This window comes from Pinus tabuliformis, chromosome X (assembly GCF_031772625.1).
Source record: "Pinus tabuliformis cultivar Carrire ecotype Pingquan chromosome X, CPIR1, whole genome shotgun sequence".
Taxonomy (NCBI): domain Eukaryota; kingdom Viridiplantae; phylum Streptophyta; class Pinopsida; order Pinales; family Pinaceae; genus Pinus; species Pinus tabuliformis.
In genome coordinates, this window is record NC_142308.1 from 1,170,049,366 (window position 1) to 1,170,121,454 (window position 72,089).

General features: G+C 40.5%; 1 pseudogene; it reads left to right on the plus strand.

Moving 5' to 3' along the window:
- Positions 1–8,525: 8,525 nt before the first annotated feature.
- LOC149144080 (uncharacterized) lies at positions 8,526–56,692 on the plus strand (annotated as a pseudogene).
- Positions 56,693–72,089: the final 15,397 nt, after the last annotated feature.

A 72,089-nucleotide genomic window follows, 5' to 3' on the forward strand; every position in this document is an offset into this window, starting at 1 on the left:
TTTCATTTTGGGCTTGAGGCCATTGTTTTCATCCCTTTGCCATGGTACAAGCCTAAGACCCATTCTTACTATGTAAAACATACTAATGACAATAAAGATACCCCATAGAGGCCTAAGATCCCCTATAGAGGTCATGTGTGGTTCTTTGAGTACTACTTCACAAAGCTTAATCATCAAAATTTCAAACAATGCCTAAGCCCCTTATGTTCCTATTTTGACCAAGCCTACACCTCTAAGCATCATAAGTGATTTGAAAGCCTCCTAATTTCATTAAGGTCCAATGATGATATGTGAAGACACAATCGTGGTGTGCAAAACCTTTGAATGGTAAACAAATCCCTCCCAGAGGCCAAAGAATATCCCTTAGAGAATATAATTAATGTGGTGGTTTGAAGCCTTTTTAATGACCACTGATTATTTAGGGCTTAAGTCCATTCATTTTAATTTCCTTCCTTTGCCATAGTAAAGGCCATGAGACCATTATTATTATGCAAAGCATAATAAATTCCCAGTTATAGCGGCTACAACCGCCTTCCAAAAAATTTCCTTCGTTGCGTTTTGGAGCCTCCCTATTTGAAAACTTAGCAGCCATCTTGCACTGCTTAGGTACTTGTGTTTCATTCGATTTTATCTTTCTCTTAACATATCGCATTCACTTACTCATTATGTCGACTAACCGCAAGTTGACCCATCACTTGGTTCACAACCAGTCTTTGTGCTCTCTGGGAAATTGTGCATTCCTAAGGCAGTCTGTCTTGCCCTCGGGAATTGTGTAGAGCAGCTCGACAGCTGCCTTGCACTCAGAAATTGCGCAGAGCAAGCTATCCAGCCTTGCTCTGGAAAATCACGCAGAGAATTCTGTCAAGACTTCTCCCTAGAAATGCGCAAAGTAGACCAACCAGGCTTAATCTGGAAAATTGCGCAAAGCAGGCCAGCGAACCTTGGCCACTCAGTTTAGAAACAACGCAGAAGTTTCCCCTCAGTTGTTGTTTGTTGCATGTGCCAGTAGGTTGCCTAGTTCCCTCCAGAACGGTGCAATTCTTCCTTGCATGCATGGCATCATTTCCTGAAAAAAGCCAAAAGCGAAAAAGAATCCCTAAATTTTAGGGATCTATTTTTAACAGCTGAGAGTTACATGCAAAGTCAATTTTAGAAACTTTCTGCCAAGTGTCGCTTTTTCCTAGATTTGTGGCATGCACGTCATAAACCATAAAACTTCTAAATCTATTTAAATGATGCCCTAGAGCTCATTCACCACATTCGATCTTGGAGCTCTGGCAATCTCAAGGCGTCTAGGAACCTTTGGCACAGTATTCGCAGCTTTTCCGGGTAAGTTTTGCTTTTCATGTCTTTTGTTGCTTTTTCTGTTGCTTTTGATTTCATGGCTTTTGTGAGTACTATTTTCCTTGTTTTATTGAATGATCGTTGGTGTTTTAATGCATTTTAACTTGTATAAGTGTTGTTTCTAGTTTTGCATTGCATTTCCTTAGTGTTGCATGCACGACCCTGTTCTGCACTGACAGTCGCCTTTGTGGCGACTCTCTTCATGAGCTTTTTTGTTTTCTTGTTTGACTTATTTATGCACTTGCTTGGATTTCATGCATGTCTATTCACTCATACCTGCACCATTTTTGCACACTCATTCAGTCCTTCTCGTTTTTAGGTTACCCTTGGGTAGATCTGAGCTACCTTGGCCCAAATCTTTCTTCTCCCGGCATGCACTGCGCATTCCCGGAATTCAAGGCTTTGCCTTGCCTCTAGGAATTCCATGGAAGCTACCCAACACTAGCCCCTAGTTGTGCTCTACGCAATCCTGGGAGGTAGTGTCCCAGTCCTACGCACTGGAACTGTGGAATGCGTTGTTCCAGCCAGCAACCCAGCTAGACTGAAATGCATATTGCACAGTTCCAATCCACAGTCAGCCTCTCTGGACTGCGCATTACGTAGTCCCAGTTAGAAACAGGCCTCACTGACAGCTGGGACTGTGCAATATGTAGTTCGAACTGACCGTCTCCCAACCTCTCAGAGTCAATGTTGCGCAATCTTGTGTAACAGTCACCCAGTTTGCTACATGATTAATTCCCAAGTTGCTTTATTCTTTTCAGCTGACATTGGCTTGTCGTGAGTGTCTTCTCTATCTCTATGTACAATAGGCATTGAGAAGCTTCTTAGTAGTATAGGTAACATGGCCTCCAAGAGAGTTGGATCAAAGGACATAGATGAAAGCAGTACTAGAGATGTGGTTGAGTAGGTGTTTATGAGCTTGCCCATTTATGTAGACACATATTTTTTCATTGAGAAATACACCAAGATCACATGTCAAGACATCAACACTATATTTGTAGGCAATTTTGAGGAGAATCTGGACAACCTTCATGTCTATGTCAACATTCATAAGTTAGGATTGTACAAGATTGCATGCACGTATCCCACCTTCCCGTGCGTAAACATGACCCACTAGATTGTCTCACACACTGATCCTGAGATGATGATACTAAGCAGTGTCAGTGGAATAGAGCTTGCTACCTTTAGGATAGAAGATTATCAGCAAATGTATCATTTTTTGCAACCGATGAACAGGATGGATGCACCATTCTACACTCCCAACAGCAGCGCGAACATAAGAGACGTCTTGAAGCGTTGGGTAAGGGAGCCATCAAAGTTCACGATGGAACCCAACCAAATCTACTAGACAAAGACACTCAAGGATGCTTACCAACTCTTGTTCGTCTTTGCATGTCACTTGTATGGCTAAGAGAGTACGGAGACCTTCCCGCATAGTTGGGTTGTTATGTTGGATCAGATAGCAAGTGAAGGAAAGCCTTTCAACTGGTCTAACATATTGGCTCTCCATCTGAAAGTCAATGTATCAAATGTCCATAATCCACCCAAGGATCAACAAGCAGGATTCTTCATGTCTGCCTACCTGCTCGATGCAATTTGTGCCCATCAATAGTTTACTGGCATGGGTTGGGCATGGACACCTTCAGATAATGTTGTGAATGTATATTGCAAGTTTCTCTTGGAATGCAGCTACCGAGGATTCATGGCTAGACTATCTGATCACGTCATTTCCCCTTTGTACACGATCTTTGAACAAGATATTCCTTGCACGTCCCAGCCAACAATGGAGGTGTTGTTGAACATTGTAGATTAGTATGCCTCACCCGATGGCACCTTCATTAGGATGTATAGTGTGGAGAAGGCTCCACATTTGTTGCAAAAGTTTGCCATGGACAAGCTGGTCATCCAGGAGGCTGCATACCACATCTCGACAAGGTTATCAACTAGACTACACAGGAAGAAGAAGGCACCATGGCCTATGCTTCCTTTGCAAATTGGGTTGTATGCAATTCAAAGTTTGAAAGAAGCAGATGCCGAGGACGAGGACTTCAAGAAGTTTAAGTTTAGCACCAAGAGTTTCAATCTGTATGATCCACATGGATTATCCAAGGATCACTGTACGAGAGTGTAATATCCTTGGATCCACGGGGCGTGTCATTGGCCAGAGGAAGACCCTTGGATATATTGCTATAACTTCTTTAGGCTCAATGAACCGAGCAAACATGGCAGTAGAGTGGCTAGCAGCAACAACAACAACAGCAAGAAGGAAACCTACGCAAGACAAAGGCAAAAGGAAGATTGTCGAAAGTGTAGAGGTGGAGAAAAGCCGCAAGTTTAAGGAAGATCTACTTATTGAGATAGTAGCTTTGGAGATAGAAACAAAGAGGTGACAGTGTGATAGGAGAGGAGTGCAAAAAATAAGAGATAAGAAAAGACTCGAAGAGACAGAGAGGAAGTTGCAGGAAGTAGAGCAGAAGCTCAAAGAAGAACAAGAGTTGTGCAGAAGAGAGAAGGAAGCGCAGTTGGAGCAGAAACAAGAATAGGAACAGGAGGAAGTACAAGGCTCACTAACAACGCAAACTGTGTCGATACAAGTTGAAGACTCAGATCCACCAGTAGCAGATGAAGAAGACAGTGAGTACCTGCAGGAACAAGAACTTGCTCAGAATGATGAATCGATGGATGAACAAATGGGCACGAAGATGGAACAGTCGGAACAGGATCAAGACACTAACCTCATGCCAAAAGCAATCGAGGTCACCCCATAGGATTCACTAGCTCCAACAGCAGAGCAAGTCTCAAGTGAACAAGGGGATATTGTTCTCCTTGAGGATTATCCAAGAGCAGATGTGTACAATGTAGCCTTGATGAGTCATAGCACAAAGTTGTACAGCCACACACAGCGCACATCCTGAATGAGCATGCATCACCTGCGCACTTTGAAGAACGGGTGATTGTGTCAGATATGTGAAGACATCCAACTGCCTTGGCCGATGCTACGAAGTCTTATGCCAAAGCCAAAAGCTCAAGTGTGAAGTTCTTTATAGCATAAAATGAGTGCATGGATAAGGAATTGCAAGCAACAAGGTAGAGAGAGGAACAATTAACAGGATCCACCAAAGAAAATATGAAGAAAGTGATACTTGTTGAAGTATCAGCCCTTGAGGCAGTCATGCAGACACTATATAACAGGTTTGTCACTGTGCACAAGGAAGTTTTCCATCTACATGGTCATCAACAGTGTTGTATCAAGATAGCACACACACTCACAGACATACATGTTGTTGTTGATCATGTACATACATGGACAATGAAGTACAAGGGAGCCCTGCTTCACTTGCACAAGATGATGAAGCCGCAGGTAGAGTTGGACAAAGCACGCATCCAGAGTTTAATTTGTAACTATGAGGAACTCCCATCACTCATCACTAATGTTGAGGCTTTGTATGCATGTTTGTTCAAGAGTTTGGATGTCATGGTGAGAAAGTATGACACCCCGTCAATTGGAATGCTCACCGAAGCCAAAGAGAAGAACCAAGTTTGAATGGAGCTCGACACGTACTTTGATCAGTTGACGCACATGGCTACCAACGTAGATTTACAGATCAGCGTAGAGAACATGCAGAGATATGTCGTCGGTTCGGCCGTGCTCAAGACTAAGTTGCGCATGTTACAGGACAAGTTGGACAGAGGTTCCAGATCAATGTACCCGGAAGCGATGGAGCCAAAAGTTCATTTCCAGAAAGATGTCATCACACAGTACGCAGACACCATTGCACAATACCAAGCTTGGCATCAGTTTGTCGCTGAAGATCACAGAGAAGAGGTTGACGAGTTGGTCTTTCCACAATCGTCTGAGTCTTAGTGTTGTCTTATCTGGCTGACTCAAGCCTATTTTTGTTCCACATGGGTATATGTGGAAAATGTATTATTACTGTAAACATGATGTAAATTGAAATTCCAAGTGTCATTAGTGGAATACAAACATTCATAGGTAATGTAAAGAGTTATATGTAATGAAGTTGAAGAGTCATGAGGGTAGTCCAAGAGTCACAAAGGGGAATTTTAAGGGTCACCCCACCCTTTGTTATAAATAAAACCTCATAACTCATAGAAAAGGCTTTTGAGAGCCAAGTTTTTGGCTAGGAATTGCTTAAAGAAGGCTTGGAGAGTATTGTGACGAGCCTTGGCTTCTCCACAGTGCTGAGCGAGTATATCTCTTTGGAGGAGCAGGCGGTGTTGACTGTAATGTTCCATTATTGGGGCTAGTGGTTGTCATGGTTGTATGTATGGATGGAACTTTCACTTTATATAATATAACAGAGCCAATGCGTCTTCATGCATATGTTGTTATTGTAGTTCGATTATTATGGTTACCTTAGCAATGTATGGTGTTTAACTTACGCATTTGTGTATGAACTACTTTGTATATGATTGTATGAATCTTGTTGAATTCGTCATGTTGGTTTAACCCATCACTTTGGATTGTCGACTATTCTACCTTCCAGCTTGTGATTTCATTCAACTCGTGTGTTCCTTTCAGGTTGCGTACTATTACAAGCCTCTAAGGGGCACACTTCCTTTTCCCCTTCGTGTGTTAGAACCCCCATGCATCTCTTTTGACTCGCTACAAGGTCTCACACTTGCTTCTTACAAAGATATCTTGCTTACCTTTGTGCGCAATCGCAGTCATGGCATAGCTTTACTACCTACTATTGGGACTCCTACTCCAAACGGTTTAAGGTCTAGTTGGGACTTCTTACCGGGAGATCCCCTGACATGTTGGAGGGTCCATCACCATCAACATGCCCATATTCCCAGATAGAGGTCTTGTTCATGGCAATTGACCATGAGAAATATTACTTTAGGGACTAAGGCCCTTGTTTTCCTCTCCTAACCATAGCATAGAAACTAACTCACATATGTGGTGATAAATACCTCTTATGATGCCCATATCCTAACTTAAGACCAAAGATCCATTAAAGAAGATCTATGTGGTTTTTAAGTCTAGCTCATATCCCTTTAGACTAAAAAGCTTCTTATAAGGCCTAATTCCCTTGTTTACCTCCCCTATCCATGGTAAATTCCTTAACTCCTATACATGGTGTGAAAAAATTCCTAATGGAGTTGATATACCATATATCCCTAAGATTGTTTAAAGAGGATCTATGTGGTTTTTCAATGCCAAATTCATGGACCTTAAGCATGAGAAGCTTCATTTTAGAAGTAAAGGCCTTTTTCTCCTTCCCTCAGACTAATTCTTATTATGCAAAGAATAGTAATGGTGCCACTTTGGGTCAACTCGGGTTTGTTGCCATTGTTACCTTAACAATGAATCCTCTCAGTTTGGATTACTTATTGAAACTTGTGTGTATCCCAAAGTGAAAATTTATGGGGTCTATTATGTGACTAGATCACTAGCACTGAAAACCATCTTTACTTTGGATGGTTTGACATCTTGATGATCCCTATCTTATTGATCGCAACTTTTATATTCATTATTGCTCTTATTGCAAAACCTCCAGTAGATATTGATGGTGTTCATGAGCCTATTTATGGTTCTCTTTTTTATGGAAACAATATTATCTCTGATGCCATTATTCCTACCTTTGCAACTATCAATTTTCATTAATATCCCATCACGAAGGTAGCCTTCATCAATGAATGGCTACACAACAGGGACCCTATGAGGAAATCGTTCATTTCGTCGATGTAGTGCCCACATGACATGGATATTCGATGGTCTATCATAGCCAGACACTCTATGATTGGTTTCATAGATACCCAACCTATGACAATGAGTTGTAATCTATTGCCGAAACATGTAAGAAATGGAATAATTATATTCAAGCCTACTATGACATGTTGCACTCACATTCTTATTTGAGTGTTGAGAAGCATACATTCTTCACACTTTGTTTGATCCTCTCCTTAAATTATCACCTCAAAGGAAGGCTTCGACCATGTTTGTGAGGTGTGAGATTGATATCCTTCTACCAAAGATCAAATACATCTATTATATCTTAGTTAGATTTATTTTTTCCCTCATTTTTCTCATTTCCTTTTGTTATATGTATGTGTGGAGATGTAAATACCTTTGTTATATTTTATAGGAGGATCATGACATTGTAGGTGAGTAAGTAGGCCTAAACCCTCTTGATTTGTTTGCATAAAATTTGATCTCTTTTCGCATATTCTAATAACATTGCACATCATAGATACTCACATAATCATGGCCTCTTATGCCCCTAGGAGGCCAATCATTCTTCATTATACTACCTTAACTTGAACACTGAAGACAATGGGCAATATCCTTCAATTTCTTGATCATTAAAGAAAATTAGCAATATACTCCATCCAAGGGCCACTCTGATTTTCTTGATAAAAAATAAAAAATAGTTTTAATTCGAGAACATAATCAAAAATGATTTTTAATTGATTGAATATTTTATTTTTTAATACAGAAAAATGGATTAACTATTGAAAATCCAAAGATATCTAAAAAAGTGAAAATTGACTTCCTTATAAATTACCACTGATATTTTTCTATTTGCTAAGTTGTGTGAGTCTTGAGATGACTACACATTTAACCTTTGGCTTGAGTAATTGTGCCCGGGGACATCTAAGCCATTAAAATCACAAGGGGATCACACTTGGACTAGGCCACACCAACCCATAACATGACTAGATTTTTGTGTACAAGGTTTTGAATCAATGACCTTAACACCACGGAGTACCTTAACAATACACAATGTCATTGTCTATTCTATGCCCCATGGGCATAAATTACCACTAATTATTTTATATAATTTACTCTATTTACATAACTTATAAATTTTAATTAAAAATAATTGGTTCAATACTATAATCTACCCTCCCTACTTTAATCCGTGGTGCATGAAAAGTCTTAATTTAACTTAAAAGTAATGGTTTTGAAGTTCCACTTTTAACAATTTTCCTCGACCCACCCTGCAACCCATTTTACATGGAGAAAAAAATAAGACCCAAGCAACTTTTAGGGTTTACACAATGAACCCAAAAAAACCAAACCCAACCCAAAACAAAGGAAAACAAAATTAGAGTGGTTGGGCTAAAAAGTTAACGATATTTAAGTGGGCACTTAATAGAGATTTACACCTGTAGGAGTGGCTTGTAAAAACCCTCTCTTTTGATGTTGAGCCATGATAACGCACCTCATGAGCACTGGAAATGAGCTAAGAGGCTAGACGAAGGTGTTGCTCAACATATGTGAGGAGAAGCACCTAAATTCTCTTGCCCTTAATCTTGTTCACGTCCAAAAGTCATGCGTGCAGGTGGAAATATGGGCCATGGTTGAGATTCTCTTGAGGAAGCAGAGAACACGGGATGATAGATACATATGGCCACAATTGGAACTTCCCACGCAGACTGCCATCAAGGCCCACCTCCTCATTTGCGTTTAGAGGGAGGAGGCCAAGACAATTGTGAAGAAGCTCTGCGACACCATTGTCGAGCTTGCAGCCTCCATCATGGAAGAGGGCCAGTGGCCAGAGCTCTTTCCCTTCATGTTCCAGTGTGTGAGCTCCAATTCATTGTGTCTTAAGGAGAGTGTGTTTCTCATGTTCGTGCAACTCTCGCAGTTTATAGGTGACCACCTCCACCTAAATCTCTCCACCCTACACATTGTGTTCCCCCAATGTCTTTCCTCACCCTCCTCCTTGGACATTCGAATTTTTTCCCTCGCGACCACGACCAACTTCATCCAGACGATCAAGATCCTACAAAACAATGAGTTATTCCAGGACATAATCCCTTTTGTGAGGCAGATTCTCACCAAGGTACTCCATAGGAATGAGGAAGCCATGACCCAAGAGGCTCTCCAAATTTTTATCAAGTTGGTGGGCACTAAGCCATGGCTCCTCCACCTGAAGATCGTTAACGTGGTCGAAAGCATGCTATAGATCGTTGAGGCAAAGAATCTAGAAGAGGGCACTTGACATCTTGCCATAGACTTCATTATTACCCTCGCAGAGGCCCATGAGCATACCCCTAAATGATGCACAATTTCCCTAAGTTCATTAGTAGGCCCTTTTCTCTTCTTATGAAAATGCTTCTCAATATCAAGGATGATCCTTCTTAGCATGCTGCCAATATTGGAGACTAGGATGTTGATGAACCAAGTAATTATAGTGTTGGTCAAGAGTTCTTGGATCATTTTGGTCATTTCTCTAGGAGGGAATACCATCATCCCCATTGCCTCTGAGTTGCTTACTGTGTATTTAGTTTATGTTGATTCGAAAAAAAAAATCATGATGCTCTCATTACTCTCACCCAGATTGCAGAAGGTTGTGCCAAGTTATTCCCACACTGAATCTTCATTTTTCATCTTTTATTATGTATAAAGTTGACTCTAAAAATACACTTCAATATCAGAGGTTGTGTCACATAACACGGTGCTCTTATAGCTCAGGTGTCGAGCCCTGAAAGTTATTTATTGTGCCAAAAATAAACCTACATTTGCACCTAGACTCATCTATTTTGATATGTCAATCCTTGTTTTTATCCCTTTCAACATGCTAGTTCTGACATCATCTCTTTCCTAGATTCCATTTGTGTGGGGAAGACAACAAACTACAACCAAAATGGGAAAATGGGATGGCTTAATGATCCATCCATCACATCAGTTACCCAAAGTCCCACTAACTTTTCATTTACATTTAGTCTTGAATGAATAAACAAATGGATGGATGACTGTCTTAAGGTCCCCCTTGGAAAGATGATTTTCTCAAGGCCCTCCACCAACCTCACCACCACCACCCACTTCGTACATATATCAGCCATATTGGTCTATTAGATTTCCTGAGAATATATTATAGGTTAATGAATTGAATGAATAAATAAATGGGTGGATGGTTGTCTTAAGGTCACCCTTGGATAGATGATTTCTTAAGAAGTTAAACCCTTGCACCAAACACTACTCCACTTCAAGCGCACTGGTGGTGTTTTTTAGAATATATTATAAGTTCCTTAGTGCCTATTCTATGTTTGTAATAAAATTCCCAAAAGTACAGTTGTTATGGAATTCATTGAAAATTTCATAAAATACAACATTTTTGCAAAGATTCTCACATGCCTAAAAACAAAGTAATCCTGCAAATGAAATTAATATAATAAAATATATTTTCCAAAACATGGTAATGCTACTAATGAATCCAATAGAATGTGAGAAAAAGGGATCCTTTGATTGGTAGTTTACATTATTGTAGACACTCTAATATGCTCAACATGGTTTCAATAAATGTGCCCAACAATTTTGTTTCAGAAGAAAGAATTTGTAGGAAAGAAGAGATCCTTCCATTGTTTGTCATAACTTTATTTATTTGTTTCTGTCTAAATTACATATTGAAATATTCTGATTTCTAAAAGCACAGTAATCATGTGAATGAAATTAATATAGTAAAATATATTTCCCAAAACATGGTAATTCTTTGAATGCAATTAGCATAATAATATATGTTGCCCAATCTCTTCATGGAGCATTTTGAATCCAAAGCCCTGTCTTCAGCCCTTTACCAACCCAAACTTTGGAAAAGGTTTGTGGATGACACTTGTGTCATTTGGTCTCATGGTAAAGAGAAGTTGGAGTTGTTTTTCCATCATCTTAATAGTCAATCTGACCATATAAAGTTCACCATGGAATTCGAAGTTGATAATAGCCTGCCTTTTCTTGATGTTCTTATCTCTAAGAAGGATGATGGTTCTTTTTCCCATCAGGTTTTTCGGAAGAAAACTCACACAGAGCAATATCTCCATGCTAGTTCCCATCATTTTTCTGCTCAAAAGCTAGGCGTTCTCAACACCTTAGCCACTCGGGCGATGCGAGTTTCCGATGAAAATCACCTTGAAGATGAGAAATCCCACCTCCTAAAAGTTTTTAATAAGAATGGTTATAGTAGGTCTCAAGGTCTTAAGGCTTTTCAAAATGCTGAAAAAGGCCCTAAGAATAAAATTGACCCCAAGGATTGGTCTTCTGGTGTTCGTCTGCCTTTTATTCAAGGGACCACAGATAGAATCGCGAGGATCTTGAGGAAGCATAAGATTCATTCTTCCTTTAGACCCCTTAACACTATCTGAAGTTCTCTTCGTTCTGTTAAAGACCCGATTAATCCCAGGGATGGAAAGGGTGTTTACATTATTCCCTGTTCTTGTGGAACTCCTTATATTGGTGAGACCGGTCGATCCATTAACCAAAGGATTTCTGAACATGCTGCCGACCTTAGGCACCGAAGAGCTCGCTCCTCTACTTTGGCAGAGCATGCAGAAAAAACAAATCATCACATCTGCATCGAAGAAGCTAAGGTTATTGCGAGGATTGACCATTTTCATCATCGTAAATTCAGGGAGGCCTTAGAAATCGAAAAGAGACCTGTTAATTTAAATAGAGATGATGGCTGGAGTATCAGCAGAAACTAGATTCCTGCGCTTTCTTCCTAAAAAAAATTCTTATAGATTAAACTTTTTTTTATTTTTTTATGAATAATCTTTAATATTTTTGTAATTTTTATTCATTAATGAGGTTATTTAATATAATATTATATTCATTAATGAGGTTATATAAGGTGTTTATCATTTTTATATATTAAAATAAATTTAAACTTTTTTTTTAACCTCTTTTATATGGTAATTTATTCTCCTTAATTAGTTTCCCTTAACCTTGTGGTAAAATCCCTTTCTATTTTTTCCCTATTCAATATGATTATATTATATAGTTTTATAAGGTTGACTATCGAATATTAATTAATAATTATATGAATAAGATTAAAATATTAATTCCTTTTAGAATATCATTTATTGATAGTATCCAATTTATGACTCTTAAAATTATTTTTAATATATATTAATTAATTTAGTTATAAAGAGTTATTATTTTTCTAAATTATAACTTTTTACATCATTAATTTATCCAAAAAAATAATAATAATAATCATTTTATTTCTTTCCCTTCCTTTTTGGTCATTAACCTTTTCTATTTCCTACCCTCAGTCAAACTAGTTGTTATCCCTAATGGCTAGTTAGCAGCTCTCTACATCTATTTATCTAAATGCCTAGATCAGATTCCTCATCTTGTCCTGAAGATGAACCACACTGGCTGGTTCGAAACGCGTCGACGAGAATCTCTCTTATGTGATTTCTTCTGAAAGATGTTATGATAATTATTATGGATCACAGAAGTCTAAGTTCAAAAATATAGGGCAGCTAGATTAGGGTGATTTTTCTTACTTTCATAACTGCTTGTGATATTTTTATACTTCAACTTGTAGAATTTATAATTAGATTCTTCTTCTCTTGATTATTATTGTGTTCTTGTCATCAAACAATTACCAAAACATGAAGATAAAATAGTACAAGTGGACACAAAACCTAGGTTGCAAGCCAGGGCCAAAACCTCTCCAAGAGAGGAAAACCCACAAGAATTATTTTCATCTCATAGAATCTTCAAATGATGAATTCCAAGGCCTTTAGACCCAAGGCAAAGACCCCACCAAGACCAATTCTACCTTCCTTTATATGAGCTCCTTTTTCACTAAAGTCAACACTAGTCAAACAACTTCAAAACTTCATATTTCGACCTCTATTTTAGAATTTCGGCTATTGCTTCAGGTCTGCAACTTTTCGACCTCTACTGCAATTTTGGGTTTTTGCACACGTGAGTGGTTTTAAGGTAGAATAAGGTCCTTTTGGTCCCTCATTTGGATTTCTTCTTTCTCCTTAGTAATTCAACTTCCTAACTTGATCCTTTTGATACCAAACTTCAACTCCTTTAGATGGTTGCAGTTTGGTCCTTGTTGCAACAAATTTTGCCCTAATTTCTTCGCATGTGTGGGATAATGTGGCCCAAAATCAGACTTCAAAACTTCAATCTCTATTTCTTCAGTTCTCCTTTTCTACACTAGCTTTTAGGATACTTCTCAAATGAGGTCGAGCATATTGTATATATACACTTTCTGGGAGTATGACTTGTCATCATGAGGGCGACTTCATCCTTTATAGGCCAAATTGTTCTCTTGCAAGCCGATTTGATCTTGGAGGGACTTTTGACACAATTTTACTTAAATAGATTCTTTTTACTTGATACAAAATGCCCAATAGGGTCTATTACATGTAACAATCACTCTTTTGACTCCTAAACTCTATGAGATAAAACTAGAAGCACTTAATTGGTGCTTTGACCTAAAACAAATTGATCTAGAGCATGAAGCCAACACTATAAATAACAATAATAATTTTTCTCTCTTTTACATCAAATACATAAAATTAATAGTACATGAGATATTATGAAGACCGAACCTAGTTACATATTTCAACACTCCCTCTTAACTAGGGAGGTATTCATAGAAGGCACATGGACATTTTCATACTAAATAATTCTCATAAGAAGAGTCAGATTGGTAATCCATCACATAAGCTATATTTTCAGCTTATATCAGTGCATCTCATCATATCAACCAACATTGTCACATAGCGAGGCCTTGACTAACAACTCTATCTCTCCACTAGATCACAACTCAATGTTGGGGAGAAAACAATTTATAAACACCCTCATAATTGTCTCTCAAGGCACATACACCATCTGGATGTTCACAAGGTATGTCCTTTTAGGACCATTCTTGCCTTGGATTTACACATCCTCGAGGAATATCCTCTTCGACTACTCTTACCTATTGGATGCCCTATCTCGTCCTCAAAGAGTATCGGTATTGGTCTCAGATGCTTACCTAATCCTCCATTCTTTCTTCATGATATGAAGACAAGAATTTTGTGTCTATATCTCCCTCTCAACTAGGGAGTATCTGCCCATTCCTTCACATGAAAGGAATATACCCAAGCACCCTCTTAACTAGGGACTTGTTTTCAACACATTTTCAACAACAACTATTTATTCTTCCATGGAGATCATGGTACTATCAACTACTTGTAGGGCTCCTTTTTTTGCATCATCAGGTCATGAAAAAACTTCAAATTCTATATCGTGGATCCATCTTCTTTCATAACTTTTTCGTAGGGCTTCAACCATCTTCTACATTACTTCCCTTCAACGAAACCTAGTGTTGAACCAATTAATGCTAGTCATGTCATCTTTTATTTTCATCAGAAAGTGATATTCTTTGTCATCATTTGGTTATGCTTCATATTGCTACCTCTTACAAGTCATTTTCCTTTTTGTATCATTCATTCAATTCTATTTGTAGGTTATTTTCAACAACCATTTTGTCGGTAACCCTGTTCCAATCCATCCATATGTTTTCTTTCAAAAAATCAAAAGTGAACATCAAAACATAATTACCTCTTTATGATGGCCCTTCGTCATGACATCTGATTCTACAACATCAACATCTTTTCTTTATAAATCCATCTCCAAAGCTTTCATTACTGAGGTTATTCTTCATCATACTTATCAAGGTCTTCATAACTTCCTCATGGAGATGTCGTAGACAATTCCTTTTAACATCAGATGTTTATTATCCATACTATCTACGTAGTTGTAGAAACATCTTCACAAACTCTCCTTTAAACTTCTTCACATATTGCTTCATAGGGATCTTTATATATAGCTCCTTTTGTATAGGAATAGTTGATGCACATCACCTCATATTTTTCATGAGGTCATATGATGTTGATTCTATCATGTCATAACGTAGCAGAGTTCAAGGCATATTGTTTTATACCTTCATGTATCATTCAGAAGGAAGAGTTCATTTTTCTTCAATTGTGCTCTTCCTTCCTGTGGTCATCTAGACTTCCTTTAGCAACTTCCTTTTTCCTTACTTGAAGATGAAAATACTTCAACTATATTGTCATGTTGCACTTCTCTGTCACCATATCTTCATCCTTCCAAACTGTGGATCCCATGATACATGGAATGTGGATTATCTATGTAACACTTGATTCTTCTAAGTAGAGGTGAACCTTTCAAATAAAGAATCTAATGGAGGATCTTGATTGTCCCTTTTCTACAAATACTACATTATAACAATGATGAGGTGCGATGGTCTCTTATCCTCCTATCTTGTTAGATGACTTGCTTCAACCATGCAAATTGTTGATTTTGCTATCCTTTCATGCTTCTAGAATGATGCCATCTCAATTATTGCTACAATGCATCCTATCAAAACTGTGATTCTTCCTACCATGAATGTTGTCTTGAAAATAAACTCAACGTGTGAGAGACCTTTAATAATAGATGTCTTTCACTTCTTCCTTCTTTGATTTCTTTTCTTTTGGTTCTTCTACTTCTTCGGCCACATGGGCTTCACTTCTTTCTTTCCTTTTCTTGTCGCCCTTCTTAATTTTAGGACAATTTCTTTTGAAGTGACCATATTCATTACATTCATAGCATTGAATCTTAAACATGTCAATTTTCTTTTGAAACTTCTTTCGAGGTTCAAATTTTCCAAACTTTCCTTTCTTTCTTGTCATAACTACAAATTCTTGTGTTTGCTCATTTAATTCAACGTCATTATTTGTTTTTAATCTGGTTTCTTCAATCTTACATAATTCCCATATATTACTGAACGGAGAAGCTTCCTTCTTTTCATAGATGCTTGATACAAGGTTGCCCATTCATCTGGCAATGCATTGAGTACACAAGTGGTTATCTTTAGATCTGACATTGTTTCTCCTAGATCTTGTAGTTGATCTCTAATTTATGATTGTTGACTTGAGTTCAGAGTTACTTAGCTAAACAAATCCCTACACTACTGGCCATTTCGGCATCAACCCGCGATGCGTGGACTGAAGTCTCACCCGAAGCAGTATGGGGGGATGTTGGAACTAAGTTTATGCACCCTGGAGATGTCTAAGGGGTCAATTTAGTCCAACTATGCCTACCTTCGCACAGGTTACTTTGCACACTGTCTTGACTTGCGAGACCTTCGCGATCTGTTAGGATCGCCTTTTGTGCAGCCCTAACCAAGGGCTGAGATGCTTTCGTGCTGTTAAGGCAATGATCTATGCTATTTCCCCAAGTTACACTATGGACAACAGAAATTCTATTTATACCCAATATATTCGATACAAAAGACAGGAAATAAATACATAGAATTTTGGTAAAACTTCTCTTTATCAATGCTTCAACAGTTACAGACTCGACTCGCCCTGTGCACTCAGCTGCGAACTACTAGGCCTCTACGCACTCAATTGCAGAGCCTTCTCCTACTCTACAACTCAAAGACTCGACTCTACACTTCAAAAAAGACTCAATTCTTCATCATTCCTTCCTTTTATATTCTCCTCCAACTACTTAGAGCCTCGCTCTATTTATACAATCCCATGGTCTGCGGACCATGGGTAGATCTCTAAAGCTGACATTGCATTACAAAATTGAGGGCAGACAACCCTATGACTCATTTACAACTTCACGCTCCACACCCACAAAATGCGAATTCTTTACATCGGATTTACTTTTAACCAAAAACTGGGCTTTAAGCCCCAAAACTTCCCTTGGGGGATCCCGCGCCCAACAGGCCCCCAACACAAACATCGTGACTCACCCTCGAGTCACTCTGTCGGTGCGGAGATCTTCGCGTGGAGACCTCCCAACTCTACCTGGACTGCTGCAAGATCGGCAGCGCACTGAGCAGCTACCTGCTGCACTTCCTGGACGCGTTGTTCAGAGACTGTTGTAGCTGAACTGCTACCCTGCACCTGTTCCTATGTTCCTTGCATCTGTGCAAGCTTGGCTTCAATCGAGGCTGTAATGACGAATGCCTCATCGATCCATGGTTGTACGCATGCCTTCAAGACAGCTTCCTTATGTCACGCAACGTCTACCTACTCCTTGAGCGCTTTTGCCTGCTGCATTCACGCGAGCCTCTGTGTAAGGGCCACCGTCTACACGGTCCCTTTTATTTCATCGTACTATTGCTACAGCTCGCACACCTCTGTTTCTAAGCGTTGTATGTTTTGGTCCTCCTGCAGAGTGGTGAGGAACTTGAATGATTCTTCAAATAGTTTGGTGCAGTCCTTCACTGCACTGCTAATCTCTGCTATTCCTATTGTAATGGCGTTGGCGTGCTATTCCTTCACCTCAGGCGGAGTTGAAGGTTACGCCTTCAATTGCAGCTCAGCTATCTGAAGGTTCAACTATGTGGAAGATGTATGTGGGTCCGCGCCACCTTCCTCTGTTTCTGTCTCCTATTCGAGTGAAGGCAACTTTTCTCCCTCGTGCTCCTTCTCAGCTGCCCTCTACTACTCTTCTGCCGCCTTCGCAGTGTCCCACACCTCCTGTGCCTTTCCTGCTACTACTTTGTTCCTTCTCTTCACGGCCAACTGCACCATCCGCAGTTTTGCCTCCTCCTTTTTCCTCTATGTAGTGGACTTCTCTAATTCCACTACGAATATGGCTGGAGCACGCCACTCCGGCAGCCATGACTCAAGCACGGTGAATATGACATCGTCCGTGGCTAGGTAAGGTAGCTCATTCCATTTCTTCGCGGGGTCCTTGCGCACCTTGATATACACATGATGGAAGTCTGCCTTGAACTCCGTGAAGCTCTGCAGACTGTTATAAATAGTGGGTGATAACTGCGGCTTGCGGTTAATCCCCATTCTGATGTTCATCTCCATGAACACCCAGAATATCTTATTGTCTCTGATCCTCTACACATCTTTAGTTGCCCACAATGAAGCATACTTTGCTGCCTCTGGAAGATCCTTTGCAATCGTGGGGAACTGGCTGTCCTCAGGCAATTCCCAAGCCACCATCACTATGGATAGCAGAAGCCATGCATAGTGGAAATTCTTCCCTTGTTCCTATGCCTCGCGACAATTTTCCAGGAATTCTCAGCACAAGTAATCCACCCAATTAAACTAGACCTCCTTTGTGCACTGCACGGCAAGTGCAACCACCAGCGCGAGCACCTCATCCGCACGGCACTTCTGCATAACTTTCCTGACTAATATCTGCGTTACAACTCTGACAACAGCGTTATTGATACTGGAGATCGTGTACCCTATATTTTTCTTCTCTAGCTTGAACTTCTTCTTCATGGCCTCCGCGATGGCCAAATCATCACTTTTACCCTCGGATATGTTCGTTGGATCCTCCCCTTTGCAAGGGAGTCAGGTAATTCTATGAATTAGGTGGTCTGTGATGGGGATGGGCTCCTCCAGCCACAAACACCCATCATGCACCAGGCAGAGCAGCTGCCTGATGACAAAGATAGTCACTGGGGTGCAATGGTAATGTGGCACCCAGAGCAGGTTTAACAACCCTGCTTTCTCTACTCCTTGCAACCACTTGTGCGGCTCCAACTCTATAACTCTCGCCGCTATATTTTTCTTCGGCCGCATTAGCTGCGCGGTTGCCAAATGTGGGAATTTATCATGGTCTGCGAGATCCTAGTCTTCAAATTTTAGAACCGGCACCTAACCCAAGTGCGCTCCATCAAAAACGATATCATCAGGTAGCAACGAAGTCTGCAGAGAGCTCTTGCTCTCATCTAGGTCCTTGGGCACCCTTGCTTTCCCCTTCCGCAGAGGAACATACACAGGCAACCTGGTCAGAGGGTCCACACCCTGGGTTTCTTCCTCCATTTCTTTGTCCTCCTCCTCTACCAGGATTTCTTCAAAGTCTTCTTCCTCCTCGTAGGCTTCCAAATTGATCACCTTCCCCTTTTCTTCCATGGTAAGTTTAGTTCTTAGCAGGTTTTTACGGGACACGTGCATTGGTAACATAGGGTGCTTATCTTTTTTGGATCTCGGTGTGCGTGGCGATTTAGGGATTTCTACAACTATCCCAGTGCTTTCTAGGGTATCTCCTATCGTCATGGCTTGCACGGCCTCTTCAGAAGTCATCTATCCGATATCCATGACTTCTTCAAACGCTGCCATATTGTTGTTCCACAAATCTCTCAACGGCTCAGGTAAGTGCTCAAACAATGCCTTCGACTTCAAAAGATCAAACAAATCGAGGTTCATGAATCTCTAGGTGCGTAATAGCTCAATTCTCAAATGTCCAAGTGTTGTTTGTTGGGCAGCCCTTCGTAATTTATAGCACCTTTTGAATTCGAATTCGACCGTTCCCCACAAATGTGGTCCATTAATGCTCCCTTGGCGATAGATTTTCCCAAATCTAGCCCATAAAGTTCGCCTTAAATATCTGCCACCCGCTCCATTTGGTCTCAAACCAAGAATCACATCGTGAATAGTGACTATAACGGTCACTTTCCAGCCAACCCACGCCGCAGCACAACTACCCTTCCGCTGTCACGGACCCTGTGATACCTCACTACTGCGCACAGCCCTGACATCACACAGCTCTCGGACAGAGTAGTTTATAGTCCCGCGCCTCCTTTCAGCTGCCTAGAGTGCTAAGACTATCCTTCCTGTGGCTAGTCAGCTGGTCGGGCCACCTATGTATAGCTTCAACCAACTACCATTGACTTTTCCTGGAAAGAGTTCATCATTTAACTTCACCAACTGCACCGCGCCACCATCTGTGATTTCCTTAATAACATACGGTCCCATCCCATGTAGCAAACTAAGAAACTCTCGGTGGTGGTCCCCAAGTCTGTCAATGTAATCGAGCTCATCCTGCTTTATTACCATGACCTTTCTACCAAGAAAGTCCTTCTTTATTCCTTCCTCAAGCTTCTTGACTTCTGCTTCCGCCATGGTGCTTTTCTCGCTCAACCGAACTCTTTCATTCATGAGTTCCTGGAACCTAAGATCACCCTGCCGGATCTCTTCATCGAGTCCCAATCGTTTGTCGTCGAGCTCTTCCAACAGCGCGAGCCTTTCTTCCAGGGCTCTGCAGTCTGTTACCCCTGCAAGCGGCACTATGCGCGGACTAGACATGATAGACTCCATAGGCATTACAGCTTCTACTCCATCGACCAGCCGGAAAGGCCTCTGTCTAGGTACGCGCAGGTCCCGATCACTTCGTTGCGCATTGCATACCTTGTTTAGCGCATTGCACACCTTATCAAATGCTTCCGCGTGGATAACCTTCTGTGTGATTGTTCTTTCCACATACTGTCTATCCAACCTTAAGAGCCAACTGCATATCTATCCCCCCAACATACACTTACTAACCATAGCTCTCAGCGTGGGGTTCATGCGCATCCGCGTAGGTTGTTTTCCACATGTCGGCATACACCAAGCTAGATGTGCACGCAGATTATCCTACCCATTGTATTTATTTTTCAATCACACTCTAGGCTTCCCAAACCGTGTGTGCATCATCCTTCTACATTCACGCCAGTCCTCAAAGCTCCCTTTGTGCGTACCCCACCACCTCGCGGGCGTAGCGCGCAGTACCCAATTCAAGGCCTAGAAGCGTTGCTTTTCTGGCACTTCTCTTTCAAATCTATCCAAGAAGGTATCTACCTCACTTAACCCATCATAAGTAGGCAGGTCCCTTACTTCTATCGATACACAGCGCAACGACCTTGTCATCATATTACAATTCAGTGTATTCACCTCATGTAATCGGTTTTGCCATCGCTCTGTCTCCTCATCTGAATCTGAAGTACAGGAGCTCTCGCACTCCCATGCAAGCAATCCATCTGCAGTGGGATTCACCTAGTCCTGGTTTCGTGTTGTTATCTTATAGATGTAGTCCAAATCATCATCGCTTTCATAGTCACGCACTGGCTCTGTATAGTGCAATCCTTTAGTAGGGTCCAGAGGTATAACTACGCGTAGTGACTTCTTTTCAAAAATCATCTTGCGCTTCTTCAGATTAATCACCTCGTTCATGTCAATGGCCCAATCAATTCCTAAGAGTGCGAGATAGGGATTGCTATCATCAACAATCTCTATCACTTCAAAGTCTGCTAGCGTGCTTGCTCCCTCAATATCCGCAGTGAGTCCCTGCAATCGCCCCATGCGTATTATCTTCTGTTCTTTTGCCATTCGAAGTTGAATAAGAGACCATTGTAGCGTAGGTCTCCCCATTCGCTCCCATGTATGCTTCAACAGAACATTCACATCTGACCCTAAATCCAGTATTACTTTTTCCATTTCATATTCTCTAATCTGCGCAGTTAACCTCATTTCTCTTCACATCCTCGTCTTATGTTTTCCAATCTTCCAGAATACACGCGGTTCTCATGGCACGGTCCGAACGCATATGTTAATGAGTTCCTGTAATCCCTTTACAGCCTTACTGTCACGCAGTAACTTCATTCATGTTTCCAGGAATGTCGTGAGCATAGATGGATCCATCTCTGGCCCTGGTTTAACCTTGCTTCTTGAACTGGACGCATTAGCAAAGCTCTTCTTAGCTTCCATGAAGGTTTCCCGAGTGCACTCCAAATCAAACTCTGCTTCTTTCGTTAGAGCTTTGCGAACCCAAGTACTATCTTCTGGTTGTTTGCCTTTATCATCTCCCATCATGATTCCACTTCGGAGCACAATGTTCACATTTGAATCTTCCTCACGCAGCTCAGACCTCATCATCTCTAGGTTTTGAGTCGGGGGAGGTGGTAGCGCTCTTTTATCACGTATCCTAGCTATCACCATAGGACAATCTTCCGTCTCATGATTAAAAAAAGTACAATACAAACATGATGGATGCGTTGGGTTCGTACAATCACGAGCATAATGTCATGGCCCTCTGTAATTGTAGCATATCAACTGTCCATGACCTCTTCGAGGTCCTCCTCCACCTCGGCCTCGTCCGCACCCCTGAAATCTCGTTCGCACCACTCCTACATTCCGATCAAGGGGCCGCGATTCAGCCTGAACTCTATAGGTGGGAGTTCTATCCATCATCAACTCATAGCTCCTACAAGTGCACTCATCGTGTCCCACCGACCTACAAAAATTATAGAATAATTGTTGTGAATTCTGCATGTACTTTTGTAACAATTGGCAGTTGTTTGTAGCATTCTTTCCCCCTATTTGACAAATTTTGCAGCACAAATCAGGCATCGCGCTAGTTCCTTCTTGTGCTTCTGGCCTTAACGGAATCAGTCCTCCTCCCGCGAGGTAATTCGTGAAAACCAAGCAGTGGTCTTTATCATGACCCTGACCCTTGCATTTTACACACCACACTTCTTTGCACACTTTTGGTCGAGCTGTTCTGTCCTGTTTCAGACTCTGCATCTCAAGGCATAAGTTTTTCAACTGCGCATGGATCTGTTGAACTCCCAAGTTAGGATCCTGCATCGGGATCTCATGTAGCTTCATTGCGATCTCTAAGGCCTCTGCCTGAGTCGTTAACTTCTGTTACGATAGCGTGCTCCTTAAATGTGGCGTTAGCAATGCTACAAACCATTTGCGATGTTGTCCATCTGTCAGATTCATATTAGCTTCGCAAATCATACACTTCAACCTCTAATCCAACTCCCAAGGAGTCTCACCTGGTAGCATCATGATTTCTTTGAATCTAATAATTGACTGTGCTTCAGACTTCGTGCTACTAAATTCTCTGTTTATGCGCTGCTTGGATATCTGCGATTCCTGCATTTGGATTATCATTGGAGTGCTTAATATACCAAGTCAATGTGTGGTCCTGCAGGGTGCTAACCAGTACAACAAACCAAAATTGGTCTAGATCCTCATTTCCCACTCCCTTGAACAAGGGAAACTTTATCGTGCTTGCCATATTGACTCGCGGTGGTGGCGGAGGTGGTACGGGTGAAGATGGAGGTGAAGGCAGTGAAGTTGGTGGTGGTGTGGGTGGGGGTGGTATTCACAGAATTCTTTGCCTTATCAGATGGATCACACTTCATGGCGAGACCTTCGCGAGTTCTTCCTCATCCCTTCACAGAGGTGAAATCAAGGGTCTAGTTTCTAGTCCCTTATTTCCTTCGTTCCTGTAAGTTTTTCCACTTCGCATAGCCCCAAACATCAAGGTAATTGCATAACCCTCTTTTCGCACAATAACATTTTAATCCAATTATTCAAAGACTTTACGTACTTACCTTGTGGTCCCTTGAGAAAGCGTCGCTCTGCCTCGCGGTAGCTAACTAAGGTGTCAACCGTGAACTCAATAATGAATCCTCCTATAATTTAATCAAGTCAGTGATCAACGGCGCATGAAATATTATCCTCTGATGCTTCCAACCTTCGCACTAACTCTGGGGTCCACACAATAGGATTGTCGAGTTTCCACCTTCCTTGGCTATCTACTAGCTTCGCGATCCACTCGTACAGCTCAGTAGGAAAAGACGCGAAGAAGATTTCGTGGATCTCTATGTACAAGTAGCAGTCTAACCACTCTTCTTTTATCAGTCACGAGTTCCTGTTCTCCTGCACCGTGAACTCGTAAATCCTCATGTCTAACCAACCTTCAATTTCCTTCTTAGTTGGATTCCAATGATACGACATCAGACATATCTATGCAGATTTCGGTCCCAGCAACGGAACCATTTGTTGGCTTGAGGGGGCCTGACCCAGGTTCGGAGTTAATTAGCCAAACAAATCCCTACACTACTGGCCCTTTCAGCATCAGCCCACGGTGCGCGGACTGAAGTCTCACCAAAGAAGTATGGGGGGATGTTAGAACCAAGTTTCCGCACCCTGGAGATGTCTGAGGGGTCGATTTAGTCCAATTGTGCCTACCTTCGTGCAGGTTACTTCGCGCACTGTCCTGACCTGCGAGACCTTCGCGATCTATTAGGATCACCTTTCGCGCAACCCTAACCAGGGGTTGAGATGCTTTCGCGCTGCTAGGGCAGCGATCTGCGCTATTTCCCCAAGTTACACTGCGTATCTTACTTATATTCTTACAATTGTTAGTTAACTTCACGTAAACAGATACCTTATCTCACATTTACTTAATCAACACAATCAGATATGTTTGTGCACCATATGGACAACAGAAATGCAATTTATACCCAATATATTCGATACATAAGACAAGAAATAAATACACAGAATTTTGGTAAAACTTCTCTCTATTAATGCTTCAACAGTTACAGACTCGACTCGCCCTGCGCACTCAGCTACAGGGGTCTGCGCACTCAACTGCGAACTACTAAGCCTCTACGCACTCATCTGCAGATCCTTCTCCTACTCTATGACTCAAAGACTCAACTCTACACTTCAGAAAAGACTCAATTCTTCATCCTTCCTTCCTTTTATATTCTCCTCCAACTACTTAGAGCCTCACTCTATTTATACAATCCCATGGTCCACGGACCATGGTTAGATCTCTAAAGCGGACATTACATTAAAAAATTGAGGGCGGACAACCCTATGACTCATTTACAACTTCGCACTCCACGCCCCCCAAATGCAGAGTCTTTACATCGAATTTACAACTTTTAACCAAAAACTGGGCTTTAATCCCCAAAACTTCCCTTGGGGGATCTCGCGCCCAACAGTGATGCCTTCATGAGATATGAAGCTATCCCTTATTATTTTGGTACTTTCAGCTTGTATAATTCATTTCTTAAAGACAGTATTTCCCTAGTTGTACTTACAGAGTACAACTCTACCAACTTGTCATAAATTTATTTTGATGTCTTCAATTTTTTTACAAAGGGAATGAAAGAATCCTTGATAGATTCAATGAGGATTCATTGAGCCCTTAATTCTCCTTTCATATACTTTGACAATGCTTGAGATTTTTGTCGAGGAGGCTTTTTGATGGATCCCTTGACATACTAAAAAACTTCATTTTCTATGAGAACCAAATGTATTCTCTTCTTCCATGCAATGTAGTTTGATGTACCAACAAGTTTATTGTTCTCCTTGCATAATGTATTCATTTTATTTATATATTGAGACATAAATATAAATTAATTACTTGATAAATGAAGAAGCCTCCTCAAAGATGATGTCTTCCAACAGATGCTTCCTTGATGATGATGTCTTTTTGTGAGCTTTATAAGGAGGGATGATCTTCCTTCTTCAAAATAACAAAGCTTCTTTTTCTAGATGAGAAGAGATGTTCTCCTTCAAAATGCTTGAGTTGCGCATTTTAATATGAGGGAGATCACCTTGATTCCTTTTATGATGATGAAATGTTCTTCTTGCTTCCTTTGGATGATGATGTAGAATGTGTAGGCTTCCCAAAATACTTCAAATGTGCAGGGTTCTTAAGGTCTTCTTTTCTTCTTCCAGAATTTCTTCATTCGTGATGATAGGGTCTTTGCGATATGATGACTAGATCTTCTTGATTCTCTTCCTCTTATTTTTGGTCCTTATGTATCCTTTTTCCAATTGAGTGATCTTCAGGCTTCCTTTCCTTGTCACCTTAGCTCTGAAATCATGTTGATATATCTAGGAAAAATAGATTAGGGTGGTTTCTCTTACTTTGATAACATTCTTGTGATGTTTTTTTACTTTAACTTGTAGAGTTTATAATTATCATCTTCTTCTCTTGATTATTATTGTGTTTTGATCATCAAACAACTACCAAAACATGAAGATAAAATAGTACAATTGGACACAAAATGTAGGTTGCAAGGCAAGGCCAAAACCTCTCTAAGAGAGGAAAACCCACAAGAATCATTCTCTTCTTTTAGAATCTTCAAATAATGAATTCCAAGACCTTTAGACCCAAGACAAATTCCCCTTCAATACCAAGTCTACCTTCCTTTAGATGAGCTCCTTTTTTACTAAAATCAACACTATTCAAATAGCTTCAAAACTTTAGATTTCAACCACTATTTCAAAATTTTGGCTACTGCTTCAGGTCTGCAACATTTTGGCCTCTACTGCAGTTGTGATTTTCCGCACATGTGAGTGGTTTTGGGGTAGAATGAGGTCCTTTTGGTCCCTTGCTTAGATTTGTTCTTTCTCCTTAGTAATTCGGCTTCCTAACTTGATCCTTTTGATACCAAAATTCGACTCCTTTAGATGACAACAATTTGGTCCTTGCTGCAACAAAGTTTGCCCTATTTTCTTCGCGCGTGTTGGATAATGTGGCCCAAAATCAGACTTAAAAACTTCGATATGTCTTCCTTTAGTTCTCCTTTTCTTCGCTAGATTTTAGGCTACTTTTCTTATCTCCTTTCTTTAGCTTGATAGATACTTCTCAAATGAGGTCAAGTATCTTGTATATATACACTTTCTGGGAGTATGAATTAACCTCATGAGGCTGATTTCATCCTTTGTAGGCCAACTTGTTCTCTTGCAAGTTGATTTGGTCTTGGAGGGACTTTTGACACAAATTGACTTAAATAAATTCTTTTTACTTGATACAAAATGCCCAATGTTGGCTTGATGGGGCCTAACTTAGGTTTAGCGTTAATTAACCAAGCAAATCCCTACACTACTAGCCCTTTCGACATCAATCTGCGGAGCGCGGACTGAAGTCTCACTGAAGTAGTATGGGGGTATGTAGGAACCAAGTTTCCGCACCCTGAGGTAATTGTGATGTCGTTTTATACCCTAACCCTTCCTTTGTGCAGGCCGATAAGTCTTTTAGGGCTTATCGATGTACTTCTCTTATTTGGGTTTTTAACCTTCATGGAGGTCTGCGATCGTCCTTCGTAGACCCTAAATAGGCAATTTAGATGCTTACGTGCCTCTGTAATTACTCTTACTTTTGTGTCTACCCAGATTAGCTTAAGTATTGATTAACTTCAACATGCATTATGATTATCTACACGTAAACAGTTATTCTTACTTACGTTCATATGACAAAGTAAAACACATAGATTCGCACATCAATATAGCATTAAATCATAAACCCAGTATTCAACATAACATAACCGCATATATTCATAACAGAAGTAAAATAGCTCATACACAGATATCTCCAGAATAATTCTCTTTATTGATGGTTCAGATCTCCAGTATAGACTCTAACTTCCCTGCACACACAACTGCAGGGGTCCGCGCACTCAACTATGGACTTCTACCCTAGGCCTCTACGCACTCAGCTGCAGAGCCTCTTCCTACACTAAGACTCTTTGCTCTTAGCTCTCACAGACCCATTACATCGATCAATTGCCCAAAAACTTACTAAGAACTGAACTGCCTTAGACTCTTCTAAGACTCCCTTTTTATACATTCCCATGGTCCGTGGACCAAGGGTGGATCTCATCAAGCCGACACAAGCTACCTAAACTAAGGGTAGAAAACCCTTTTTGACTGTTTACATCTTCGCGCTCTGTGACCACAAAATGTGGAGACTTTACATTCTTTATACAAAACTTGGGCCTTTAGCCCCAAAACTTGGGCTTTTAACCCCAAAATTGACCCTAGGGGATTTGTTCCCAATAGGCCCCCAACACAAATTTGGTGACTCGCCCTGAGTCACTTGGTCAGTGCAAAGATCTTGTCACAAAGACCTTCCAGCTCCACCTGTACTACTGCAACCTCAGTCGTACACTTCGTCACCGCCTGCTTACCTTGCTCGACCAGCTGCTCCGTCACTGGTTCTACGCTGTCTGCCTGTATTTCCTACTGTATCACCTACAAACTAGCCAATTTTCCCTCAAAGGAGGTCGTGAGCGCATAGGATTCCTCTAGCCAAGGCCCCAATCTGGACTTTAGTACTGCCTCCTTTCGCTGAGCTTCGTCCACTTGTTCCTTTAGTGCCTTCGCTTCCTATAGCTTCGCGGACCTCTGCGTGATGGCAACAGTGCATGTCATCGCTTTGACTTCGCCGTACCTCTTCTGCAGCTCCTATGCCTTAGTTTCTAGCCTTTGCAGGTTGGGATCTTCCTGCAGATTGGTAACAATTTCGAGCACCTGTTCAAAGAGAGCAGTGCAATCCTTTACTGCAGTATCAATAGCTGCAATGACATCTTTGACAATGGTCTCACGCTGCTCTTTGACTTCTAGCGAAGTCGAAAGTTGGGCCCTCAACTCAATTTCTATGATCTTAAGGTTCAGTTCAAACTGAACCTTAGCCAGCCCTGTTCGTGCCTCACACATACCTGCAACGAGCTTCTGGATCCTTGCATCGACTGGCGCATATTCTGGGATGTTCAGCTCTGGAACAGTCTGCATGCCTCAGCCACCACAGCTGTTGTGCGCTCATTCTTCTCTGTGATATTCTTAAGAAGATCAATCGTGGATGTCTTTTCTATGAACATCTGGGCATTGTTCACCTTTTGCTCGTTGATAACATTCAATGCGCGTTGTTCCCAAGCCCGAAGTTCCGTGATCACACCATCCTGTAGGGTGTGAAGGGCTTCACTTGGAAGCATGGCCAAGTTTAACCCAACTTTCTTGAGGGCGCTGACAGTGGCCTTGTCAGCCTCTGTTTCTGCGGTCAATGTGCCATCTAGTAGTGCGACAGCCCAGGGATCCATTGAACATACCATCTCTGATGCATCTGAGGTTCTAGGCGCCAAACATCTTGACGTCGCGCTGCCCCGCCCTACACTGGTTTGCACCTAAGTAGCCTAGATTTGCAGCTCACGCAGACCCATTTGAATGGTGACCAAGGCCTGTTTCTATTGTTGCTCGAACTGTTGTAGCATTTTTGCAGTCACGTCCCTCACTGTATCACCGATATCATTCAAATCACCCTCTATCAAGGTGATTGTTCATGCAGGAGCATTCGGCTCAGAAATATCATTGTATTTTAGTAGACATAGGGGGTCTTGTGTTTTAAGGAAGTTGGTTTCCTGAGTATTAAATTAATGTAATTATTAAGGTTTTTAAGTAAGTTTATGAGAGATATTAAGAATAGGAATTAATTAGATATTGTGAGGAATATTGTAAATGTTCTCGAATGTAGGAGAACATGAGTGATGATGAGTGATTAGTGAGGATTGAGAGATTTTGAAATATTGTAAATCTTAGATTAGGAATTGGTTTCATGATTTTGGGGATTAAAGAGAATCCTTAGGATTTAGTTGAGTTGTTGAGATCCCCAAGGGATCATTGAAAGATTTTAGGACTTGATGAGAAGATTAAGGATCTGAATTGAAATGGGTTACAGAACCTTTTGTATAAATGTAAGCCTAAAAGGCATAGAGAGAGTTAGTTAGTTAGAGAGTTAGGAATTAGAGGAGTTTGATTGTAAGCCTACGGGAAGATAGGGAAACAGAGGCCACTGATATTGGAAATCAAGCCTGAGAGAAGAAACTGTGTAAATACTTGTTTACGAATATAGAAATTCGATTTCAAACCTATGTAGAGTACATATGTGATTAAATTGTAATTATTTATAAACAAAGTGTTTTTGCATAAGATATGTGTGTGCAAACGAAATCAAGAAGGACAGAGTGCTGAGACAACGTACATAGAAAATTGGAGGTTAAATAGTTCCAATGATGGACTGTAATTAAGCTCAGGAAGGAGTCAAACGGAAGATCAACGACGTAGAAAGTATCAAACAGCAAAGCACAAAAACTGTCGAATCGGCCAGATCGACGGATAACAACGATGGAAGAGGAATGGCAGAGAGTAAACTATGTGTTAGCATTAAGGGTTAATACTGAGATTAAGTGCTAAACCTTTGGTTAAGCATCTTCCTTAAAGGTTTTGATTTGAGCATGTGGGAATTTTTCCAAAGGCGGAAGTGGTATCTCACGCGGCCTAAAGGCTGTAAGTGGTATTTCAAAATTCTACGCGATAAAACGTAGAGGCGCCATGTAGCACAGTAAAACAAATTTTCTCACGTGCTTCCGAAATTTTATCGGTCGTGCTAGTTAGAGCGCGAGATTGCATGATATCCGTTGGATCAAGTAGGATTGATCTACAGTGGAGATTTGGTTGCACAAAAGTTGAGCAAGTGACACGACAGTCGTTGGATCGCATGGAGAAGATCAACGGTAGAGATCGTCTAGGTTAGTTGATGAGCGGACGACGCAATAGCCATTGGATCTGAAGGAATAAATCAATGGTACAGATTTGAAGCACAGGTTGAGCATCAGTAAATGTGCAAAGTCGTGTGAATCGGCAGAATGGTAAAGTAATGAAGGGTTAAATGGTTTATGTGTAATTTCTATTATACAAGAGTTATAATATAAATAAAGCGGAATAAATATATTATGGTTAATATGCACAGGTAATAAGAGTTAACCAAAGATATTGAAGGGTCGTATAGTTTCTGCTCAAAGTTTTATTAAGGTTTAGACCTTGGATAGCTAAATCAAACGTTTCCACTTAAGCATTTAATTAAGAACATTAAACCTTGATTTAAGAGAGTTTTTCCTAAGTATGAGATGGAAATTCCTGGGACATGAATATGACATGAATTTGTATGCATACTATGGATATTTGTGGCTAAGGCTGCATCATTTGGTATCAAAGCTGGTCAAAGCTCTTTTTAATTAAAGCATAATTGTGCAAAATGCAAGTGTGATTGCGAAAGAAAGAGGAGATCAGGTTATTTGAATCTGATAAGTAGAAGGCATGACATAAGATGAGAGTAAGTGATACTCTTAAGAAGAGATTGCAGAAGCATAAAGAAAGCACAATGATGTTTGTTTTCTTGAGGAAAATGGAGATTCACTCGAATGTGAAGAGTGGATGGAGACTGCTTGTGAAATCATACAGGTATTGTTTTATTTAACTCTGGTTTGAGTTTTGCAGGTTAAAGACAGAGTAAAGATTGATAGAAGCAGACAGACAAGGAAAGTTGTATGTGTTCTAAAGAACAAAGTGAATGAAAGATTGGAAAAAAAAGTGGTAGTGAACCTGAAGAATCCGACTGAAGGTTGGACAGAGAGGACAAGAGTGTTCTTAGAAGGAAGCTGAGCAGAAGCATTTTAAAGTGGCCATAGAAATTTGGCAGTAGCAAGCTTTTGAAAGCTTGGAATGATCTTTGTTTTAAATATCATTGATATGTAGGTAATAGTAATTAGTGAAGCATCTCAGCAAGAAGATCACAGCCTGAAGAGCAGTGATGAAGGAAGTCGGTAAGGGTTTCTGAGAGAGAGTGGCCAGAACCTAGTATTTCATTTGTGTTTGAAATACAAGAGGACAGTTGTGTTCTCAAAAGTGCAGATGAGTTGAAGTCTAGAGCATGGAGTGCTCATATGGTTCCAGAGGAGAGAACCAGAGAGATGCCAAAAGACTGAGCTCAGAGGAGAGAAGCTTAGTGAGGTATCATGCAGCAGGGAGGACTTGTTGTTGCAGAGACTTGTGCAGCTCATAGTGAGTGGGTGAAGAACTCATAGAGATGGAGAAGAAGATGACTATTGATAGTCATTGTAGAGGTTCAGAGAAAAGCCACAAAGTGAAGAAAGAAGATGCCAAAGCAAATGGCATATGGAGACAGATGAATGATGAAGAATATGAGAGGGAGAAGGCTGAGATAATAGTCCATCTTGAAGTACTGATGGAACTGTTACAGAGGAATGAGAAAGACCAGAGGTGTGGTTTTCTTATGAGAAGAAAGATAAGGTGGCATAAACTACAGAAGAGGAAAGAGCAAATGATGAATGCTCAACTAAAGGAAGAATTACTCAGAATAAATGAGTATTTGGAGGAAGACTTGAAGACTGAAGCTTCAAGTGAGGCCAAAAGGTCACATGATTTTAAATATGATAATTTGTGTATGTTTGCAGGTGAAACATGTGAAAAAGGACAATTGTTGATATTGTCGTAAAGGAGGAAGAAGACAGGCAGAATCTAAATTTTGTTTTGAAAGACGATGAGATAAATAGGTCTCATGTAAATTCTCGTACACAATTGGGAAAATTTTTTACTTTTCATCATATTGCCAGGACTGGAAGCAGAGGAAGTTTGACTCATGACGATGGCCAAAAGCAACAAGAAGTGGAGAAGGATATCAAGCAACCAAGTGAAGGACTTGAGGAGATTGAAGAGAAGACCATCGAAATATTTCTGAGTCATGTAGAGGACTTGGAACAGTAGGAGGACTTGATGATTGAATCATCAAGTGAGATCATGAGGTCTTGTGGTTTTAAAACTGACAAGTTGTGTGTGAATGCAGGTATTGCAGAAGACAAACCATCCTATGGAACTGTCTTGAGTGAAGCTGAAAGTTGCCAAGCAAAGTATGATGATGATTGTCTTTCAAATGAAGATCAAGTTGAGTTATTACAACAGAAAGAGTTCATAAATTCCTTGCTTAGTGAAGGAAATATCTTCAGTAGAGATGAGACAGTTATATCTTATGATAAGGAATTTGTTATTGGTAAGGACAAAGAGAAATTGATTTTCTTAAATGGCCAAAGGAAGAGTGATGGACAGACATCTAAAACTATCACAAAGATGGAGGATCAGAATTTTATTCTGATCAAGAATGAAGAAGTAGTGTCACCAATAAATTATACTTGTGACAAAGAAGAAGATACTGAGGATTGTATGGAGCTTTTAGGAGAAATCCCAAGTGAGATGGAAAATTTATGGCATGATATAAGTCTTTTAGAGAAAAGGCTAGAAAACCAAAGAGTAAGTTTTCAAGTTGTAAAATCAAAGCTAAATGAGAATGAAGAAATTCCCTACAGTGGACAAGAGCGGGAAGACATCATTGAAGCAGATGGTGTGAAAGAGAGACTAGCTGACAGTCACGTGAATTCTTTTGAGAATTTAAATCATCATACTAATGTGCTAACAAAGGAGTTAGAGGAAAACTCAAAACATCAATTTGAAATGTTTCTAGATAAGGAAAAGGCAATGAGGCCTTATATTTTTAATTCTGATAATTGGTGTCTTATTGCAGGTTGTGATGAAGATATTGCTGCAAAGACAAAAAAATATTTGGCATAGGAGAACAGTCAAATGAAGGAGGAAAAGGAAGATTCCATGATAGTACTTAGCCCATGGAACAAAAACATTAAATCATTGGAAAGTAAATTTGCAGACAAGGAGTAGAAATTAGATGTTGCAGAGGGAGATATCTTCAAGGATATTCAGGAAGTTTGGGTGGAAGAAATATCTACAGCAGTATCTGGAGCAATCTCAAGAGTAATAACAGAAGCTGAAGTAGAAAAATCTGAAGAAAGTAATTAGCAGTTTCAATATGAATGGACAATGTGCAATGAGATGCAATGGCAGAGTATGTACCAGCCCGAGGATGTGTTGGAGATGGAGATTGAAGAATTATGGCAGTTGATGATGAAACAATCCAGATTGAGGAAAATGACAGCAGGAGTGATCAATCAAAATTTGAAACTGATTGAAGAGAGGAAGATGAACCAGAAGACAATAGATATACAGCAATAGCAAAGGTGCAAGGCATTTGGGCAGTTAAAAACTAAGGTTTGGGATCCTAGAGGTTTTTCTATCAATATATGAGAACACATGTTCTATAGATCATGAATGTTTTCAACCTTGGGAGTCTGATGCAAGAGCATTTGGCTCAAAAATATCATTGTATTTTAGTATGTAGGAATTTACAGGGTAAGTTCCTTAGACAGAACACCAAAGGACACTTCTCACAAATAGACCACAGATCAATACATCAGTATTGTTGACGTGGTTAAAACCCTCAAAGAGGGAAACAGTCCATGGCCTAAGCCAATGCGGCCACTTTAGGCAATTTATTAATAAAAGAATGAAGATTTACATAAGCTTCTCTCATGAACGGTTTCCCTACAAATGACCCTCCATGCTCTTTAAATAGAGATCATGAACCAATTGGGTGTTAAGCCACGAATCAAGTGTCAATAATACTGACGAGAGAATGAACCGTCGGATCACTACATATCGTGATGTCAGATTGTAAGTTACAAAAGTACATAGTAAAGAAACACACTGTACCTAACTCTACACGAGACCAAGTTATACTTAACTATTTCCTATGTGTTGGAATATCCTAACATCCCCCCTTAAGAACAACTTGGGATAGGATTGAAGGATGTACAAATATGACACAATAGGAGAAGGAAGGAGGCATTAGAGCCTATCCCCCCTTAGTGACAACTTCCTGAACTCCAACCATAAATCGAAGTTTAGTAAACTTCGCCTTTGTGAGAGCCTTTGTAAAGATGTCTACAACTTGATCATCTGTTGAACAATATTGCACTTCAAGAACATGGTCGTGAATGAGCTTTCTGATGAAGTGCATGTGCAGTTCAATGTGTTTGCTACACTGATGTTGGACCGGATCTTTGCATAGTTGAATGGCACTTTGATTATCACACTAAAGCGTAGTCGAATATTGCTACTGAAAGCCAAACTCTGACAAGATCTGATGAAGCCACAGGGCTTCCTTACTAGCTTCTATGGCACCACAATACTCTACTTCTGTTGAAGAAAGAGAAATGGCACTTTGTTTCTTGCAAGCCCATGTAATAGGTCCTGAACCAAGAGTGAACACATAACCTGCAGTAAACTTCCGATCATCAGGGTCACTAGCCCAATCAAAATCAGTGAAACCAACCAATAGAGGAGATGCTTCTGCACTGTGATGAATACCAAACTGAACTATACCTCAAACATAACGAAGTATTCTTTTAGTTGCTTTCCAATGACTTTCATGTGGGTTTTGCATAAATCGAGCAATAAGGCCAACAAAAAAGGAAAGGTCAGGACAAGTATGGGTCAGATACAAAAAATTTTCTACAAGTTGATAGTATAAGGTAGCATCAACTTCAGGGGAAGTACAAGTGACTGAAAGTTTGGCTCCAGACTGAAAGGGAGAAGGGTCTGACTTACAGTCTTCCATGTGAAAATGGCATAGAAGATCACAGGAATACTTGGACTGGGAAAGGGAAATACCTTCCTTGGATTGCAAGACTTGAAGACCAAGAAAATAATGCAAGTGTCCTAAGTCTGTCATTTCAAACTTATTTTTAAGGCTAGACTTCACATGGTTTATAAGCTTGGGATCACTACCAGTAAGGATAAGATCATCAACATAAAGAACAAGAATGATAAGAGACTTGCCCACTTTCTTGGTGTAGACAATATTGTCAGAATGACACCTAGAAAAGCCAGTTTCTACAAGAAAGCTATCTATTTTGGCATACCAAGCCCGAGGAGCTTGCTTGAGACCATAAAGGGATTTCTTAAGCCAACATACAAGGCCGGATTTTGTTTGTATAAAGCTAGTAGGTTGTTCCATATAGATTTATTCATGCAATTCCCCATGCAAGAAGGCAGATTTAACATCCATCTGATGGACTTCCCATTTGAAAGAGGTAGCAAGGGAAAGAACAAGGCAGATAGAGTTCATTTTGGCAACAGTAGAGAATGTTTCAGTATATTCAATGCCTTCAACTTGTGAAAAACCCTTAGCAACAAGACGAGCTTTATGTTTATCAACTTTTCCATCTGGTCCATACTTGGTTCTATAAACCCATTTGCATCTAACAAGTTTTTGTCCCTTTGGTAGAGGAACAAGATCCCATGTACCATTTGCCAATAATGAACGATATTCTTCATTCATAGTTGCATCCCAATCTGGATGGCCTAAAGCTTCTGCAAAGGTGTCAAGATCATAATTCGCTAAAGCTTGAGCCAGTAAATAAGAGCCTCTATCGAACTGAGAATGGGTCTGTGCTACTCGGGATGTAGCAGGCGCTCTTACCGGTGATCCTACATATCAGCGACGTTCCTCAGACAGAACACCAAAGGACACCTCTCACAAACAGATCACATATCAATACACCAGGATTGTTGACGTGGTTAAAACCCTCAAAGAGGGAAACAGTCCATGGCCTCAGCCAACGCGGCCACTTCAGGCAATTTATTAATAAAAGAATGAAAATTTACATAAGCTTCTCTCATGAACGGTTTCCCTACAAATGACCCTCCATTCTCTTTAAATAGAGATCATGGACCAATCGGGTGTTAATCCATGAATCAAGTGTCGGTAATACCGATGAGAGAATGAACCATCGGATCACTACATATCGTGACCATTGGATTGTAAGTTACAAAAGTACATAGTAGAGAAACACACTTTACCTAACTCTACACTAGACCAAGTTATACTTAACTATTTCCTATGTGTCAGAATATCCTAACATAGTATACATAAGGGGTCTTGTATTTTAAGGAAGTTGGTTTCCTGAGTATTAAATTAATGTAATTATTAAGGTTTTTAAGTAAGTTTATGAGAGATATTAAGAATAGGAATTAATTAGATATTGTGAGGAATATTGTAAATGTTCTCGAATGTAGGAGAACATGAGTGATGATGAGTGATTAGTGAGGATTGAGAGATTTTGAAATATTGTAAATCTTAGATTAGGAATTGGTTTCATGATTTTGGGGATTAAAGAGAATCCTTAGGATTTAGTTGAGTTGTTGAGATCCCCAAGGGATCATTGAAAGATTTTAGGACTTGATGAGTAGATTAAGGATCTGAACCGAAATGGGTTACAAAACCTTTTGTATAAATGTAAGCCTAAAAGGCATAGAGAGAGTTAGTTAGTTAGAGAGTTAGGAATTAGAGGAGTTTGATTGTAAGCCTACGGGCAGATAGGGAAACAGAGGCCACTGATATTGGAAATCAGGCCTGAGAGAAGAAACTATGTAAATACTTGTTTACGAATATAGAAATTCGATTTCAAACCTGTGTAGAGTACATATGTGATTAAATTGTAATTATTTATAAATGAAGTGTTTTTTGCATAAGATATGTGTGTGCAAACGAAATTGAGAAGGACAGAGTGCCGAGATAGCGTACATAGAAAATTGGAGGTTAAACAGTTCCAATGATGGACTGTAATTAAGCTCAAGAAGGAGTCAAACGAAAGATCAACGACATAGAAAGTATCAAACAGCAAAGCATGGAAACCATCGGATTGGCCAGATCAATGGATAACAACGACGGAAGAGGAATGGCAGAGAGTAAACTATGTGTTAGCATTAAGGGTTAATACTGAGATTAAGCGCTAAACCTTTGGTTAAGTGTCTTCCTTAAAGGTTTTGATTTGAGCATGTGGGTAGTTTTCCAAAGGCGAAAGTGGTATCTCGCGCGGCCTAAAGGCTGTAAGTGGTATTTCAAAATTCTACACGATAAAACATGGAGGCACCATGTAGCACATCAAAACAACTTTTCTCGCGTGCTTCCAAAATTTTATCGGTCGTGCTAGTTGGAGCGCGAGATTGCGCGATATCCGTTGGATCAAGCAGGATTGATCTACGGTGGAGATTTGGCCACACAAAAGTTGAGTGGGTGATGCGACAGCCGTTGGATCAGATGGAGCAGATCAACGGTAGAGATCGTTTGGGTTAGTTGATGAGCAGACGACGCGATAGCCGTTGGATCTGAAGGAAGAAATCAACGGTGCAGATTTGAAGTGTAGGTTGAGCATCGGTAAATGTGCAAAGTCGTGTGAATCGGCAGAATGGTAAAGTAATGAAGGGTTAAATGGTTTATGTGTAATTTCTATTATACAAGAGTTATAATAGAAATAAAGCAGAATAAATATATTATGGTTAATATGCGCGGGTAATAAGAGTTAACCAAAGATATTGAAGGGTTGTATAGTTTCCACTCAAAGGTTTATTAAGGTTTAGACCTTGGATAGCTAAATCAAACATCTCCGCTTAAGCATTTAATTAAGAACATTAAACCTTGATTTAAGGGAGTTTTTCGTAAGTATGAGATGGAAATTCCTGGGACATGAATAGGACATGCATTGGCATGCATATGTTGAAATTTGGTACTGGAGGACAGGTGGTTCCCTTAGGTTTTGATCTTTGGCCTAGGGAAAAGTGTCCAAAAGAATTTAATTTTTCTCCTACAGTCACTTTATAATTTTATAAAGTTAAATCTAATTTAAAAGTGACTTTAAGTGATAAAGTTACTAAATCTAATTTTAAAGTGACTTTTATAAAGTCAATGAAAAATTAGAAAGGAAAAGTGACTTTGGAAATAAATGACTAAGTGGGTGTTTATTAAAGTGGGGTGAATTAAGAAATAAAAAGTGAGATTTAAATGAGCATTTAATCTCAGCCATTGATCTAAATCTATTTCAGCCATTAGATTTAGAGATCACCCAAAAGTCACTTGGGTCACCCAAAAGTCATTTAGAGTTATATTAAGGGAGGAAAATGAGGAAAAGATCACATTCGATTCAATTCTTTCATGAGCAGATTGGGAGAAGGAGAGCAAGAGAGCAAGAGAGATTTCTGAGCAGGGAGGAGAAGGAGACAGTAGCTTGGCACACATTCCAAGGCAGTAGTTGAGCAGATTTGTACAGCTGATTCAGCACACAGTGAAAGATAGATTTTGGCACGATTTTCGAGGAGAGGTTTGCACAAAAATCAAGGAGCAGTTTGCTGGTTTTTCTGCATGCAAAACGAGGGCCATATAGCAGCATTTAATGCTGAAAGTGGGCACGAAAATCGAGGAGACCATACAGCATTTATTGCTGTCCTGTTTGCTGTAATTTCCAGTTTGCTGTGAAGCATGGGAAAAGAGATAAGTTGTAAATTTGCTTGCTGATTTTTTGCTGAAAATTTCTCACTGTAAAAGGCAATTTTCAGAAATAAAGAAGAGCTCTCAAACTGGTTTTCCCCAAGAGTTGTAGGGGGTTTTTCCAGAGTCACATTGACCAAAAATCTCAGTGTTTAAATGTGTTTTAATGGCTGTTTATTACTGTTGATTTTTATTTCTGCAATTTCCAGCATTCTGTAAAATTTCCAGAATTTGTGTTTTCAGCAAATTTATTTTTTTCAGCTTGTTAAATGTATGGTTATGGGAAAGGGCATTTAACTATATGGGAGAAATAAGGAGAAACTGAAAACCGGGGTGGGAAAACATAAATTTCTACAATGGTATCAGAGCTTGAGTGCTGAAGGGCAGTTTGGGACAGCAAAAGGAAAAATTACAGTTGCTGATTTTTCACTCAGAAAATTCCAGCAAGCTGATTTTTTCATAAACAACAGTTTTATCTTTACTACAGCAGTGCTATTTTTCAGTTTTAGGACAGCAGGATGTCATTGGGATTGAGAGTGGAGGATAGGCTGGATGGGCATATAAATTACAGCGTTTGGAAGGAGAGAATGCAAAGTATCTTTGAGGAGGCAGAAGTCTGGGATATCATGGTCCATACCACACAGAACCCTGTTGTTGTGCCTACTGATGCTACTCAGTTGACAGCTTATAATAAAAAGAACAACAAGGGTAAGAGGCTGATTCTAGACGGAATCAAAGACCATTGCATTCCTCATGTGAGAGGAAAGAGCAATGCCCATGAGATGTGGACAGCATTGTCCAATCTCTACCAGAGTACCAATGAGAACCGGAAGATGGTCCTGAAGGAGAAGCTGAAGAACATTAAGATGGGTAATGATAGTGCAGCTGGATATCTCACAAAGATTACTAATGTGAGAGATGAGTTGGCAGCGATTGGAGAGGCCATTCCACCCACTGAGTTGGTGCGGATTGCAGTGAATGGCCTCCCCCGTTCATGGTTGAACTTTGCTGATGGGGTTTGTGCACGTGAGACCCTTCCCACATGGGAGAGGTTTTGGGATGATTGCATTCAGACAGAGATCAGGAAATGTCAGCTTGGGGCAACCAAGCCAGTTGAGCAGGATGAGGATGTAGCACTGGTGGCAGGAGGCAAGAAAGGCAAAGGGAAGAAGCAGGCTTCCACAAGCAGTGTTGGGGGCAAAGGCAAAGGTAAAGGTAAACAGGGGAACACACAGAAGGACTATTCCAAGGTGAAGTGTTGGAATTTTCAAAATATGGGACACTATGCAGTTGTGTGTCCGGAGAAAAAGAAGAAGAAGGGGAAGAACCAGGACGTGGCAGCTTCAGCAGAGATTGAGGACTTTGCTGGTCGTTTTGACCGAGAGTTTGCGTTCACTACGTGTGAGTCCTCTAGTGCAGGATCACCTGCCACACAGGTTCAGAGGGAGCATGCTTTTCCCTCGATTAGCGGAGCATCTTCAAGTATCTGGTATGTGGACAGTGGGACTTCACGTCATATGACAGGAGTCCGTGAGTACTTCTCAGAGCTTTCAGAGAGTGGCACTGATATTGAGGTAGTACTCGGTGATGACAGAGTTGTTAGAGCAGTCGGGGTGGGGACAGTGACATTTCAGAGGGAGTCCAAACCTCCCTTGAAGGTGTCAGAGGTTCTTTATGTGCCAGGGATGAGGAAGAACCTCATATCCGTCTCAGCTTTGGAGGACAAAGGATATGAGGTATTGTTCAGGGGAGGACAGGTGTTGATGTATCCCAGGGGCACTCCAGCTAATTCAGCTAGAGTGATAGGTGTACGCCATGCAAAGGTGTACAAGTTTGCATTCCAGCCCCTTTTGGCATTGAGCAGTAGTACCGACAACAGAGCTAGCAGTTCTGAGCTGTGTGAGATTTGGCACCGCAGGATGGGACATATGTATCATGGAGCCTTGAGGACATTGCGGGAGATCACTACAGGTGTGCCAGATTTCAGTACTGATCACTTTGATACTTGCAGAGGTTGTGCGATGGGAAAATTTGCCAAATCCCCTTTTCCCAGCAGTGACAGCAGAGCGACGGGGATACTTGATTTGATTCATTCCGATGTGAGCGGTCGGATGTCTCATGTTTCCTTGAGTGGATATGAGTACTATGTTTTATTCATTGATGATCACTCCAGGAGGACCTGGATTTATTTTTTGAAGACCAAGAGTGAGGTCTTCAAGCGGTTTCAGGAGTTCATAGCTCTTGTGGAGACTCAGAAAGGTCGAAAGATCAAGTCCTTGAGGTCGGACAATGGAGGAGAGTACACCCTTGGAGAGTTTGTTGACTATTGTGTGGAGGCAGGCATTAGGAGGGAGTTCACTGTTCCTTACAACCCCCAGCAGAACGGGGTTGCAGAGAGGAAGAACAGATCCATCATAGGGGCTGCCAAAGCCATGTTACATGATCAGGGGTTGCCATTGTTCTTGTGGGCAGAGGCCTGCAACACAGTTGTTTACTTGCAGAACAGGAGTCTGCATCGTGCCTTGGGGCACATGACTCCGGAGGAGGCTTTCTCTGGGAAGAAGCCTGATATTGGTCATCTTCATATCTTTGGATGCATTACATACACCTATATACCCAAGGAGAAGAGGACCAAACTAGAGCCCACCGCAGAGAAGGTTATCTTTGTGGGCTACAGTGAGACCTCAAAGGCCTTTCGGATTTACATTCCTGCACAGAGGAGAGTTGTTGTCAGACGGGATGTGAAGTTCGAGGAGGACAGGGCCTTTAGGAGGTCACGGGAGTTAGAGTATCTGGATCAGCCAGACCCTCAGCAGCAGTTGAGTCAGTCGCAGGGATCCAGTGGGCAGGGATCAGGAGGATCCGGAGGTACATCTATGAGGATGTCAGGTCCGTTAGTGAGCAGTGGCTCGCTGAGCCAAAGGGGTGGTGCTCCGGGCAGCATGCAGAGCAGTTCACTAGGGAGTCCATTGATGGACAGTTCACACGGCACCTCAGCTTCTACAGGTTGAGGTGCAGGCAGGAGGACAGCAGACAGACAGTCAGGAGTTCAGGCTACTGATGGTGATGAGGAGGAGGAGTTTCATTCTCCTATGGCAGAAGCATGCTCAGGGAAGAGAAAGCCTAAGTGGCTTCAGGACACCTTGAAAGATGCCACATCTGTTGCTGAGCCGAAGAGGCCAGTCAGAGAGAGTAGACCACCTGAGAGGTTTTGTAGCTATATGGCGATGGTTACCAGTATCCTTGACTCTGAGCCTTCTAGCTATGAGGAGGCAGCTAGCCAGCAGGTCTGGAGAGAGGCCATGCAGGAGGAGTATTCTTCTATCATGAAGAATGATGTTTGGGAGGTGGTGCCGAGGCCTGAGGGCAAATCCGTGGTTACTTCTAGATGGCTTTACAAGGTAAAGCATGCTGCAGATGGCAGCATTGAGAAATTCAAAGCGAGGTTTGTGGCTAGAGGGTTCTCCCAGGTAGAGGGAGTTGATTATGAGGAGACCTTCGCTCCTGTGGCTCGATATACTTCGATCCGCTCCATTATATCGATAGCAGCAGAGATGGGTTGGAAGATCCACCAGATGGATGTGAAGACCGCATTTCTCAATGGCTTCATACAGGAGGAGGTGTACATTGAGCAGCCACAGGGCTTTGAGGTGCATGGGAAGGAGTCCCATGTGTGCAGACTGAAGAAGGCCCTTTATGGCCTGAAGCAAGCTCCCAGAGCTTGGTACTCCAGGATAGATACATATTTGCAGGGGATGGGTTTCACAAAGAGTGAGGCAGATCCGAACCTTTACTTTATTGTGATTGGTGAGGAGCCTCTCATTCTAGTGCTGTATGTGGATGACTTGATCATTACAGGTGCAGAGAGACTCATAGAGCACTGCAAGAGAGATCTTGCGACGGAGTTTGAGATGAAGGACATTGGCTTGATGCATTACTTTTTGGGTTTGGAGGTGTGGCAGGAGGAGGGGCATTTCTTCCTGGGGCAGGGGAAGTATATTGTGGACATCCTTAGCAGATTCCACATGGAGGATTGTAGACCCATGTCGACACCAATGATCACCAACTGGAAGAAGCTTCATGCTTCGGATTCCGAGTTGGTGGATCCCACATTGTACAGGCAGCTGATTGGTTCCTTGATGTATTTGGTCAACACTAGACCAGATATCTGTTTTGCAGTCAACACGATGAGTCAGTTTATGTGTGAGCCTAGGAAGGTTCACTGGGTGGCTGCAAAACACATTTTGCGGTACTTGCAGGGGACAGTGGATTATGGTCTGGACTACAGGCAGGGAGATGGAGTGAGATTGGCAGGATACACTGATTCTGATTGGGCAGGTTGTGCTTCTGATAGGAAGAGCACTTCAGGGTGCTATTTTGGGTTGGGTTCAACAGTAGTGTCATGGTTCAGTCGGAAGCAGCAGTCAGTAGCACTGAGTTCAGCGGAAGCAGAGTATATGGCAGCCAGTCTAGCTAGTTGTGAGGCTATCTGGCTTCGCAAGATGTTGTTTGGCTTATTTGGTCAGCCATTGAGACCTTCAGTGATTTACTGTGATGATCAGAGTTGCATTAAACTCACGGAGAATCCAGTATTTCATGACAGGTCAAAGCATATCGGGATCAGATATCATTTCATCAGAGACTATGTTCAGAAGGGAGTTGTGAAGCTTGAGTATATTTCCACTGATGAGTAGGTTGTAGATATCCTTACCAAAGCCTTACCACGGGGCAAGCATGTCTACTTCAGAGACAAGATGGGTGTGGTGAGGAACACCTTCCTCGGTAAGAGGGAGTGTTGAAATTTGGTACCGGAGGACAGGTGGTTCCCTTAGGCTTTGATCTTTGGCCTAAGGAAAAGTGTCCAAAAGAATTTAATTTTTCTCCTAAAGTGACTTTATAATTTTATAAAGTTAAATCTAATTTAAAAGTGACTTTAAGTGATAAAGTTACTAAGTCTAATTTTAAAGTGACTTTTATAAAGTCAATGAAAAATTAGAAAGGAAAAGTGACTTTGGAAATAAATGACTAAGTGGGTCTTTATTAAAGTGGGGTGAATTAAAAAATAAAAAGTGAGATTTAAATGAGCATTTAATCTCAGCCATTGATCTAAATCTATTTCAGCCATTGGATTTAGAGATCACCCAAAAGTCACTTGGGTCACCCAAAAGTCATTTGGAGTTATATTAAGGGAGGAAAATGAGGAAAAGATCACATTCGATTCAATTCTTTCATGAGCAGATTGGGAGAAGGAGAGCAAGAGAGCAAGAGAGATTTCTGAGCAGGGAGAAGAAGGAGACAGCAGCTTGGCACACATTCCAAGGCAGTAGTTGAGCAGATTTGTACAGCTGATTCAGCACACAGTGAAAGGCATATTTTGGCACGATTTTCGAGGAGAGGTTTGCACAAAAATCGAGGAGCAGTTTGCTGGTTTTTCTGCACGCAAAACGAGGGCCATACAGCAGCATTTAATGCTGAAAGTGGGCACAAAAATCGAGGAGACCGTACAGCATTTATTTCTGTCCTGTTTGCTGTAATTTCCAATTTGCTGTGAAGCATGGGAAAAGAGATAAGTTGTAAATTTGCTTGCTGATTTTTTGCTGAAAATTTCTCACTGTAAAAGGCAATTTTCAGAAATAAAGAAGAGCTCTCAAACTGGTTTTCCCCAAGAGTTGTAGGGGGTTTTTCCAGGGTCACATTGACCAAAAATCTCAGTGTTTAAATGTGTTTTAATGGCTGTTTATTACTGCTGATTTTTATTTCTGCAATTTCCAGCATTCTGTAAAATTTCCAGAATTTGTGTTTTCAGCAAATTTATTTTTTTCAGCTTGTTAAATGTATGGTTATGGGAAAGGGCATTTAACTATATGGGAGAAATAAGGAGAAACTGAAAACCAGGGTGGGAAAACAGAAATTTCTACAGCATACTGTGGATATTTGTGACTAAGGCTACATCAATTGTGTCAAGGGATGATTTGTTGGCCTTGGACTTCTTCTGTGGCCCTACATTCTCCTGCTCCTTTGTGCGCTTAACCCTGAATGGAGTAGTCTCTGGGTCTGCTCCTCCATGTTCCGAGCAGTGTTCCTCCTCGTCTGTCTGTGGAGAAGGTGACTTCTGACTCCTATCAGAGTCGCGCTCTTCCTCTTCCTCCTCCCCCCGCTTTTTAGCAACGCGCTCTGCCTTGGATTTGTCCTTCGCTTCCTTCCTCCATTTTTTGGTCAACTGCTCCATCTTTAATCTGGCCTCTTCCTTCTTCTGCTTCACGGCAAACTTACTAGACCTAGATGATAAGTCTGAGGTCGTGCGCCACTCTGCTGGCACCCTCTCTAGAACCATGGAGATTTCATTGTCCGTCACCAGATATGGAAGATCATACCATTTTTGTGCGGGGTCCTTCCGCGCTCTGATGGAAACGCAGTGGAAGTTCGCCTTGAACTCCACATATTCGGACAATTGCTCAAAGGCAGTATGTGAGAGTTGTGGCTTACAGTTGATTGCAGCGTGGATGCTTGATTCCATGAGAATCTAGAATTTATTGTTGTCCTTGACCCTTTGGGGGTCCTTCGTGGCCAAGAGTGAAGCGAACTTCGCTACTTCTAGCAGCTCTAGTGCAATTGGAGGAAACTCACTGTCCTCTGGTAGTCCCACACAACCAGTACAATTGACAGCAGCAGCCATGCATAGCAGAAGGTATTGCTTTGATCTTGTGCTTCTCTGCAGTTCGTGAGGAACTCGCTGTAGAGGTAGTGCGCCTACTTAAATTGTACGCCCTTCGCACACTAGGTGGCTAAAGACACAACTGGTGGTAGCACTTCATCTGCGCGACACTTCCTCAAGATTCTCCCTCCCAAGATCTGGGTGGCTACTTTAACCACAGGGTCAGTTATGTTGGAGATGGAGTAGTTGCGCAGCTTCTTAGCAAGCTTGAACTTGTCCTTCATCTGTTCGGTGAGGTCTGGCTCATTCGTCTTTCCGCCAAATGCCATGGCCGGATTCAAGCCTAAATGTGGGAGAAAAGTGATCCTATGGATCAGCATGTCCGTGATCGATATCGGATCTCCTAACCACAGTCACCCATCGTGCACCAAGCATAACAACTTCTTGATCACTATCTAATTTATGGGCACGCGGTTGTAATGCGACACCCATAGCAGGTTCAACATTCCTGCCTTGTCCACCCCTTTTATCCATTGTCTTGGCTCCAGCACAGTCACACCAGAGTCTTTATAAAATACGCGGTGCATGAATGTATCGGTGGCCAAGTGGGGAAGCGCTTTGTATATGCCAAATCCCAATCCTCCAGCTTTAAATGGGGGACACGTGTCAGGCGCGAACCCTCAAATGTGATTTTGTCTGGCAGCAACAATGTAAAGAGTGTGATTTTGTTCTCATCGATGTCCTATGGTACCTTGCCTCGATGTGGAGGGACATATGTTGGCAGCTTGGAGATAGGGTCTTCCCCCTCAACGTCAATGTATTCTACCCCCATGTCAACGTCTTCTATTCCCACACCGACTTCTTTTATGTCCTCATCAGGTTCCAGGTCTACTACCTTTCCCTTCTCTTGTGTAGTAGGCTTTTGTTTCTTCTGGTGTTTCCTTGGCGACTCACGCACCAGCTATGTTTCTTTCTGCTTATCCTTCTTTGTCTTGGAACCCTCTTTGGGTGGCATAGGCCTTGACCTGGGTGACCTTGGCGATTTGGGTACTTCTGTAGGTACCTCTACACTCGCTACCTCCGGGGTAGCTCCCTCAGCTACCATCGCTTCTCCAACACTTGCAGTCTCCACGGGTGCTGACATAATGCCAGTTAAGAGCTCCTGAGTTTCCTTCGGCAATTTCTCAAACACTGAACTCACTACCAAAGCCTCGAAATAATCAAGGTTCATGCGCGCCTAATAGCTCAACACCTCAATTCTCAAAATGCTAAGTGTTTTTCATTGGTCGACCATTTGTAATTTATAGACAATTTCGAATTTGAATCCGACCATTCCCCCCAAAATCTATTCATAAATGCTAGAGTGGTGGTAGATTTTCAAAGATCTTGCTCTTAAATTCTGACTTAATTTCCACCCCCACCCCCCCCCCACTCCATTTAGCCATTTTCCCACTGTCAAGTCATGAACAATGACCATAACAATCACTTTCTGGCTGCCCTGCGCGGTCTCTCGTTCAATAGCATAGCTCCCCTCGTGTTGCTGCTGACACTATGACAATCCTCCATTCCACGCAGTACCTCAACCGCGCAAGTCTACAACCCGAGCAGTGTAGTTTATAGTCCCGCACCTCCTTTTAGCTACCTGGAGCACTAAGACTATGCTTCCACCATATAGTCATCTGGTCGGATCCCCGGTGTATGGCTTCAATCGGCTACCATTCACCTTCCCTGGGAATGGCTCTCCATTCAACTTCACCAACTGAACTTCTCCACCATCAGTAATCTCCTTGATGACATAGGGCCCTAGCTAATGCATCCAAAATTTTCCTGGAAATTTATCAAACTTGTTGTCATATAATAACACTAAATGATATTTGTGGATTCGGCGGTAACTCATCCCTCCATGATGGTATGTCAGTCCTTTGGCATGCATCGCATGCCCTACAATACACTTTTGAATCCTTATGCAGTGTCGGCCACCACAATCCAGCGCGTAGAATCTTCTGCATTGTTGCTTTTCTCGCATAATGTCCTCCCGCAGCTCCTCCATGAGCCTCAGCGAGGATGTTGTTTCATTCAAATTCTGGCACATAACGTCATAGTATTTCATCTGATCCCATTTTATACAAGTGCCCTGCAATGATAGAAAAGTCTGTCGCGCGCACCACCAATTCCTTCTTTTGTTGGCTAGTATATCCTTCTGGAGTCGTTCCTGTCGTCAGGAAGTGTATAATATCTTCAAAGTGACTGTCTGCGACACGCACCACAAAGAGTTGCACGTCAGGTAGTCCTTCCTCCAAATTAGTAGGCTCCTCTCCTGTTTCAATGGACAAATGATCCAGTCCGGCATTCAATCATCCTAGTTTCACAATAACTTCAAAATCATATTCTTGAAACAACAACAGCCATCTGCATATTTTCCCCCCCAACACAGGCGTGTTCACCAAGTACTTTAATGCATAATATTATGTATACATCTTAAAGTGTCCACCTAGCAAGTAGTGCCTGAACTTCTAGAGCGTGTATACCATAGCCAGACCTTCGCGCTCTGTTCTTGAATAATTCTTATCAGCTTTAGATAGCTTCTTACTTGTGAATGTTGTAGGATGATTCAATTCTCCCTCACCGACCTGTGTCAGTACTACTCCCAACGCAATACATGACACGTTCCCATGCACATGAAATTCCTTCTTCCAATCCGGGAAGACGAGGATCAACGTGATGACCATTTTTTCTTTTAGTACGTCCAAGCTCCTCTGACATTCTTCATTCCAGTATAATGTAGCATCCTTTTTTAACAGTTTCTCCATCGGCGCGGTGATCTGGGCATAACTTTTTATGAACTTTCTATAGTACCTTGTATGCCCCAACTTTGCGCGCAGTTGTTTCACACTCCTTGGTGCCTCCAAATTGACTATAACAGTGATCTTCCCAGGGTCTACCATCAACCCTTGTCTGAATACCAATTAACCCAGCAAGATCCCAAAAGGGACACAGAATAAACATTTCTTCAAATTGAGTGAAATCTGGTACCTCCAACATGTATCTAGCATCAAGCGCAGACTTTCTACATGGCGCTTTACCAGTCCAAACATTGTCCAATCGTCAAAGTATACCTCCAGAAATTTGTGAATGAAATCTTTGAACGTTGTGATGACTATGCGCGAGAAGATTTCCGGCACGTTCTTCAGCCCAAAAGGCATTACAGTATACTGGAAGCATCCCCATTCAGTCGCGAAGGTCGTCTGAGATCTACGCATATCTGTATCTCATCCTTCTGTTTCTTGTCCTGAACTACCATTGGGCTTACCCAATCAGACTCTTCTACTGGTTCAATGATGCCTGCTGCAAGCATTTTATCCAACTCCAAGCAAACCCTTTCTTTATACTTCGAGTTGAGGTGGTAAGGCTTTTGCTTAATTTGCTTCGCATCTAGTTTTAGAGTGATCTTCATGATGCCCAAGTCCCCTATTATCCCTTTCAGATCTGAAAACTTCATGGGGAACAGATCCTGATATTCGCAGAGCAATTCAGCGACCTTATCTACTGTTGCGTCATCCCAATAGTCCCCAATCTTTGCAAACTTCAGCTCTGCCTCCGTGCCAATGTTCACCTGTCTAGTTTTGAGTAGCTCAGTGATGTCTGGATTCTCTAATTGTAGTCCTTTAACTTCACAGTGACCTTCAGTCTCTAGAATATTGATCTTCCTCGGGTCTTTGTCTTCTTCTTCCGTTGTCACATTGTAGCACTCCAGCACGTGGCTTAGCTGGGTAGTCCAATCAAGTTGAATCAAATATAGAGGATCCTGCGGTATCCTGAAGATCATTGCCTTGACCTCCTGCAACGCTTCATCAATACATTCAAACCCATCCTCAAAGTTGAACATCATCAAGAATCCTTGGCGCAAAACATCCCATTCTTTGGTGCCATGGCGGAGCTCTGTCTCCAAGTACCAATTCATCAGTATAACATCCAAGGTATGACAAAACAGATGTACCCACTCTAGCTGAGGCTCCGCTCCATACACTTCAATCCATTTGACCAAATGGTCGCACAGGTCATTCCTCCCATCGTATTTTTTTGTTAGCCACACTTGTGGGTGACAAAACCACACTCTCATCATTTTTCTGTACACGCGCCAATCATCAAAATTGTCCTTGTGCGTGCCCCACCATCTCGCAGGTGTAGCCCGCAATGCCCATTCCAAGGACTGGAAGCGATGCTTCTTTGGCACTCTCTCTCTAATGCATCCAAAAAAGTATCAACATCAGTTAAACCATCATAGTAAGGCATATTTCTTACCTCTAATGATACACATTGAAATGATTTGGTCATCATGTTACAACGCAGTGTAGATACTTCATGCAGTCGATTTTGCCAGTGCTCCAATTCTTCATCTGAATCTGATGTGCAGTAACTTTCTCGGTCCCATGCAATACACCCATCTACTGTCAGATTCACGCAACCCTGATTTCACGCCATTATCTTGTAAATCTGGTCCAAATTGTCATCACTTTCATAATCGCGAACCGGTTCAGTATAGCACGGTCCTTCTGCAGGGTCCAGGGGCACCACTATGCGGAGTGATTTCTTCTCAAATATCATCTTCCGCTTCTTCAAATTGATTACCCCATTCATGTCAGTGGCCCAATCGATCCCAAGGAGCATGGGGTAGGGATTGTTGTCATCCACAATTTCTATTACTTCAAAATCAGCTAGTGCGCTCACACCCTCAATATCAACCATTACTCCCTGCAATCTTCCCATGGGGATGATTTTCTGCTGATTCACCATCCTTAACTGAATCGGAGACCACTGTAGCGCAGGTCTCCCCATCCTTTCCCATGTTTGTTTAGGCAAAACATTCGCGTCTAACCCCAAATCTAGAATAACTTGATCCATCTCATATTCTCCTATCTGCGTAGTGAGCCTCATCTCACGCCTCATTCTCGCCTTATGCCTACCAATCTTTTGGACTACACGCAGTCCATCAGTAGCATTTTCCTTCCCAGCGCACCTATTGATCAGCTCCTGCAGTCCCTTCATAGCCTTGCTATCATGCAACAACTTCATACAGGTTTCTAAGAAAGTAGTAATCATGGACGGGTCCATTTCTTCAACCGGCTTCTCCTAACTTCCTGAGGTAGAGGCCTCAGCGAAGCTTTTCTTTGCTTCCATAAATGTTTCTCTTACGCGTTCTAGATCAAACCTGGTCTCTTTTTCTAGTGCTTTAGGAACCCACTCACCTTCTTCAGGCTGCTTCCCCTTATCTTCACCAGTCATCGCTCCACTCCGTAGCACAATATTTACCTTAGGATCTTCCTCGCGAGGCTCAGCCCTCATCATCTGCAGGTTCTGAGTCAGTTGTTGAGGTTGCACCCCCTTTTCGTGTATCTTAGCTAATAATATAGGGCAATCCTCTGTCACGTGGTCAAACTGAGTACAATAGCAGCATGATAGACGCATCGGATTCGGGCAGTCTCACGCATAGTGTCTTGGTCCCCCACAATTGTAACAAATGACCTGCCCTCGAACTCTACTAGGTCCTCCTCCACCTCGGCTTCGTCCACGCCCCTGATTCTCACCTCACGCTCCCCCAGTGCCCTGGTCCAGAGGCCGGGTTTCTACCTGCACCCTATATGCAGGCGTTCTATCCATCATTAGTTTGTATCTACAGCAATTGCACTTATCATGACCCACCAATTGACAAAAGTTGCAGAAGAGTTGTTGCGGTGTCTGTACGAATTTTTGCAGCAAATGGCAATTGTCTGTCGCATGTTTTCCAGCTACCTGACAGATAGCACACCATAGCGTGGGCCCTATACTTGGCCCTGCTGGAGCTTCCAGCCTCAGAGGCATTGGTCCCCCTGCTGCAACATAATTTGTGAAAATTGGATAGTGATCTTTGTCATGCCCCTAGCTTTTGCACTTCAAGCACCAAACTTCTTCGCGCACCTCGGGCCGAGCTGTTCTATCTTTCTTCAGACTCTGCATTTCTAGGCAAAGGTTTTGCAACTGCGCATGAATCTGCTAAACCCCCAGATTAACATCTTACATCAGTGTCTCATGCAATCTCATCGTAATTTCCAGAGCTTCCGCCCGGATCCCAATATTTTGTTATGATAGCGCAACCCTTAGATGAGGCAGGACCGAAGCCACAAACCATTTGTGGTGCTGCCCATCAGTTAGATTCATGTTAGCCTCACGGATTGTACACTTCAATCTCTGATCCAGATCCCAGGGTGTCTCACCAGGCTTCATCATGGTCTCTTTTAATCCCACAATTGATTGCGCTTTAGACTTAGGTCTACTAAATTCCTTATTTAGCGCAGTCTGGATATCTGCCAACACAAACATCAAGTTATCAATGCAGTATTTAATGTACCACGTTAGCGCGCGATCCTACAAAGAACTAACCAACGTTTCTTTCTTCATTTGATCATCTATGATACCCTGAGCTTCCCATACAGCATTCGCGACGAACCAAAATTAGCTTGGATCTTCATTTCCCACGCCCTTGAACACAGGTAGCTTTACTAAGTTTTCCATATTGAATAGTGGTAGTGGTGTAGGCGAAGGTATATGTGGCGGAGGTGAAGATGGAGGCGGTGTGGGTGGATGGGGTATTCGCAGGAACCCTTGCTTTATCAACTGAACAACGCTCTACGGAGATGCCTGTGCTTCTTCCTCATCGTCACTCAGAGGAGGTTCAATTAGTGAGCTATATTCAGGGCATGTTTTCCCCTTGTTCTTGAATGTCCTTCCACTTCACGTAGCCCCAAACATCAAGGTAGCTGCATAACCCGCTTTTCACACAAGAGCATCTTAATCCAGGTATTTAACGATTTTAAATACTTACCTCGCGGCCCCTTGAAGAAGCAGTGCTCTACTTCGTTGTAACTGACCGAGGTATCAACCGCGAACTCTGTCACGAACCCTCCTATGATACGATCAAGCCAATGATCGACAGCGCACGCGATCTTATCTTCAGAGGCTTCTAATCTCCACACTAACTCTGGGGTCCAGACTATTGGACCGTCAAGCCTCCACCTTCCTTGGCCATCTACCAATTTTGCAATCCACTCGTAGAATTCGACCGAGAAGGAACAGAAGAAGATCTCGTGTATTTTTGTGTACAGGTATCTGTCCAACCATTGTTCTTTCGTCAACCGCGGATTCATGTTCTCTTGCGCCGCGAATTCGTGGATCTTTCTATTCAACCAGTCTTCAATCTCCTTCTTAGTTGGATTCTAGTGATGCGACATCACACATCTCGTTATGCAGATCCTAGTCCTGGCAAGCAAATCCATACACTACTGGCCCTTTCAGCATCAATCCGCGGAGCGCAGACTGAAATCTCACCCGAAGTAGTATGGGGGGGGTGCAGGAACCAAGTTTTCACACCTTGAGATAGTTGTGATGTCATTTTATACCCTAACCCTTCCTTCGCACAGGCCGATAAGACTTTTAGGGCTTATCAATGTACTTCTCTTATTTGGCTTTGGAACCTTCGCGAAGGTTTGCGATCGTCCTTCGTGGACCCTAAATAGGCAATTCAGACGCTTACATGCCTCTGTAATTACTCTTACTTCTGTGTCTACCTAGATTTGCTTAAGTATTGACTAACTTCAACATGTATTATGATTATCTACGCGTAAATAGATATTCTTACTTGCATTCATATGACAAATTAAAACACATAGATTCGCACATCAATATAGCATTAAATCATAAACCCAGTATTCAACATAACATAATTGCATACATTCATAACAGAAGTAAAAATAACTCATAAGCAAGTATCTCCAAAATAATTATCTTTATTGATGGTTCAGATCTCCAGTATAGACTCTAACTTCCCTACGCACACAGCTGCAGGGGTCTGTGCACTCAGCTACGGACTTCTACTTTAGGCCTCTGCGCACTCAACTGCAGAGCCTCTTCCTAAGTTAAGACTCTTTGCTCTTAGCTCTCACAGACCCATTACATCGATCAATTGCCCAAAAACTTACTCAGAACTGAACTGCCTTAGACTCCCTTTTTATACATTCCCATGGTTCGAGGACCAAGGGTGGATCTCATCAAGCTGACACAAGCTACCTAAACTAAGGGCGGAAAACCTTTTTGACTATTTACATCTTTGCACTCCGCGACCACAAAATGTGGAGACTTTACATTCTTTATACAAAACTTGGGCCTTTAGCCCCAAAACTTGGGCTTTTAACCCCAAAATTGACCCTAGTGTACCCGTTCCCAACACCCAATAGGGTCTATTACATGTAACAATGGCTCTTTTGTCTCCTAGACTCTATGACATAAACCTAGAATCACTCAATGGGTGCTTTGACCTAAAACAAGTTGACCTAGAGCATGAAACCCATGTTATAAATAAAAATAAAAACATTTCTTTCTCTTTTAGATCAAATTCATAAAACTAATAGTACATGAGATATTACAAAGACTAAACCTAGTTACATATTTCAACAGATAGAATGTGAGAAAAATGGATCTTTGTGTAGTATCCCTTTCTTGGTATTGCTCTTGGTATGCAATCCTAAGTTAGGGTTTCAATAAAACACATGGAAAATTTGAATTTCATAACAATGTTGCAATATTCATTGATCTATGAAATAATAATGCCCCTTATTTAAATGCACAAATAGGAATTCAAATAACCATTGATCCTTCAAACAACCACTATAAATTAGGACTAGTTTGACTAATATTTTTCTTGACACTATTTCAGTAAATGTGGCCAACGTTTTTGTTTATGTTCAATGAAAACATTTGTAGGAAATACTTAGAGATCCTTACATTATTTATCATAATTATATGGATTTGTTTTTGTCTACATAATATGTTCAAATATTATGATTTTTGGAACAAGATGCTACATTTTTTAATAATGGATTTATATACTTTGTTATAACATTTAAAAGTGGAACTATGTGCACAATATAAGGTTTATCTGTGGTTTTTCTAATCTGCAAACAAGTGATGCTACAAAAAAATTGAATAAGTTGTCTCAATGGTTTTGAAGTCATTCCAGGATCCACATCCTTGTGTATGATGGGTAGCCATCAATGCCATTAGTCAACTGTCAACTGATTTAGGCCCAAATTTCCAATAACAATATTTTCAACAAGCTTAACATGCACATGCTAGAGCTATAGATGATTTTCACAATCCTAGAGTGCAGGTTAGAGTTTTTCCCGCAGTTATACACTGACCCTGTGCACTACTACATAGCAGTCATATTTAATAGAGTTACAATTACTAGATTCCAATATATTATAAGAACCATAATATAGTATGATGGTCTCAACACCATAATAATCAATGCTTAACGACATATCAAAGATTGAGAAATAACTCTAGATTAATATTGTGACATTCCTACCTCTTTTGCAGATATCTAGGTTTTTGGGCAAGTGAGTTTAGTCCCTTGTTGCATTGCTTTCTCAACCCCATTGCATCATTCCACCATTTTGTTGCTATAAATTTTCTCTTTCTCTCTCAAAATCTTACACCTTGGACATAAGACTCAATCAGGAGGAATAGACAATGGCAATTTTGCTACTGTAACCAATGTTTTAAAACTTGGGCTTTGACATGGAATTGGTGGAGGGTTCACTTGGAATTGGACTCAGACCGATCTAATATCAATGATCTAGTCACTAAAATAATAATTTTAATGAAAATGTTCTATTTTGAGGATTCCAAACCATGATTCCAAAAAAATATTGAAATATTGAAAGAAATCATTATGAATAGTTGAGCAAGAACATTTAAATGACAAGCATAATTGACAAACAATGTTATGCCATTGCTTATATTGGGATCCTTGTCATCATTATCACATTTTTCCTGGTTTAGCCTTTGCCTCTACCTCAATGCTCTAGGGATGTCGTCTAACACCACCCTAATTTGATGAAATTGTCTAAAACAAGCCTTATAGTATGGTAGAAAAAAGTTAACATGCCTAAACAATGATTTTTGTTTGAGTGAAGGGTACATTTTTTCTAATGCCATGACAAAGGAGTTTAGTAGCCACACTATCAACATCAAGGTACATAAAGGGCTTGGTGGTCTTGGTTAAATGCCAATCCCATACCCTCATATGTGACAAAATCCAATGAAAATTTTGCAATCTTACTAATCTTGAAATCCTAACAAATTTAAAACTGTTGAATTTTAAATGTGATATGAAATTCTACTTTTTTCCATATGAATTCCGATGAGGTTGGAACCACTCTCAAACTTTTTGAAACAATTAATGGCAATGCTAAAAAATCAAGTAAAAGTTGATATTTCCTTAAAGAATTTAACATTACCATTGATTGTTATCATTGATAGGTTTTAGGAGTTAGGTTTTCATTTTATTTTTTTTTGTTATTAAAAAAAAATTGTCTTTTTGAGTCAACTATTATGGGGTTCAATAGTTACTTGGCCGAGAGGGGCCAGTATGTTATTAAACCAGCTCAATCAAATTTCAACTTGGTTGGTTCAGTCAATACCAGCAATGGTCAACTCTTCCAAGTTGACTGAGTTCGAGTCAACTTTGTTTGAGTTTGAAGTCACTCATTTTATCTTCCTGCCTTTTTTTGTCTTCCAACACATATAATGTACCATTTACAATTATGTTGTTTGTTTGTAACATGAGTATGTTAAATGCATAGAAAATTGATTATTGTTTTTGTATTTTCCTTTTATTGTTTATCCAAATAATACACAATGAATTACTACTTGTAATTATTTGTTCTATTTTTTGTTGTTCAACATCAACATCATAATATTCACAATTTTTTTGTTAGTAGTGATGTAAATATTAAGGTGATTCATTGTTGAAACCTCTAATATTGTAATATTTTTCGTAGATGGATGTAAATAATTTTACATTTCATCAATGTTAAAAATATCATGCATTTCATCATCTGTTCCATTTTATCATTCCTTGTGTCTATCATTTTCTACACTATGCAATAATTTTAATGTATTCTTGTAACCATGCAACATTAGAAGTGCTCAACATTAATGAATATTGTATGCCTGATATTTTGACGTCGTACTTGGATGGTATAATGAGCAAGTTACTTGTTCTTTTGTAGGTATTAACTTGTTTCTTTGCTTGTATTTGTGACATTTTTGACAAGTCAATATATGACAAACTTTGTTGTTTCTTCTACTTGTTAAGAATGGAAAGAAGATGGTGCAGGAGGGTGCTTTAACAACTTTAACATCTATTGTTGATTCCTCTCAGGTACTTCTAGAAGCTTCACAATGACACTTTAAGATATCTTCCATTGTGACAAATTTGTTATCAACCCATCAGAAACCTAAGGTTGTTATTTTCTGGTCCACAGGAGCACTTTAAGAAGTATTATGATGCAATAATGCCTTATCTGAAATCCATATTAATGAATTCCATTAACAAATCCAACCATATGTTGCATGCCATATATATGGAATGCATTAGCCTAGTTGGAATTGTTGTGGGAAAATAATGTTAGAAATTAAATAATAGAGCATTGGATCACATACAATATTACAGAAAAACAAACATAGAAAATCATAAAACAAGAGAGACACAAATATACGTGGTTCACCAAATTTGGGCTATGTTCAAGGAGAAATAGCCAATCCTTTCTTTATATTGTCCACCAAACTGAAGGGATACAACCTACAACAAATCCTTTGTAACTTCCTCTTCGCTCTCAACAATCCCCTCTCTTTTTCTCACACAAAATAATAATACACAATCGAAATATAATTCCCTCATATAAATTGAGGGTTGCCTTATAGGGAAAAAATCCCTAAATTAATATAAATTCAACCGTCAGATCTTCCACCTAATGAACAGCCCAAATCGACTACGAAATTACAATATTTTACAAGGCAATTTTTATCTAATTTTTTGCTTTGGGTGCACTACCCCCGAACCCCCTCCAAGGGGACTAGGTGGAAGTCCGCCCCTCCCCCCCCCTGACAACACTAGTGGGGGGGGGTTCCCACCACCCCCCATCAAGGACTACGATCCAAACGTGGCTAAAACAAAAACCTCTGAATCAAGAAGATAATTAGGCTCCACACCCAACAGTATCCCACTTGGAGACTAATTATATCAACTCCATCATTAATTCACTTGTTGGATAATGCTTCCACTTGGACCCATTTATTTCTCATCTTTACTATCATACTTGAAGACCAATCAAAACTTAGTAGAAAATCAGTTTCTCCCTCATTACTACCTTTGTTAACATATCTGTAGGATTATGACTAGTGTGTATTTTTTCCAGCTTCAACTATCCATCTTCCAAAACTAACCATATGAAATGGTACCTGAGTTGTACATATTTAGTCTTAGAATTACATGTTGAGTTCTTTGTAAGACGAATGATACCTTGGTTGCCACTGTATAACCTGCCACTCTCTTGCTTCTTGCCCAATTCATCCATAAACCTTTGTGACCAAATCATTTCTTTACTAGCCTTTGTAGCATCAATATATTCCAATTCTATTATTGAAAGTGCAAGAATGCCTTGCATTTCAGAAACCCAACTTACTGTTTTTCCACCTATAGAAAACACATACCTTATGGTTCTCCTCCTGTTATCTCTATCATCTACCATATCTGCATCAACATATCCCGATAGAACAATGTTTGAACATTTAAAACATAACGTTTGATCAGTGGTACCTCTCAAATACCTGAGAATCCACTTCACTGCCATTCAATGCTCTTTTCCTGGATTGTTCATATATCTTCTCACAACTCCCACTACATGTGTAATAATAGGCCTTGTGCACACCATTGCATACATTAAGCTTCCAATCATTGATGTGTATGGAAATCTAGACATATAACCCATCTCTACTTGGGTCTTGGGACACATCTCCATACTTAGTTTGGAATGGCTAGCCAAAGGTGTACTCATTGGTTTTTCATTCTACATATTAAATATTTCCAACCCCTTTTCTATGTATTCACTTTGAGATAATGTTAATTTGTGATTTTTCCTATCTCTAGTTATTCTCATGCCAAGGATTTGCTTTGCAACACCCAAATCCTTCATTTCAATTGAATTAGCCAATTTTCCTTTAAGCGCATTTGTTTCTTGCATGTTAGACCCTACAATAAGCATGCCATCTATATACAATAGAAATATAATATAACAACCATCATTTTGTTTCTTAAGATAAACAAAGTGGTTAGAGTGACATCTAGTATAACCTTTTTTACACATAAACCTGTCAAATTTTAGATACCACTGCCTTGGAGCCTGTTGTAATCCATACAAGCTCTTCTTCAACTTGCACACTAATTTCCTTCCCATTTGACCTGATATCCTTGTCGATGCTGCATATAGATCTCTTCCTCCAAATACCCATGGAGAAAGGTTGTCTTTACATCTAATTGTTCAAGATGAAAATATTCTATTACCACTAGACTTAAAATAATTATGATTGAAGTCATTTTAACAATAAGAGAAAAAAAATTGCATCAAAGTCTATAACTTTATTTTGTGCAAACTCCTTCACCATAAGTCTAGCCTTATATCTCTGTTTTCCTCCATCTTCTTCCTTCAACCTGTAAACTCGTTTATTTTGCATTGTTGTTTTACCTACAAGAAACCTTACTAAGTCCAAAGTTTGGTTATGTATGGAGTCCATCTCTTCTTTCATGGTTTTCTCTCACTTCTTCCTGGTTTCTACCTGCATTGCTTCTTCATATCATTTTGGTTCACTAGAATCAATCAAAAATAAATAATATAATGAAGGATAATATCATGTAGGGCGTCTAATCAACCTGGTGTATCTTCTAACAGCACTAGCAAAAGTTTGAGGTGTCCGTTATTGTTGTTGGTGGTGGTGTCGTTGTTGTTGTTGTTGTTGTTGTTAGTGTCGTTGTTGTTGTTTTTGTTGTTGTTGTTGATCATTATGATTTCCTGGCGCCTTTGACTTTACTTTCTTTTATCTCATCAAGCACTATGTATTTTCAGTTTTCTTTTTCATGTTAATTTCCCTGCAGTTGATCTTTGTACAAGACTGTAACACCCCCCTTCCACATCTACCCAAGCAACCGGTCAACCAGGGTAAACATGTGATGAGAGGCCACTATGATATGACTCAACCTCCTAATTCACATTAAGGAAGTGGAATCGACGGAAACACACCATAAATACATCAATTATTAGCTACAAGACCCTCAAGAACCAATCCAATACTTTAGATAGCTTGCCTTGGGGTCCCGTTGAGATTTTGGACAATTTAAGGCTCAGTCACTCCCATACTATAGGCATGAGTGCGACCAACAACTCAAAGTAGATCTCACGGGCTTCCCTGCTAGCGACCAAAGACCAAAACTGTGAGTGCTATGCCAGCGACTCCAAGATTTGAGCCACTTTTTCAGGCCCAAAGCCCATAACACTTCCCAGAATTGAACCATCTATTCAGATCAGTAAAATAATGTGGAAATGACATTACTAAAGCAAATACTTGTTCAAGACCTTAATTGGACAGCAACTAGCCATGACAGGAATTTCGTCAAACATATTGCAAATGTGTAATCTACATGTGTAATTAATAGTTCTGAGCATAGGGGTCTCATATTTAGCTGAGAATCGCTAAGAACCATTGATGCCTCAACACATCAACTGCCATTCTATCCATTATGCCATAGATACATTGATCATTCAATTACAAGTAAAAACATGTGGAGAGCCATATGTGGCTACTATCATAAAACACATACATAACCAACATAATAGTGACAAAAGTACTCATAAAGTACAGCCATATAGACCACATACAATCCATCAAAATTCTCATAGAAATACAAGGAGAATTAACCTTTCAATAATGATGCAAAATCCAAACCTGGGATGGGACTTCCACGTTCCACCCAACCGTAGAATGGTTGAGCCAAATCTCTCTTCAACCATTCACCCCCATGCCATATTCCAAGCATGAACGTCGGATCTCATAGAACACATCAATCAAAAAAACATCAAGGGCTTCACGAGGCCATCCACCTCAACCCATCAAACAATGATTCCACCTCACAATCAGACATCACAAAACCATCATCAGATCGGTCTCTATCCCAGCCTTCCAAGGCTCTAGAGCATTTGTCCAACCAAGGCTCTAGGACTAGTAACTCAACCCACAGTTTTTACCGGGCTCTACAGCATTTGTCGAACCAAGGCTCCGGGACTAGTAACTCAACCCACTAAGGACTCCAGAGCGTTTGCCCAACCAAGGCTCCAAGACTAGTAACTCAACCCAAGTTGTTACAAGGTTTCCAGAGTGTTTGTCCAACCAGGGCTTCAAGGACTAATAACTCAACCCAAGCTAAGGAAACATGAGAACCAATCAAAACAAAACAATGAAAGTAAACCCACAATCACCATGGTTATCTAGGAAATGGCAAGGCTAGGCATTCCGCTGTCAATCCCGACCATCCTCCATGCCAATGACAGATCACAACCAAAAATCCACATGCATATGTCATGCATTCCAAACTAGTGAAGGAAACATACATGCAACTTGGTACCTACAAGAAAATCTGATGTAGTTGCTAATCCTAATGCCTTCTTGTGCTTTCCTACTCTTCCTTTGCCTTCTTGCTCTAAGAATCCAAGTATGCCACACCCTCCAAGAGTGCTCCAAGAAAACTATAAGTCTCCAAGAGTATGAGAGAGAGAGAGAGAATAATGGGAGAGCTCCAAAACTACACTGACAAAAGGCTACCAACTTATCCTCAGAAGCCTTTTTATGAATGAGGCCTCTATTTTCTTCATTTTCCATTGTTTTCCTTCATTTACCTCCACACATGCAACCTGTTACACAAAATATTGTCACCATGACATTCTGCAATCAGTGTGAGTCTATCACCACTCATACTTTCCTCCTATGCAAGTCTTAAACCTCAGTTCTTCATGTTAAGCCTTGAAAAATGAGAGAAAGCCCTTAAAAATCTCTAAAACTCTGGTTCCGCACTTTCTCTTAGCATTACCTGTGGTCCTGCACCCACTGGTCATGTCCCCTGCGGACCTGCCCGCTCTGTTTCTGTGTAATGGGTGCAGACCCATGTAAAAGTCAAAAAGGCGCAAGTACATTCTTAAAAACTCACTTTGGGTTATTTCTGGAAGCTTCTAGAGGGAATCTTGAGGTGGTTAGTTCGCTCCTTGGTGGTTCATGCATCCCATAACTAAAGGAGCTAACCCCTTGATGTGAGGAGCTTATCCCTTTGAAGGAGGACTCTATCCCTTCATAGGTGGACCTGGTAACTTCCTTCCTCTGCACTATAAAATGAGGCATTGGGCTGGTTGCTAGGGAGGTTGAAAGTTGAATATTTTTTAGGGTAAATGTTGTTGGAATTTAGACTTCCTAATTCAGCTTGAGAGGAGAGATTACATAACTTTTGATCTCTTTGGGAAGAGAGTGAAGCTTGTCAAAGTAGAGGAGATTCTTGCTGGACCCTGGGAGGAGCTTGTACAACATCAAGGCACCAAGGTTGTAAAGTTCTTCTTTGTTTAAAGTTAATACAAGCAGATTCATTTTTCTCAATAAATTGTCTTTTATGGTTTATTTCATGAATTCCTTGATCATCATGATAAATATGGTTTATTATATTGGCTATGCAGGTGTTATTTGATGTGTGCCTGTTTGTGTTTGCAGGTTCTTTAAAAGGGAGCTCATTTGGACGAACGAAGCGTGGCTTCCACAAACTAGCATTGGACTTGAGGTAGGGTCTGAAACATCTCTTGGCTTTTATTTATAAATTGCAATATTTAAAGAAAGATAGAATTTGCTTGTCTTGCTTGTCGCTAGATATCATTAGATACTAGGGAGATCGGTCTTGTCCGCAAGAACGATTTATCCGGCCAAAAAAATGGCGACTCCGCTGGGGAACTTGAATTTTGGTTTTTTGCCTTTCCTTTTACTTTGACTTGAGAAAATTTTTCTTTGTTTCTAGTTTTTGCCTGATGTGTGTGGGATTGGGTAGTTTTTAGGATCTGGAGTATATTTTGTTTTTTCCGAAATTTTGAAGAGGACCGCACGTTCTATTTGTAACACAGTGCGGACATCCCCACACTGTTACTTTACTACACAAAGCGGTACCGCATCTGGTTATACCGGAAGCCTGCGGACCCTGTTAAAATTTTTGAAAAACCTAAATTGTTTTTGTCCAGTTAAGTTTAGTTTTTATTTTCAGCTTTTAGTGTCTACCCAGATCTGCATGTGTTTTGTCAAAAAGCCTTGTTTATGAGTTTCTTTCAGCGAATTCCTCATCTCATCAATCTCCATTAAGTTAATTGGGTGTTTTGAGTCTCTTTTTTGAGAAATTTTTAATTTGATTTCCTTTGGTCATTACTTGGAGGTTTGTCTCAGTCTTTTCACAATTTTGCATCTTTTTGCTTTTGTTTTTGCTTTTGTTTTTTGCTAAATTGTGTTTGAGTGTTAATCGCCTTTGAGTGTTTTTATTTTTTGATCTTTGGAACTCTCACCCAATTTTCTTGACTTGCACTTGATTGGTTCTTAGATTACATTAGAATCATCTTGTGTTTGAGAATTCTCTTGCCTAGATTACATTTGCATACTTTTCAAGTGAATTGTGCATAGATTACAATTGCATAATTTACATTCTGAAAAATCAATCGTAGATTTAGATCAGATTTCTTTGATTTGAATTTACATATTTTTATGCTTGTTTTTAACACACAAAAACAAAAAAACTATTTTGGAATTGATTTGCATTAGTTTTTCTTGATGAAATTAGTGCATTAGAGAATTTGTTATATTTTCTCTTAGTGGTCAATTTTTTGCATTGTTGGAAGTGAATGGAAACTCTCTCCTTACTTTAGTTAGGATTCATCAAATTGAAAAGATTACATTATCATATTCGATTGCATTCAGTTTTGGGTCAGGTCATAACACCATTGGTTTCATATCCATTTACCCTTTTGAGTAATAACAACCTAAATAACACAGCGCTTAATTAAAATTCATCTAGTAATTTTTACATTTTTAGGGCTCTTTCCACCAATCTAGCTTAGGCTAGTGTCTTGGAATAGGTTTTAATTAACTCTCCAAGACAATAAAACAAACAAGTAGTCGATCTTGCGGTAGGAAACAATTGTTACATCTATGCTCTGGGAAGCTCCTCTTAAAGGAGTCAAGCACGAGATCATATCTGAACCAGTGAGGTAATCAATCCTTCCTCATTGGGAACGATAGCAGATATACACGTATTAAAAACGGTAAACCTCGGATTGACCATTGTCGAGGAGCCTGGGGTCACTTGTTGGTAAACCTTGGATTATGTCAAGGAGCCTTCAAGGGGATTGAGCTTTGTTACTCTGCCCTTGCGTGTGTATCAGATCGTAGACTGTTCCCCCAGGTATATTTGTTTCTGTTGGTAACCTTAGTGGCCATAATCTATAGGATTCTTTCCTAAGGTGACGGTGGAGGGAAGATCCCACTGTACCTGGAGCAGATGTCGACTAGACTCACTTGGACTCTCTGGGGGGTTCTCTTCACTCGAGACGGTTTTGTGAAGAAACTTGTGCCAGTCTGTTTCATTAAGCAGGTTTTCGGGGTAATTGTTCCAACTGCCCTTTCTGTATTGAATTCTGCGACGTTGGATTTCATCACCAACTAGTGTTTTTATTACGAAAAGTTATTGTTTGTGTGTGGTTTGACTCCTAGATTTGATAGCGCGTGTTAATTTGTTTGTTTTTACTTTTAGAGACCATAGGTGTGAAATGTGAATTTTAATTGTTAGGTGTGAATTGTGAATTGTTAATTTTAGTTTTAAATTGTTAATAAAATTCACCGAAGTTGAATATAATGGAAACTGTTCCAGAATTTACCAACCAAGGAACCCCTCTTAACAAGAATCCTAGTACTTTTCCTTGCTTTGGAAATATTGATCCTCCTTATATGGCTACTTTGTCATTACTTGGATTTACAATAGGTTTACCAATATGGTTATTTTCAACTTCGTTGGCCCCAAATACTCCAATTGTTCCACCTCAACCGAATGCTTCACCTCAACAAAGTTCACCATCTCAACATCACCAACCTTCTGTGGACCCTTTACCTTCTTCGCCTAATATTTCTTCCTCCATTTCTTCCTCTTCGCTTGGTAAAAGCCATGATGCTAGTAACCAAGCGGCCAAGAAGAAGAAGAAAGGGAAGAAGAAGAAGAAAAATAAGAAGCAAGATAAGAAAGAAGTCAACCAACCAACCACGGCTGTAAGTGTTAGTTGTGTTGAGGAAACCTCCAACATGCATCATAAACCCAAATACCCTTGCAGGCTTTGTAAGGGTGACCACTTCCTTATCAATTGTCCTAGTATTCCAAAGGTCTTGGAAGTATGGTCAAAAAAATCTCATCAACTTTTCATTGATCCATCAACCAGTGATAGTCACGTTCCTAGGAAAAAGGGTAAAGTTAGGTTTCCTTGTAAGTTATGCAAAGGGAGTCATCAAACTCACAGTTGCCCTCACATGGATGAAGCCTCAAAATTGTTGGAAAACCTTACTATTCCACAGCAAGAATTTCCAACTGGTTACTGTAAACTTTCTCCCAACCTACCGTCAATTGACGGAGTGATTGATCTAATTTCAAGTACAGTCGATCCCACTGTTCCATTGGAGAGTGAAACTCATATCACTCAGGTTGATGATCCATTAGTTGATCAAGTGGTCGATTCAATTTCACATTCGGTCGATCAAACTCTCCCTTTAGATAGTGAACTTCATACCGCTCAGGTTCTTTCTGTTACATCAGATTCTTCTACGCCAGGGGGCATTTCACTTGTTTCTACAGAACCCCCTCCAAGTACTGAGGTCTTTTCCTTTGATTGGAATAGATTGACAGAACCTCATCTTCCTTCCTCCATCCCTTTCCAAATCATTGTCAAGGTTGGTGGTAGGGACATGCACCGCACACAGGTAGATGAAGGTGCTTCTGTTAGTATTTTATCCTCAACTGCTTGGAAAGCTTTGGGTTCCCCTCAACTTGTGCCTGTTACGCAGAATCTGAAAGCTTTTAACATAACCATTAGTGAACCCTTAGGGATCCTTCCTAATTTTTCTATTACCTTGGAAGGTAAAACTATCTGTATTGATCTTATGGTAGTTCGAGGTACCTTGGATTTCAATTTACTCCTTGGGCGAGACTATGTTTATGCAATGAAAGCTATCGTATCGACACTCTTTCGCGTGATGTCTTTCCCTCACAATGGAAATATTGTGACTGTAGACCAGCTTTCATTCCCTAGTCTTGTTTCAACTACCAATAATTTGACACCCCTAATTGTTCCTGATTCTAAAGTAGTATCTACCCCGCCACGGGTTAATTATGTGGCAACTGATCCCATGTTTTCAATTACCGATGTAAGTGAGCCTCTCACTGTTTGCTCATCTTCCTTTGATTTAGATCTGGTAATTGACATGGAAAACTCTATAGGATTACTTGAACGCGATGTTCTTATCCCTTTTGAGTCCCTTGACATGTGTTCCTTCCAAAGAACTATTCTTCCTTCTAATGAAGACCTCTTGGAAGCCATGATCAAGGTGTGTCCATTTACATGTCTTTCTTCCAGTTGGAAGCCATAATCTGTTGGCGAGGATAGTTTTTTCCTGTGTCAACCTCGTTAAAAGAAGGAACAGGGTGTTTCGAGGAAAGTTCCTTTTACTGTGTCGACCTCGTTAAAAAATGAATCAGTTGGTCAGAGGATAGTTCCCGTTACTGAGTCAACCTCATTAAAAAATGAATGAGGTATGAGGATAGTTTTTTTTCCTGTATCAACCTCGTTAAAAAATGAAACAGGCTTGTTCGAGGAAAGTTCCTTTTACTGTGTCGACCTCGTTAAAAAATGAATCAATCAGTATGAGGACAGTTCTTTTCCTGTGTCAACCTCATTAAAAAATGAATCAGTTGTTCGAGGAAAGTTCCTTTTACTGTGTCGACCTCGTTAAAAAATGAATCAGTGAGTATGAGGACAGTTCTTTTCCTATGTCAACCTCGTTAAAAAATGAATCAGTTGGTCAGAGGATAGTTCCTATTACTGAGTCAACCTCATTAAAAAATGAATCAGGTATGAGGACAATTCTTTTCCTATGTCAACCTCGTTAAAAAATGAATCAGTTAGTCAGAGGATAGTTCCTATTACTGAGTCAACCTCATTAAAAAATGAATCAGGTATGAGGACAGTTCTTTTCCTGTGTCAACCTCATTAAAAAAAAAAGAATCAATAGGTTATATAGGTAGACTGTAGAGAGTATACTTGAGCATAGTTCCTTGTCTTGTGTCAAGCTCGTTAAAAAATGAATCAAGGATTTTAGAGCATAGTTCCTTGTCTTGTGTCAAGCTCGTTAAAAAATGAATCAAGGATTTTAGAGCATAGTTCCTTGTTAGGTAGATTGTAGAGAGTAGACTTGAGCATAGTTCCTTGTCTTGTGTCAAGCTCATTAAAAAAATGAATCAAGGATTTTATGAGCATAGTTCTTTGTCTTGTGTCAAGCTCATTAAAAAATGAAACAAGGAGTCATGAGCATAGTTCCTTATCTTGTGTCAAGCTCGTTTAAAAAATGAAACAAGGGTTTTGAGGATACTTCTTTTCCTGTGTCAACCTCACTAAAAAATGAAACAACTCCCTCGAGTCTTTCCAAGATCTTGAAAGTAAACCTTCATTTCATCCACCTGGTTGAATGCAATGAAGCTTGGGGGGCATGTACCTCGTTTTGCGTCATTATGCTAGGGGCATGCGAACTTATAACAAGCATAGTTTTTCATTTCAAGCTTGTGTAAACATGAAACCGAATCCAAGCAAAGTTCTCTATGGTTCAAGCTTGTGTAAAAATGAACCCATACCCGTTTTACATCTCGTGATTGCCTTTTTTATCCGCTAAATTCTGTTAGATGAGCCTTGGTTGTTTTCATTCCATCGCCACCATCTCTTTGGCTGATCATATGCTTTCACTTGGTTGTTTACCCTTCCTGAGGGACCGCATCTATGAGTGGTTTTATTAGCTAATCTCTTAACCGTTACATGTTTTGAGTAGTTCCTCCATTGCCGGAACCAGTTGCTACCCTTTATACCACTCGTTCCTCTAGGACGAGTCCTCTTTAAGCTCTTTTCTGACTCGTAAAATATGAAAAGATTTCTGAGTTTTTTCTTTTTAAACTCGTTAAAACGGAATTAAAAGGACGGTCCACTTATAGCTCTTTTCTGACCATATAAACATGAAAAGATTGCCGGGCTTTTATCGTTTCAAGTTCGATATTGGTTATAAAACGACGTGTCTTTGATCGCTTTTTTACTTTTTCGGATCAGGACCACTAATTATGAAAAGTACTCCTTGATCGTAATGGTCAAGCGGTTCTCTCAAGTATTATTTTATACTTTTTCGGGCTTGGGAGACACAAATTTACGAAAAAAGACATCCATGTAGTTTTCTTAAGTTTTTCTTCTGACTCCCTAAAATTGAAAAACATCGAGTTTCTCCTATACTGGACTCATTAAAATTTAACAGTAAAGGACCTGTTCAATTACAAACAGGAACGGACCACTCCTTCTTAGGGTTCGAATTTTAAACTAAGTTGGACTCATCCGAAGGATGAGCTTATAATCAAGCAAATGTTATCCTCCTCAAGCTTGTCAAAAATAAAGAGGTACTTGCTAGAAATGGTGGGGGAAAAGAGAGAAAAATGAACCTGTTTGTTATACTTTGTGTCTCAGAAAAGCATTCAACCACTCTTGAACACGACACTTTTTTTTCACCTGGGTTGGGAAATCCTTTGCCTAATAGTTAATCAAACCATATTGAAAGTCTTCAGCCGGTTTCTGGGTATTAGCTTTGGGTCAATTGTCACCAAACCATCTGCAGTGTTGTTACATGTTCAAGAGGTCGGTTCAAATAAACCATTCATCTGCAAAATATCTATCATCCATCTTGACCATCCCTGAGTTAGTCCTTGCCAAATATATTTCTTCAAACTTGACCTATGATTTCGTGTTGTGGGCTTGCCTACAACAGATCGCTTTCTATCAACTTCAGCTCATTATCTAGAAAGATGATCTAGAAATCATCAGTACCTTGGAATCTGCATGCCTCAATGGTAGGTTTCTCGCCTCTGATGATAGGTTGCATCATTGACCTTCGATCAAAGGATTCTATGACATGTTCGACATCAGCGCATCTATTCACATTTCATGGATTGTACTGAGTACTTTGAGAGCCATTGACACTACTGGTGGTTTCTCTCACACTTGTTAACAGTTTACATCATTGACTGGTAATCAAGTGGTTTCTACCATGTCTGACTTCGACACATTCATTCACATGTATAGAATCGTACTAGTTCGGGAAGCAGAAATCAAGACCCTGGATCTAGTTTCCACCATCCAGGCTACGAGGAATTTTGTTATTCATTATACAGTGGACTATTCATAAACAGATGGTTGTGCCCATACTGTGTCTACATATGTCTATGCTTGTGATGTATTACAAGATCATTCCTATATCATAGCAGTTTAGTTAGTTTTCTAGTCAGTTTTGATCTGAGTATGGGAATGCCTACCTCAGCGATGATATGAACATATATATATATATATATATATATATTGTATTGAATGTTTTTACAGGTTCCAACCAAGCTCTCCACAAGATGATCCTCGAAATGATAAAGTACTTCACTCTTCTTAGATGACAAATACTATCTATTACAGACTTCACACTTTAGGGGGCAATCTGTTACACAAAATATTCTCACCATGACATTCTACAATCAGTGTGAGTCTATCACCACTCATACTTTCCTCCTATGCAAGTCTTAAACCTCATCTCTTCATGTCAAGCCTTGAAAAATGAGAGAAATCCCTTAAAAATCTCTAAAACTCTGGTTCTGCACTTTCTCTTAGCATTACCTGCGGTCCCGCACCCACTGGTCATGTCCCTTGCAGACTTGCCCACTCTGTTTCTGTGTAATGGGTGTGGACCCCTGTAAAAGTCAAAAAGGCGCAAGTACATTCTTAAAAACTCACTTTGGGTTATTTCTGGAAGCTTCTAGAGGGAATCTTGAGGTGGTTAGTTCGCTCCTTGGTGGTTCATGCATCCCATAACTAAAGGAGCTAACCCCTTGATGTGAGGAGCTTATCCCTTTGAAGGAGGACTCTATCCCTTCATAGGTGGACCTGGTAACTTCCTTCCTCTGCACTATAAACTGAGGCATTGGGCTGGTTGCTAGGGAGGTTGAAAGCTGAATATTTTTTAGGGTAAATGCTGTTGGAATTTAGACTTCCTAATTCAGCTTGAGAGGAGAGATTACATACCTTTTATCTCTTTGGGAATAGAGTGAAGCTTGTCAAAGTAGAGGGGATTCTTACTGGACCCTGGGAGGAGCTTGTACAACATCAAGGCACCAAGGTTGTAAAGTTCTTCTTTGTTTAAAGTTAATACAATCAGATTCATTTTTCTCAATAAATTGTCTTCTATGGTTTATTTCATGAATTCCTTGATCATCATGATAAATATGGTTTATTATATTGGCTATGCAGGTGTTATTTGATGTGTGCATGTTTGTGTTTGCAGATTCTTTAAAAGGGAGCTCATTTGGACGAACGGAGCATGGCTTCCACAAACTGGCATTAGACTTGTGGTAGGGTCTGAAACATCTCTTGGCTTTTATTTATAAATCTCAATATTTAGAGAAATATAGAATTTGATTGTCTTGCTTGTCGCTAGATATCATTAGATACTAGGGAGATCGGTCTTGTCCGCAACAACGATTTATCCGGCCGACACAACCGGTGACCTATTACCTCCCTTTTCTCCTAATTTCCATTATTTTCATAAATAAATGTGCCAAAAATGCCATTTTGCCTTTCCAAAGCCTTAGCCATTGCCTTTGCCAATTTCCTTAGCCATAAACAATCACAAGTGATCCCCATCACTAGGATTTTGCCCAACATTCAGCTTGGAATAAGTGTCCCATCATCTGTGGTTATTATTTTGCCTTTATTTACTTTTATTACATGGAATTTTCACTAGGGTTGTTACAGAACCCTCCCCCTTAGGGTACACCATTCTCGGTGTTTAATCACACATATACCTCAGGGACCTGTTGAAAGAAGACATATTGCTCATGGAGCTTTATAACATAGCTCAATGCAGTATTGATAATGAAATATCTGCTCCAAACAAAACATCATGACAACATGATAACATACCGCATAGTGGAGCTTTATAACATAGCTCATTACGATATTTACAATGATCATCCTATTGAGTACCAACCCACATGACATCATAACATCATGATAACATAACCACATGATAACATAGTAACATGACAACATAATCATAATGACATAACACCCATACCGCATAGTGGAGCTTTATAACATAGCTCATGGCAATATTTACATCCATATACATGTGTACATATAGCAACATTACCAAAAATATATACATACCAAAACATATACCAAAGCATATATCAAAACATACACTAAACACCATATCTAAGCATATATCAAAACATCATATAACATATACCAAACCATCATAAAGCATATATCAAACCACCATAAAGCATATACCAAACCACCATAAAGCACATATCAAACCACCATAAAGCATATACCAAACCACCATATCAAAGTTACTTTGCCTCAACCGGCAAACAAGGAAGGATACATAGCCTGCATCTGATCCACCATCTCCCATGTAGCTTCATCGGGCCCAAAGTGCTTCCATTGCACTTTAACTTGCTCTATTTCTCGGTTCTGGAGCATGAACACCTTTTTCTGCAATATACACTAAGGATTTGGATGGAATTATCCATCTGGTTCCACCTGCAATACAGACCAGTCAATCACATGATAAGCATCCTTAACATACTTCTTAATCAATGATACATGCAAAACATCATGGACTTTCAATGTCGAGGGCAGTGCAAGTCGATAGGCTATTGGCCCAATCCTCTCAACGATACTAAAGGATCCACAAAACCGTGGTGCCAGCTTGGCACATGATCCAATCCGCAAGCAACTCTTCTTTGGTTTGGTGCACAAGTACACTTGTTCCCCAACTTGTAACTCCTTAAACAACCTGTTCGTATCTACAAAAAGCTTCTGCCTATCATGTGATACCTTTATATTCTTCTTGATTACCTGCATTTCTTGTTCCATGTTTGCCAACATATCTGGTCCAACCAACACCCTGTTAACCAGATCACTCCATTGCAACTGAGAGGAGTGTTACAACTCTACCTATACAATTCTTTAAAAGGATTCATCCTCAGTTACTCCTAATAACCGTTGTTGTATGTGAACTCTACCAAAGGGACATAGTCTTCCCACTTCCTCTATTAATGCATCACATACATCCTCAACATGTCCTCCAATATCCTATTGACCCTCTTTGTCTGTCCATCTGCCTGCGGATGATAAGTTGTGCTGAAGGCCAACTCGGTGCCCAAACTTGAAAATAACTCCTTCCAAAACTTGGAAGCGAACTTCGCATCCCTGTTTGACACATTCTTCTTTGGAATACTGTGCAGTCTAACTACATCTCTAATGAATACTTGTGCCACATCACTAGCTGAGAACGTAGACTTCACCGGAATGAATTGTGCAGCCTTTGTTAACCTGTCCACAATGAGCATGATGGAATCATGTTGTTTCACTGTATTAGGTAACCATGTCATTAAATCCATGGAAATAACCTCCCATTTCCATTTGGGAATTGCAATTGGTTCTAGAAGTCCACTTGGATGTTTACATTCTTCATTCACTTGCTAACAATCAAAACATCTAGCGACAAACTCTGCTACATCCTTCTTCAAAATCAGACAATAGTAAAATCTCTTCACTGCAGTTAATG